At 48.4% G+C, this 71677-nt stretch overlaps 1 long non-coding RNA gene across 3 annotated transcripts; it reads left to right on the forward strand.

Annotated features, from left to right (window-relative positions):
* The first annotated feature begins 2057 nt into the window (after nt 1–2057).
* LOC102156401 lies at nt 2058–22763 on the forward strand. 3 transcript variants are annotated; one of them, XR_005380662.1, is made up of 4 exons: nt 12752–13351; nt 15197–15332; nt 19676–19826; nt 20742–22763. It is a non-coding gene; the product is annotated as an uncharacterized LOC102156401 (long non-coding RNA). The 3 variants fall into 3 exon arrangements; XR_005380664.1 differs by lacking the exons at nt 12752–13351; nt 15197–15332 and adding an exon at nt 2058–2993; XR_005380663.1 differs by lacking the exon at nt 15197–15332.
* Nucleotides 22764–71677: the final 48914 nt, after the last annotated feature.

Here is a 71677-nt window from a genome sequence, read left to right on the forward strand (position 1 = left end):
TGAGTCCCCTTCCCAGTGAGCGCATGCGGGACTGGAGGGAGCCCTTTGGGCTGGGGTACGTGGGAGCCGTGTGCCCCAGGTCTGTGTACTCCTGCGTGGTATACGGGTACCAGGCCTGGATGCCCCTGGCAGGGCTCTGCGGGCATCGAGGGGCAGGTTCTGCGTTCTTGCCTGCACATGGTGGAACCAAATGCGAGTTGCCTTACGGCCCGCCTGTTACCCTGAATGAGGCGTGGGTTACAGTGGATCTGCATCTTGCTCCCTTGTGGATTGCTTGCGGGCCTTTCCTGAGTAGCCCCCCTGTGCCAAGTGGATTTGGGGGTGGGTTTTCAGATGCGTTGCCCTGAGGAAGTAAAGCGGAGCGTACAGTGCATGTGTGCTCCAGCCACGTTCTCCTGCGGGGTACACGTGGGCTCCGTGTGCGTTTCTAGCTTGGGGTCCTGTTCCTCCGCAGCCAAGGATCGGGTCTGTGGGCGCCGGCCGGGCTTTTTCAAGGCACCATAAACTCCGGGGGTGGGAGCAGCCTTGGACCCCGGGACAGTTACCCCTTTCTGCTTTTCGTTCTGGGTGTCCCGTGCCCCCAGCTCCTTCCAGCCCTGCTCCTGGCAGCCGAGCCGAGCTGGAGCGGGAGCGTTGGCGGCAGCCCGGAACCTGCCGGGCCACTTTTGTGCTAGGGGCGGATTGTGGCAGGCAGACAGCCACGCCAAGTGGGCCTGGCAGAAAGGGGGCTCGGGCCTGCGCGAGGCCCTGGAAACCTCGGCTCCTCCCCGTCCCCGCCTCAGAGGCGCAGGAAACAAAGTCTCCGCCGCGCAGGCCGGCTGGGGAGGGACTCTGGCGGCTGGGCCCCGGGCCCACTGCGCAGTGGGGGCATCTGGGCTGGGCTGCCCGCCTGTGGGCTCTTTCAAGTCGGAATAAGCGGGTGGATGGAGCCAGAGCGAGAGGCTATGGTAGCGTGTTTAGGTCTGTGAAACAGTTGTGTCCGTGTGGAGATGTAATTGTGTGTCTGAGCCAGGACTCAAGTCAGGGTGCTTAGGTGCTGAATACGCCAACTGCGTGTTCGAGGCCGAAGCGGCCGCTACCTGTGTGGCTAGAGTGAGCGTGTCAAGGTGTCCAGCTTGCCTTGTGCAACGAGATCATATTGAGGCAGGGCGAGAACGGTGCAGCTGGGTGACTGTAGTGTCTGGTGAGGGGGTTAGAAGTGCGGTTTGTCTAGGGAATCTGTGTGCCAGGGTCTGGTCCAAGAGTGTGTATCTGGGAGTCTTGCTGTAGTTGTGAATCTCAGGGAATGGGAGTGGCCTCACTGTGTGTGCGTGTGTGTGACCCGTGGGAACAATTCTCTGTGTTTGGGTGGAGGTCCCCGTGTGACGGCGTCCGTGCCCAGCACCAGGGCAGCATTTGTTCGTCTCAGGATCTAGGCGCGTGTGTCTAGCAAGAAGCTCGAGTTCACGTATTGTTTCCGCGGTGCACCACTCGCTCCGGAGTTGGGTAAACAACAGCCGTTTTTGGTAACTGCGCATTTTTTCTAGGCCGGCCTTTCGTGTTTCTGCAGCGGGCCTTTGACTTACTTGGGTGCCGCCTGGGAGCAGCGGCGGGCAGGCCGGAGAGGAGAGGGCCTGCGAGGTGGGGGTGCCGGGCCGAGCTGCGGGCCGGCTGGTGGGCCCAGGGCCTGGCCGCCAGATTGACCTCCTCCAACCAAACCCGCAGCCAGCGGGAAGTGGGAGTTTTGAGAACCCGCTGACCCCAGCCGTGACCCCGCTCGGGGAGGCGGCCTCTCCCGGCGCGCGACCCTGTTCGCCAGGAAACCCGAGGCGGTGCCACGCTTGAAAGCGAAAGGTCCATTCATCAGCCGCGCCCGGCGTCTAATTGGCCTTTTGTTCATTAGTGCCTATTGCCCAGCGGGAGCGGGAAGGGGGCTTGGGAGGGCCCCGGGGGCTGCAAGCAGGGGTGCTGGGCGCCCCGGCCCGGGGTCCCGGTAGGGCAAGGCGCGTCGCACTCCTCCGAGGGGGCGCCAGAGCGCGCCAAAGATCACGCCCACGTGCAAGGATGCTCGGCGGGAGGCTGGGCTTCTAGCGTCCGGGCCGGTCCTCCCAGCTGCGGCCGCAGGCCCACGCCCCGTCCTTGCCCACACCTCCGCCCGCCGACCCAGGACACGTCTTTCCTCCGCTCCCTCGGGATTTCAGGTCTGCCTTCCCGCCTCTCCCAATTTCCCAGCTCGGGCGCTGGCCTTGGGGCCGGGCTGGGCTCACCTCCCTCCCGCCTTTCTTCACGCTTCTAGGGTTCTTTCGCCCTGGCCTTGCCTCCTCCCCCATAGCGACTCACGGTTCCCCTCCCTAGGCACCAACAGTGCTCTCACGTCGGGCCAGTGCCCCGCTTCTCTTGGGGGAATTGGGAGAAAATTTTGGGAGGTAGGAGGCGGCCCACTTTTGTGGGATCGTTTGGAGGAGGAAGCCCAAGCCTCCAGCGCTCCGAATTCTAGCTCCTCCAAATCAAACCTTACCTTCTCGCTCCCATCTCCTACCCAGTGTCCACATCAAGCCTCCACGTCCCCTTCTCTACCCCACACCTGCTGCCCCTCGGCACACCCGGGGAGGAGTCCGAGAGAAAGCGCAGGGATAAGGGCTCCTCCCAGCAGAAGCCCAGAGGTCCAGACGCACCTGTAGGGCCCAGGGGGTGCCTGGAGTGGGGGATGCGCTAGCGCTTGGACAAGGATCCAGGCCCCCAGCCCCCATCTTTCCTCTCTTTCCCTGGGAAGCCGGGGATTCCTGGCGGTGGGCTGGCTGCCCCGGACCTCCCGGCTCCCAGCCTCAGCCCAGTCCCAGGCCACCCCTGCCCCCAGCCCACTTCAGGCCCTATATATAGCACGGGTCTCCATAGCCCTCTGCTGGACCTGACGTCAGGAAGAACTTGATCTTGCCTGCTTCGCTCCTGCTTCTGAAACTGATCCTTGAAATGAGAGAACAGACTCTACACAATTCCCATGGCCTTGACATAAGGTACAGCGATAAATATACACCACTAATGAGCAATTACCATATAATCACCTTCCAATTAGCTCGCATAATGATGAATTAAACATTCTAGCAGGCGGGATTAGGTTTCTTACTTTGTATATTATTTACGAAGGCTATAGCTTCTGCAAAGAACCAAATATCAAATTAGATGGGGAATTTTCGCGTGGGGGTAATTATGCATTCAGGCCAGCGGCTGTGTGCTGGTCACTTGTCAAATGAGGCCTGCAAGGTACTGACCAGTTCGTTTGGGCATTTATTTCCCCCCTTTCCTCTTCTCTCTTTAGGTGCAATTGCCTTGCCTTTCCCTTTTACCGCCCTGGCAGGCGGGGTGGGAGGATGGGGGTTTGGGGGAGGGGTTTGGGGAGGGACCCCGGTCTCAGCAGGGAGGATGCGGGTGCGGATGCGGGTGCGGATGCGGGTGCGGATGCCGTGTGGGCTTGCGGCCCTCTAGTGCCTCGCCCCCTCTGCTCCGGGGGCGCATCCTGGGGCCTCGGAGCCCTCGGAGCTTTCGGAGAGGAATCGCGCTGCTTCGGCGCTACTGCGGGGCTCGCGGCGGGCGGCTGGCCTGCCATCCCCACGCGGGCCACCTGCCCCAGGCCCCTCGGGCTGCTCGGCCTCCACCCCCCACTGCCACCCCAGCGGCGGCGGGAGAGTGTGTGCGTCTGGGGGGGCGGGGGAGGGATACTGAAACAACCAACCAACCTCCACCCGCCCGCCCGCGGCCACCTCTCTTGTTCGGAAATGAATTTTGGCAAGAGATTAGCTCCTAATCTGATCTAACGCTGCTGACATTTGGGAAGAAGATGAAAATGGCAGCTCAATTTCATTCAGAAACGGGGTCACTTCTCGGGGCTCCGCTCTGCTGCCCAGAGAGCGTGGATGCTCCTCCCCTCCCCCCGGTAAACCCGAGGAGCTAGTCTGGAACTGGGGGGCAGGCAGGCGGCCAGGACTGCCCCCCCACCCCACCCCTGACCCCCAGCAGTGGGCAGGTGGTTCTGTGCTGGACCCTGTCCTGTCCCGGGTGAATGGTGGAGGTAGGAGGGGGTTATTGGCTGGGGCATCATCCTCTGTCCTCCCCCCTCCCCTTGCTTGTCTTCAGGGTACTTGGGCAGACGTGGGGACTCCTGGGCCAGTATGAGGTCTCTTCAGGTGGGAGAGCCCCTTTCCCGCAGGGAGTTCGTGGAAAGTAGGAAGTCAGCAGTCACCACATAGTGAGGTCATTAAAGCCAGGAGACTCAAGGCCTGCTTCCTGTCCTTCCCCTGGGCTCCCTGGGCCCACCTGTGGGGGGCGTGGGGGGGTTAGGGGGGCAAGGGGGTGGATCAGTACCTGCAGCCTTGTCAGAGGGCCTGGCCTCTTTAGAAATGGTGGACCTGGACATAGCCTCCCCTCTGTTTAACTCCAAGAGGCTGCAAGGTCCTGAGGGGTAGGAGTTAGGGCTTCCTGGAGACAGTGCCTCCTTTTCTCCTGAGATACCCACAGGCACCCACTGCAGACTCCAAAGGTGGGCAGGCCATGTTCTCAGCCACCTAGAGGGCCCCACAATGCCCAGCCTCTCCCCTCAGCTAGGACTGTGTGGGCAGAGGCCTCATCCTACTGCCGGGTAACAGGGGACAGGTGGAGTCATTTGTGGGGGATCCTGCTCACTGGATCCTGTTCTTGAGGCAGGTTTCCTACGGCCCTGCCTATGGGGTGCCAGCCTGGAATGGGGGTTGATCAGCAGCACAGCCCAGGACAAGGACAAGCTGAAGGATCTGTGCTTGGGCCCCTTGGAATGAACATACTAAGGAAGAGAGTTTTGTGCCTGACTTTGATTGTGTACCTAGCATGCACAGGTGGCTGTACCTGAAATGTGCTTACACAGCAGGTGGGTCACACACATGGATGTGTAAGTGGACACAAGGCTATGGGGACGGGGAGGCTGCAGCCCCTCCTGTGTCTACAAAGCTGAGGAAGAGGCATTCCTTGGGTACCTAGGAGAGTGAGGTGTGAGCTGGATCTCAGCCCTCCGCCCCCTTAGGCAGCAGCCCGGCACACTCTGTATTCCCCACACTTGAGTTCAGATGGGCTTTCTGTGTGTTGGCTCTGATATTATTGAAGGTGCCTTTATTATTGAGAGTCAGCTTTGTTCTGATTAGTCCTTCCTTTACTGGGTGCCCACAGGGCGGAAGCGAGGGACTGCCCCTTGCCCTTGTTCCAGCCTGGGGTTCTGGATGCCACAGCCCTGGTTATCTGCCACTATGGAGTTACTTGGAGTCAGGCAGAGGGGTGGTAACCGCAAGTATGTTTGCAGGCCTGGGAGGGGGAGGAGCCAAGTAATGAGCTGCGAGGGCATGTGTGCATGTGAATGTTTGGGAGTGCATGAGTGTTTGGGAACATTCGTGAGAGCCTGCAAGAGTGTGTGTGTGTAGGCGAGCATAGGGTTAGCACAGCAGGAGGGCAGGGCTGTGTGTTGGTGGGAGCCGTGTAAGGGTTTGGGGGTGCAGCTGGCTTTGCTGCCCTAGCTCTCCTGGCCTCCCTGGCCCCCTTTGGTCTGCCTTAGAAAGGGTTCACCCTGCACCGCTTCTTGGCCTCTGCTCTAAATGACTGTGCCTGTGTCTTCATGAGAAACAGAAGTGGTGACTAATGCTGTGGATCGCTTCAAGTGGAGGCCACAGCTTCGGAAACCATGTCATACTGATGGAGATGTCACTTTCCCTATTGGTCATCTGGGACAACCCAGAGGGTCTTCCTCAGCTCCAGGGGCCTCCTGGTTGTGTGTGTGTTGGGGTGGCATGGGGTGGGGTGGTCAGTGCTGAATTTTATGGAAAGCCAGAGCACTTTCAAGGTCCTTCTTCTCTGCCCACCCTCCTGCCACTCATACAACCTGCTCCCCTCTGCCCCAACCTTGAGTTTTCCCAGCTGAGAAGGAGATTTTTATCTAGAATATACTATAGGCCAGAAGAGGAGCAGTTGGACTAGCATGCACATGTGTAATCTGTATGTGCAGCCTCATGACCTAGGTCCTCATTTGCTCACTGTCCATCATCTGTCTGAACAGGTTTCTTCAGAGCAAATTCATTGTAAACCCCAGGAAGAACAGTCCAGAGAAGTTACTAGATTCCTGGCCCCGGGAAAGGGAACAGATGAGGCCAGGAGCCTCTGGAGTTTGCATCTGGCCCCGATGCTCATCTCAGAAGCTCTGACCCCTTCCCTGGCCCCTGTGCTAGATTGTAGGCCAACTGGGAGCAGGGAGTGAGTAGCCATTGCTTCTGCCTCAAATACTTGCTGTGGGCCAGCACTTCAGAAGCATTACATCACATCTGCCTATGCCTTCCCTCCGCCATAGGTCCCTTGTCCCTGACCTCCTGCCCACTGCTTTCTCCAACCTCTCTCTTTAGTGCAAGTGAATGGGGCGATGGAGGGCAGCTGGGGCGGAAGAGGCCCTTGTGCGCTTCCTTCCCAGTCCCAGACTTGCTCTCTTCTACCAAAGACGCGAAACCGGGGTGGTGCTGGGGTCACCCAAAGAGATAGGAACTAAGACAGCTCACCCTGACCCTATATCCTTTCTGCTGCCTGTCTGATTGTGCTTTTTTTTATCCATGTTTCCATATCTGTCTCCAGGAAGGGTGGAGAGCCATTCCCCGGAGCCCAGCGCCTCTCTCTAGGCATTTCTTACCTCCCTCTTTTCCTCCTGGCACCCTCCCTTTCTTCCTTTTCCCTTTTACTTATATGGATTTATTCTACAGCTTTAATCACTCATCTATGAAGTGATATATGTATGAGATTAATTAGTAAGTCTTGTTTGCTATAGGGAAATATTTGAAGCAATCTAAATATCCATCGGGAGGGGATTGGTAAAATAATTTACCCCCAGACTAGAATTTATACAGCAGCTAAAAAGAATGTTCTAATATGGGAGGATCTCTAAGATATGTAAAGGTCCACTGAAAAAAGCAAAAGGAGTACGCAGAGAATACCATTAGTTTAAAAGAAATACATAAAGGGCGTGTATATTTGTTTGAAGTTGCTTATAATCTTTCTAGGAGGATGCAAAAAAAAAAAAAAACTGGTGGAAATGGATTCCACAGTCTTTTTTAGGTGCCATGGCATGCTTTCTACTTCCCTAAGCACCTGGCTGCCCCTCGCCAGATGTAAGGCTGTCGTTCCTAAATGCTTAATGCCTCCTTTGCAAGAGGCTTCCTGGAACGGAGCACCCGGATCCAGGTGGTTGCCTTCAGTCCTACGAAGAACAGGACTCTCACCAGTGTTTTGGCTGCTGTACTTCTGTCACTGTGGCCCAACACAGCATTGGCTTTTTTTTGCAACCATGAGTCAGAAGCTTAGCTCCCCTCTCCAAGGAATCCTACAGAAGGCCCCACTGGTGATCACGCAGCCTGGGCTTGGATGTTTCCAGGGCTGGGAAGTTCACCACCTTCAAAGTTGCTTTGTCTCTTCTGAAACAGATTTGAGTTTTAGGATTTTCTTTGAGGCCTAGAGAATAAGTCTCATCTCCCTGGAGTTCATCTGGTGGCATGACAACTGTTTGGAGCATTGCCTCCCTGTGTGCTTCCCTTTCTTATTATTATAAAAAAAAATACAGATTTATAGACTGCAGAGTGCATAGTTTGAGGTATACACCCTCCATCTCCAAAAATTATGTTATGAATTGAATCCTGTCCTCTCCAGGTTCACAGGCTGATGTCCTAAGCTCCAGTCCAGAATGTGACTTTATTTGGAGATAGGGTCTTTACAGAGGTGATCACGTTCAATGAGGTCATTAGGGTAGGCTAGTGTTCTTATAAAATCCCATCATGACTGGTGTTCTTTATAAAAAGAGGAAATGGGATGCCTGGGTGGCTCAGCGATTAAGCGCCTGCCTTTGGCTCAGGGCGTGATCCTCGAGTCCCGGGGATCGAGTCCCAAGTCAAGCTCCCTGCATGAAGCCTGCTTCTCCCTCTGTCTGTATCTCTGCCTCTGTGTGTGTGTGTGTGTGTGTCTCATGAATAAATAAATAAAATATTAAAAGAAAAGAGGAAATGTGTGTGCACGATCCAGACACACACAGAGGGAAGGCGATATGAGGAAGACACAAGAAGAAGTGGACATCTACGAGTCAGGAGAGAGGCCTCAGAAGGAACCAATCCTGTTGACATCTTGATCTTGGATTTCTAGCCTCCGGAAGTATGAGACAAGAAATTTCTGTTGCTTAAGGTAACCTGTCAGTGGCACTTATTATAGCAGCCTGAGCAGACTCATACACATGATAAATTCAAGGTCAATCTTGTTCTCTGTCTCTTTCCCAGGCACTCACCATCCTGTTGCTGTTTTGAAGCAAATCCCAGACCTCATACCTTTCCTAGTAACAGTTTTAGGTTGTGTCTTTCATAAGAGTCTTGTAACAGCTTAACCACAACACTATGATTCCTTAGTAATTCTGCTCTCCATGAGCTCATGAGCTGATCTGTGAGTAGATATGGCCTTTACCTATGCTCCCATGGGTCTGGGCTCCCCACCCCAGGGTTATGAGGAAGAGAGGCAGTCCATCTGGGATGGGGGCAGGCCCATCTGCACATGCCAATGCCCTCCTCCCATTTGGAGAATTTCCTTCCAGGAAGATCCCTGTGTGGGCATCTTGGGAAGAAATGTGGGTGCCTCTCCTTTCCTTCGTAGGGAGCAAAGATCTTTTTTTTTAAATAATAAATTTATTTTTTATTGGTGTTCAATTTGCCAACATACAGAATAACACCCAGTGCTCATCCCATCAAGTGCCCCCCTCAGTGCCCGTCACCCATTCACCCCCACCCCCCACCCTCCTCCCCTTCCACCACCCCTAGTTCGTTTCCCAGAGTTAGGAGTCTTTATGTTCTGTCTCCCTTTCTGATATTTCCCACACATTTCTTCTCCCTTCCCTTCTATTCCCTTTCACTATTATTTATATTCCCCAAATGAATGAGAACATATAATGTCTGTCCTTCTCCTATTGACTCATTTCACTCAGCATAATACCCTCCAGTTCCATCCACGTTGAAGCAAATGGTGGGTATTTGTCATTTCTAATGGCTGAGGAATATTCCATTGTATACATAGACCACATCTTCTCTATCCATTCATCTTTCGATGGACACCAAGGCTCCTTCCACAGTTTGGCTATTGTGGACATTGCGGGAGCAAAGATCTTAAGGTTGCCAGTCTGGCCATACTGCAGACATTAGCAGGGCTCGAGGGGTCTTGGGAAAGGGCTGCTTCCATTGTGGCCTAGCAGGGTCTGGGGCCCTGGAAACGATGGCCACGGGGCCCCAGCCTCTCCAAGCATTGCTGAGCCTGGCTTCCCATTTCCTCTGGCGGTGGCTGCATTGCTAAGTAGTGTCCTGGCAAAGCCAATCCACCCACAGCAGCTCAGTTGCACCCTAAGCAAATTAGGTGCTGATCCGAAGGTGTAATTGAGCAACAGTGAGTGCAGTTTAGCAATGGCGAGTGTCCTCGCTGGGGTAGCAATCAGAGGCCGAAAAAGTCCACGAAGACCTGTTGGAGGCCTGTTTTGCTTCCCTGACCCTCCCTGTTCTAAGCAGAGGCGAAGAGATGCCTCGCAGCCAAGTTCTGTTTGATTTTTAAAAATTGGGGCGAACCTTTGGATGTGTCAGGGTGCTAAACATAATTAGCATTCTTTAGGAACAAAATAGACAACAAGCCTGCTATTGTTTCCTTAATTATATGTCTTCTGATATAAAACAATCCCTTGGTGTTGGTGATGTGTTGATTAATTATCCCAAACAGTTCTTTTTGAAAGTTAGGAAATGTGTCTCCTGACCTCGTTCTCTGTTTCAAGGGGAACAGGAGCCGAGCTCTCGAGTTTCTTCCCCGAGCCCCGAGCCCTGAGCCCCGAGAGCCCCTTGGTTACCTGTGCTGGGAAGGTGGAGTGGAAATGGGTTTCTGGGCTGAGGTAGGGCCAGGCTGGCAGGGAAGTGCTGGGGGGTGGGTGGGGTGTTGGGGGTGGGGTGGGGGCCTCGAAGGCTTCTGGGGGAGCAGAGCCGGGGGACTTTCTGGGTTGATCCTCTGGGGACAGATCAGCAGCCCCTCCATGTGCCCCAGACAGGAGGCCCAAAGGGGGAGGGACACGAGAGGGAGGAGCCCTTGTGGTGTCTGTCTGGAGTCTAGACCCTCGAGGCGGGATGTCCTGGTGACTCACTGAGCCGTGTCTCCCCACAGCCCTCACTTTCTTCCACCCTCTTTTGTGTTTTCGGCCCTCCCAGCAGCCTATGAGTCGCATGCCAAGGTGGCAGCAGGTGCCAGGCCTGGCCTGAGAAGGTCCATGAGGCTGCAGCCAAGGGCCTGGGAGCTTTGTTGGGTGTGTGTGGATGACAGTGTGGGTGCTGAGGGGATGGAGAGGCCCCTCCAGAGAGCTGTGTGTGTGTGTGTGTGTGTGTGTGTGTGTATGGGTGTGTATGTGTCTATGTGTGTGGGGATGTGGGTGTGTGTGTGTTATGTCCAGGCAACGGGGAAGGGTAGGGTGTTTTCCTGCTGGGGATTCCTTTAAGTTCCTCATCTCAGTGTTTGCTCACAAGGGCCTAAAATGCCTCCCTCTGTCCCCTTTCTGTCCCACGACACCTTCCTTGTGCTTTTAGGGCAGGCTCCACATCTTCCACCTCCAGGAAGTCTACCTGGATTGCCCAGCCAGCCCTCTGGAGCCTTTGCTTGTACAAAGCCTGCCACCCTTTCTCCACCTTGCTGCCCCAAATGCTTACCTCTCTCTAAGTGGGTAAATCCAGGCTCTGCAATGGACTCTAAGATGCATGTGGGAGCAGGGCTGGCCTCACTCATCTTCATTCCTCTTCGGTGCCTGGCTCTAGCCAGACCTGCTCAGTACCCCGCCTCCCAGTCCTCCTTCTACTCTCTTCTTCCTTTTCCCTCTCTCCCTCCCCGTTACTTCTGTTGGTGTCCGTGGGTCTGTGTATCTCATGACAAAAAACATTTGAGGTGGCCTGCAGGGAGTATAATTAAGCTTAATTCATGATACATATGACGTACAAACAAATTATAAGGTAAAAATAAAGCTGCAATAAGTCAATACTAGGGAAACCATAAACGAAGAGTCAAGACCAGGGGGACGTTAGAACATGGCTGTGCTGTAAGATACTATTAGGATTTCAGTGTTGGCAGTGATGCTCGTTAAATGTGCTCCGTGCTGGGCTCTGAACTTGACGTGCCTTATCTCATTTAATCCTCTTGATAATAACTTCAGACATGAGGACTCTCTAATCCCCATTTTATAGATGAGGACACCTGGGCTCAGAGTGGTTCAGCATCTTACCCAAGGTCACACAGCAGACATGAGACAGCAGGGATTTAGTTGAGGCGCTGTCTGACCTTGAATGAAGCCCAGCTGCATCTTCTACAGAGCTCTACAGAGGCATGAGGGGCTTGGCCTAGAGGGAAGGGGGACCTCACAGGGCAGCAGCAGTTAGAGGAAGCTTGGGGAGCAGAATGCAGGGGAGGGTGGGAGGAGGTTAACTCCCAGTGATCCAGAAATGTCAGGAGGGATATGAGGAGGAATGGGGGGGAAATGGAGTGGGGCAGGGGGAGAAGAGATCAAGCAGATCCAGCCAGAGGGTCCTCGGAGGGGAGATCCCACCTGGCAGGAGGAAGCAGGGCCCCTTCCCCCCATCCCCACAGAGGCAGCTTCTTCCTGGAGAGGAAAACCAGCCTTGTCTTGGGGCACACCTGGCTGCCCCACAGGGCCAGGCGTTGGGTTTCAAGAGCACCTGATAACATGCCCAGGGGCAGTCCCCTGGGGAGGGGGCTGTGTTCTGCTCTCTGTCCGGATCTAGTCCCCTTAACTGGCTGCCCACCAAAAAACTACTTACTTTTCTGAAAGCAGGTACGCACACAGGACACCTGTGTGGTGTCAGGGGCGCTGGAACAAATGGCTGCTGAATTAAGTGGCTGGCCTGAGCTGAGGATGGTGGGAAAGCGGGGGGGGGGGGGGGGGGGGGGGGGGGGGGGGGAGGGGAGGTGGGGGACGCATAGGGAAGAGCCATTCAGAAGGAAAGAGGAGAAAGTGTCTTGTCTCAAGGGGCGAGTTGCAAGGCAAGGCTTACAAGTTAGAAACATGATCACTTTCCACCTCCTGTCTAGGGCGTGAGTCTTGGAAGATCTCGCAGTCAGGTGGGTTGAAGAATCTTAGCTGCAGGGGCATTTGGGTTGCTCAGTGGTTGTGTCTGCCTTCGGCTCAGGGCGTGATCCCGGAGTCCTGGGATCGAGTCCCGCATCAGGCTCCTTGTGGGGAGCCTGCTTCTCTCTCTGCCTCTGCCTCTCTCTCTTTGCCCCTCATGAATAAGTAAATAAAATCTAAAAAAAAAAAAAAAAAAAAAAGAACCTTAGCTGCAATGAATGACTTGGGCAAGAGGAGAGGTGGCTAGACCATATAGCTGCCTTTGACTTGGAGAGAGGAGGTTTGGACCCCGGGGATTTGATGATGGCCATGTTCACGGGCCCTCCCTCCCGCCAGCTGCGGAGGCATTCGAATGGTCTATGGAGCCCAATTTATTGAGCTCTTTATTGAGGATGCCAGCTTCTTTTTTTTTTTTTTTTTTAATTTTTATTTATTTATGATAGTCACAGAGAGAGAGAGAGGGGCAGAGACACAGGCAGAGGGAGAAGCAGGCTCCATGCACCGGGAGCCTGATGTGGGATTCGATCCCGGGTCTCCAGGATCGCGCCCTGGGCCAAAGGCAGGCGCCAAACCGCTGCGCCACCCAGGGATCCCAGGATGCCAGCTTCTTACCAGGGCCCAAAGCGCATGCCACTCACCTAACAGCTTTGTGACCTGGGGAGAGTTTCTCAGCCTCAGTTTGCTCATCCATAAATGAGGGCAATCATAAAACTTGTGACATGGAGTTGGCCATGTAAATTAAATGAGCCCAGCATACAGTAAGAGGTAAGAGCTCCGTAAATGCTAGCCAATATTATAATCATTTCTGTGGTTTGGGGATCAAGTGGCTGCCAGTGACTGCTTGAGAGTTCGGCTTTCTTGTGACTGTGTCCTGCTCTCAGAAAGAGTCAGTTTGTGCAGTAGGAGGAGTCCTGGACTCAAAGCAGGGGGCCCTGATTCTAGTTCTAGACCTTTCTCTGATGGGTATGTAACTTTGGGCAAGTCCCTTTCTCTCTGGGCTTCTCATCTGCACAGTGAAGGAGCTGGACCAAAGGATCTGCTCAGCCTGCTCACCACAGGTCTGTGGTGCTCCTTGAACAGCATGTGTAGAGGTCCTCAGGAGGAGCCTCTGACCCTCAGAGGTGGACCTCACAGGAGGGATCCTCGTCTATAAGGAACAATTCCAACAGGAAAGAGGATTGGAAAATCCTGGTGAGTCGTCCCCTCCACCCCCTCTCCCACTATGATTTGTTCAGCGATGAATGAGGATGATAGCTCAACCCCTGTGCCAAACAGGCTCATACTTACCTACACGCAGAGCACACTCCCAGGGGGTTTGGGGCACACACAGGCACACACATAACACACACACACACAGAACTGCTTATGTGATCTGTGTAGAAACCACCCACTTTGCCTTCCCCCAGGGTGTGGTGTGTGGTGTGGTTAGTGGTCTCTAAATACCTGGCTTCTGGGAATGATGTTGCCTGATTTAGCCAATAAAAATATAGGATGCCCAGATAAACTAAGAAAAGAGCTCTAAAAGGGCTGAATGTTTTTTATTGATTGATAAAAGCTGAATCCTGAAAAAAAAAAAAAAAGAACAAGAAAAAAAAGCTAAATCTTGTTTGTGGAGGACATCCTGCTGGCCCACACGGGGTGTGGGACATGTTTAGCAGGTATAAGATATTCTGATATACAGGATGCCTGGCAATCCTATTCTGGAGGCCCCCAAGGCTGAGATGAATTGGACTGAAACCTATGGAGAGCTTCCTGGCTTGGGGACAAGCAGTTCATCTGGAATGTTCTCTAACTAGAGGCTTGGGGAAAGTGGAGAAAATATAGGAAGAGATCCAGAGCAGTGCTCAGGGCTTTGCTGGGGGAATAGGGGCCTGGCTGCACTGTCTTCCAAGAGCTGGTCCTCCTTCCTCCTTCACTGACCAATGCCCTGCTCACCACTCTGTTGGCCGGCTGTTTTGGTGGTGGCTGCCTGGGGCGCTGCTGCTCTTACAAGGTGGAACTGATCTAGAGAAAAAAGGGACAGTAGGAATGACCCAGCTTAGATCCCATCTTAGCCTCCATAGGTCCCCAAGCTAAGGTCAGCCCTCTTTCTCTTTGTTCAACCCTCTGAGCACGCAGGGTCCCTCCCACTTTGCAGATGAGCAAATCAAGGCCCAGGGAGATTCTGCTGGGGCCTCTAGGACATTGGCCGCTGGCCTCTCCTGTTTTGTGGGGTCGCAGCCTGTCAAAGATGAGGGGGGAGATCCAGTCAGTTGGCACCACCATGTGCAGGAAACCAAATGAGTTGTGTGGCAAACTGAGGCTTGAGAAGGGAGCAGTGGTCAACCCTCCACTCTATCCTCCCTTCTCCCCTCCTGGATCGGAAGCTGTTCTCAGCCCCCCTCAGAGGCGTGATGAGCCTCCAATCATACATACATGGGAAGTGGTGAAGGGTAGGGGCTTGGGGCCTGCAGACTTGAGTGCAAATTCCTGCTTTATTTCTTTCTTTGACCAAGTCATGGCTCTCTTCTCCTCATCTGTAAAGTGGGAGGAATAGCATCTGCTAGGGTTGTTGTGGGATTGAGTTAATGCAGTTAAAATACTCTGCCCAGGGCACAGCACATAGTAGGTGGTCGGGAGACGAGCCCTTCAACAGGCATGTGAGCGCTTACAGCGTAGCCAAGTGACGCGGTCACTGCTTTCTGCCCACATACATCTGTAGAGCAGTGGTAATCAATCAGGCACTGCGCTGAGGACCAAGGCGGTCCCCAGGGCAAGTACCAAGTGCTTCGTATCTCCTAGGAGCTGCCAGCAGCCCGAGTGAGGATCTATGCAAGCCACACATGACATATTTAATAAGCAGGGCAAATTGGTGCTAAGTGGGAAGTTAGGTACCTTGGTCATAACGTATAAAATGACTTTGCAGGTAGTCAGGGAAGGCTTCCTGGAGGAGGTGAGGTTCACATTGTGGTCCTGGCTGGGTCTTCGTCCAGTGTGTCCTGAGCTTACAAGCAGGCCTCACACGAGTGTGGTGAGTGACCCTAGCTGTGTACCTAGGGGCTGAACAGAGAGACACCAGGAGGAAGAAAGGGGATGTGAGCATTCACGGTCTGGATGGAGTTTGGAAGAGCTGGGGAAACTTCAGCTCCTCACCTGCTCTACAACCTCCCGAGGCCCAGCAGGGAGGAGGCAGGTAAGAGCCAGGTGTTTGCCATCAGGTGTCCCCGGCCAGGAGGCTGCTCTGCCGAGAAGCTGATAGGCAGCCTCTCCTGGGCCACAGTGACCCTAGGTGCCCACCTTGGGCTTTGTCCTACTGCCCAGGGGTGGGGAAGGCCCTCTCTCCCTCAGGATTCCATCTGGTTTTTATTTTCATGTGTAGCAGTGACAAATGTTACTAAAAAACAGAAAAAGGCAAGAGAGCCCTACCTCCTCCCTGAACGGGACGTTTCATCGCTTCCTGTCCACGCTGCCTGACTGATGGAATTTGACATTCCGAGCTCATTAGTGCAGGGATCCCTTACAGCAAGCAGCCTGCCACGGGGATGTCACAAAGGGGCTTTAACTTGGGCGTCATTGAGAAATTTGGCTTCCAGGGAGAAGCTGTCTGGCCAGGCTGACGCCCATTCCGAGGCTTTCCCTTCCATTCAGCAGAGGCTCGGCCCAGCCGGACTCTGTGTCCCCTTCTCTGGTAGGAGGTCCTTTCTGGGTCCTGGCGGCCACCCTCTGCCTTGTGTCTCTCAGATCAAGACCCTTGATGGTCAGAGTTGCGAGAGAGCTCAGCAGATCCTGCTCTAGTCATTTGCACATGGGGTAACCGAGGCCTAGGGAGTGGAGGGATTTGCTCAAAATCATCAGCCTGTCAGGGTCAGAGTGGTGGCAGATTAGAGCATGGGATCTGGAGGCAGAAAGACGGGGGTCCGGGCCTGCCAGCCCTGCAGGGCTCCTCACGGGCTGTGCGAACTTGAACAGCAAATGCCCTCACAGGAAGGCAGAGGAGAGGGAGCGCGTATATCGGAAGTGCCCAGCTCTGTGCCTGGCACCAGCTGCCTACTGCTGCTCTTGTCGTTACTGTCACGAGGCTGAGACCTGCTGATCTGCAGCGTGGCCCGTTAGTTCACGGGCAAGTCTTCTCTGCCTTGGTGAGGTGCCCAGCAAAAGTCCAACAGCAGCTGGGTCGAGGACCCCCAGGGGCACCTCTGCCCAGGCTCTGTCCTGTGGCCCCGACCTAAATGGTAGAGGCCACCGCAGATCAGACCCCAGACCGAAGGGAAGCCAAGCTTCTGCAGGAGGGAAAACGCTCCCTGCATCACACCCTGTGGTTGAGCTCCAGAATGCCTGACTGAGTGAATGAATGATGGAATGCTTGCCTGCTGATATCTCCAGACCTGGGCCCCCCTCTGGGCCTTCCCTCGAAGGCAGAAAGAGCAGGGGTTGGGAGCCAGCCGGCCTGTTTCTTCATCTGCAGAGGGGGTGATGGTTATCCCGCAGGGCTCGCTGGGGGGACTGCGTGCAGAACCCTCGGCAGGTGATCCTGAATCGGAAGCCGCTGCTGAGCCTCTTCTTACCTCCACCTTCACCGACAGCCTCCTCCTTCCCTTGTGCTCCTCAGAACCCTGCTGATGGGAGACATAATACTCCCATTGTGCAGGTGAGAACACTGAGGCCCTGAGAAGGGAAGTGACCCGCCCAGGAGTCCTCCGTGAAGCCAGGGAGGGCCTCAGGCCAAACACCTGGGCTCCCAGGCCAGTCCCTGTGCTGCCGTGGTGCTTCCGTGTCAGCAGGCTGATAGAAATCGGGATAAAATGGATCAAGTCAGCAGGTTCTTGGTCCTCTTCACCTGCCCTTGGGGATCTGGTGCATTTTCCTCCACAAGGCATAAGCAGCGCTTTGGGGTGGGAGTGCATTGGGTTGCCGCCCCATGGATCTGGGTCAGCTTTAGGCAGAGCTCCAGGAAAAAGGGAAGGGGCCCTCAGCTGCAGGATGGGCAGTGTGGGTGGGGGCACTGCAACCCCAGGCCAGGGGTCCTCTCTGGGCTGGCTTCCAGGTCAGATGTGTGGAGATTGCTCCCCAGGAGCCCCTCTGGCAGCCCCTGACCAGCAGGCCTCGTCCCTGGGGCTGGGTGTCCCCGTGAACACGATTTAATGAGCTGGCTGCAGAGAGCTCAGCGATCTGGGGCCATTCTTCTGCCTCTGTCCTAGTTGGAATTCCAAGTTTTGTGTTTCAGGCCAACTTGCTCCTTGTATATCTATTTGGAACCAGCAAGCCCCCCAGAGCATTTTATCGGGTTATTTTGAATTAGGAGTTTTAACAGCCTGCAGGGCAAACATAGAAGCCTTTAAGGAGAGAAAGCAAATGAAGTCAGCAAGGGGGAGTGCGCTGGGGAGAAGGGAGGAAGTCCCAAGCTGAGTTTTGGAATGGGGCTTGATTATGTTGGTGACAGCAGGCTGCATTTTGCAGGACAGGAATCCAGCCCCTGTGGTTTGCAAAACACTTCGCCCCACATAATTCCATTTAAACCACACAAGGACGCTGAGAGGTAGCGATGGTTTGTTTGCCTTATTATCTTGATCCTACAGACTGAGGCTCAGAGAGGTACCGAGGCTGGCTCAAGGTCACACAGCAAGGAGAAGGCAGGGCTGAGATTTCTGACAGCGCAGGATCCCCCCAAAGTCTTCGTTTTTCCGTTCTGGAGTTAGGGATCAGCGGCAAAGCTGTAGTGGGTGCTGCGGAAGCTCTGCCCACACCCATGGGCTCCCTTTGCCTTCTGTGTGTATGACCGCCCGCCTGCTTCTGGGTGGTTTGCTTCCAATGGCTCTTTGAGGCGCTCGAGCCATTTATTTGCCCAAGCACGGGGCTGAAAATGCCTGAGAGTTCACATCCCCTGGGTGGTCCATAGCCAGTGTTGGACTAGAGCAAGAGTTTGGAAGCCCGGCTCCCTCGCTTGGAGACCCAGACAAACTCCAGAGTGTGATTTACTCTGCAGAGCTCCTGGGGGATCAAGCTGGCACGGGGGCTTCACGTGGAATGGCACCCTACTTCTCCTCTCTCTCCTCCCTGCCCTACCTCACCCACTGCTTCCCTCCTCTCTCTCGGAAGCACTTCCTTACTAAATCCCTTGTAAATGAATTCTTATCTCAAGGTCTGCTTCTGAATCTGATCTCACACAGGTCTGAACAAGACGGAGGATCAACACTGGGAAGACATGGGACCAGGGAAGAAACGGGGGTGGGGGTGGGGAGGCCAGGGTGGGGGTTGCTTTGCTAACCTCTGACCTTCGAGGGGAGCCCTTAGTGAAGTTGTGGCCAGCATACAGGTGGGGAAGCGGTCATCTGAGAATGTGCTGGAATCGGTGGGAGAATGGACAGTGAGCTTAGAGGTCTGAAATCTCATCTACTCTTCCACATGGCGGAGGTGGGCACTGAGGAGTGGTCCTGGCTCGGATGGGGGTGCAGACGTGCTGGGTGTTGCCTTGGGTTTGAAGCAGAGGTGAGCATGCAGGACCTCTCCTCGGGTGGGGGGGGCGGTGGGTTAGGAACCAAACCTGTGAAGGAGTGAGGAAGGCAGGATTGGGCAGAGGGAGACAGGGCTGCGGTGCAATTGTAACAGAGCCTCTGGTGGATGCCATGGGGACCTGGAGCTGGGCTGGCCCCTCACAGGTATCCTGAGCCAAGGCTGAGGGTGGGCTCTTTGTATGCCAGTATAGACCAGGCACTGGACACTGGCTGCCTCCAGGACAGGTGTAGTCTTGGCCGGGCAGCTTCTCCCAGATGAGGCCAAGTTCTGGAAAAACGTGCCTGCTTTTCGTTCCACTGAATCCCACATGATTTCCAGGGGACTTCCTACAGGTTAGGCCTTCCCCCTGTGGGACAACTGAGACATGGAGAAAACAAGGCCCCTGTCCTCAAGAAACTTTCATCCAGTTGCAGAGACGCTGCTTTTGTCTGTGAAACGTGAAATGATGTAGTTCGGAGGAACTGCTGTCATCAGGGTTAATGAGCTCACTGTGTGCCAGGCACGGTGCTAGGTACTTCCCAAGCATTTATTTGCCCTTTCGTGGCAATTCTCCAGTCTTAGCCTCATTTCACAGATGGGCTCATCGACTGTCCCATGACTAGCTCGTAAGTGGTCAAATCAGAATATGTTTTTTTCCCATGTATTTATTTATTTAAGGAATCTCTACACCCATGTGGGGCTCGAACTCACAACCCTGAGATTGAGTCACATGCTCCTCCTACAAAGCCAGCCAGGTGTCCTTCAAATCGGAGTTTTTAATTGGAGCATTCTGACTCCAGAACCCGATCTCTGAGAAACTACCTTCTACTGTTTATGTAGGAGCTGAGAAGACTCTGGAATTCCCTGTAGAGTATGGGAGAGTATGGTAAGGAATATCAGAAGACTGCCTGGAGGTGGTGGCCCTGGGTCTAATATTGGAGCATGTGCATTAGGGGACTGGGGCTTGCTTCAGTGTCTTATAGAGAGAAGGCAATCCCTCATTGTGTAAGTGGTTTATGAAATAAATGCTCTTTCCTCTGAAAGGTCTCCCTATACTAATCTGAAGTTTAATGGGCTCGTGGTTCCCCTACTCCCAAGTGGAGGAAGAACTTTCCTGTCCACACTTTGACTTCTGCAGTGACCTTCAGATTCCAACAGCTATATCCCATCTCTGCTGCGACCTAGCGGTGCACTGGTATGTTTTTAACAACTTGCTTTCTGGGGGGGGGGGGAGCTGGGGGGGGCAAAAAAAAAAAAGAAAGCAAGCACCCCAACTTGCAGTGTTTGCCAATCCTGTGGTGTAAACATTTCCACCATGGCCAATTCATACTACCAAAGTGATGTCACTGACAGTGGGAGTGGGGAAGAGGTACCCAGGTGGTTCTTGTAAGCCAGCGTGAGCCGGCCTCAGCAGACACTGCATGTGACCTCTTATGTCTGTAACATATGTACTGCCAGAGTTGGACTCATTCTGGGAAGAGAAATGATTCCCTGGGTCCATTTGGCTATGGCCCAGTGGGTGTCATACTGATAAGCTGAGGACATGGATTTCATTGTGAAAGTCAGCTGTTCCCACAGAGCGGATGTCTCCCACCCTCACCCTGGGATTTTTCACTGTCCACCCCCCTTCTTCTGCGTCTGACACTTCCAGCTGTGGGATCTGCATGGGGCCCATTCCTGCTCTGTTGCCACGATAACCCCTTATACCTGGACAGCACTTTACAGTTTGCAAAGCAGTTTTCACTGCCATGTTCTCCTAGAGCCCCCTACAGAGCCCAAGAGGTAGGCCGTGTGGGGTGTGATTACCATCACCTGACAGTTAAATAATCTGAGTTTGGGGAGCTTCAAAGACTTGCTCAAGGCCACACTGGTTGGTAGCTGGTGGCAGGAGCAGGACCTAAACCCCAGGCCTCTGCAGCCCAGCCTAGCACATTTCCATCTGTTTTGGGCGGTTGAGCATCATGAACATTCCGGAGTGCATCATAAGTTAAAAGTTGTGTTAAAAGCCACATGACCGGATTTATCCTTTTAATGTAGAAATGCTAATTTTAAAAGTTCTGCCAACTTATACCCATTTTTTTTTTTTCATCCTTCCCCTCTTGGTTTTCAGTTGTAGGTGAAAACAGAAATCCAGGAGCAGGAGGGGACATGACACTATTCATAGGTGGCCTCCCCCAAACTCCAACACTGCAAGAGCCCAGGTGACTGCACAGAGTGGGGCAGAGGTAATATTTCAGCCCTGGGCGTTTCAGGTAAACAGCTTCTTTGGTCAAGATGACAAAGGTATTTATTACAGGAAATCCCTGGCAAGGATGATCTATGCTTGTCCAAGAGAGCAATAAAGGCACTTTTGCCCGGAGCACTGGGCTTCCGAGCCTGGCCTGCGAGTGTCTGACTGGGGCGGCGCTCACATTCCTGCGGGAGACACAGTCTGCTCTTCTGCTTAGGAAGCTGTGCACAGCCTGCACCCCGGGTCCCGCCAGGGAGATTGACACCTGCGACTTTGCTTGCGACCTGCTGTCCTCTCAACTCCTGGATGGAACCGCAGCTGCGTTTGACCAGACTTTCAGGAAAGATAAACCTGCCATTGGGCAGCCACACCCACCGGCCTGCACACCCACACTCACACTCGGTGTCCAGCCCTCTCTGTTTTCTCCCAGTGTGGTGGTGAATTTCTAAAACCTGGATGAATGTTTCCAAAACTTGCCCCATGGGGAATTTGTTAAAAAATACAGATTCCCAGGGCCTCTCCCACCCAGTCTGATTTAGTAGGTTGGTGGGGTGGTGTTAAGAAGTTGTCACTTTAACAAGATCACAGGTAGTTCTTGTGATTGGGTAAATTCTGCAGGTGTGGCCCAGGGTTTCTCCAACTACAGCAGGTATCTGAGTCAGCCCGTGGGCTTGTGGAGAAAGGAGTGCTGACTTATTTTATTTTATTTTATTTTATTTTATTTTATTTTATTTATTTATTAATTTAATTTAATTTAATTTTATTTTATTTTATTTTATTTTACTTTTTGAGTGCTGACCTTCTTAGCTGGGCCTGAGAATTTGCATTTCCAACAAACTCCCAGGTGACGTGGATGCTGCTGGTGTGGGAGCGGTGGGTTGAGAGCCTGTTGAGAGTCTGTGTGTAAACAGACCCTGGAGCCAGGCTGAAGCTGTTTAAACCTCAGGGTCATGGTTTGTAATACGGGTTTGGTCATAATATTTACTAGCTAAGGGGTGTTATGAGGATTAACTGAGTTATGTTCGTAAAGCTCTTAGAGCAGTGTGTGGCACATGGTAAATTAGTTATTATGTAAGTGTTTGTTAAACAGATAAAATGCTAGACTAGGTTGTAGGTGTCTATTTATTCATGCACTTATTGAATACTAAATGACACGTATCCTGCTGCTGGAACCCTCATGAGAATGGGACCTTGTGGGGGTGCAAGAGGCTGACCCAGTCCCATCTCATTCTGATCAAGAGAGGCAGACTTTCTGGTTACAGCTGATGCATTCTTCCAGCGTGCTACTTATCTCCCCAGACCTTAAAAACATAATGTGATCAACATCAGGACCCTGTCCTACAGTCCTAGCACCCTGGACTTGTCTTCCTGGTGCCCATCCCAATCCTTAACCACACATTCATCTGTGTGATGGTGTAACAACTAGTTCCTCGCGGATAGCGTGCCTGGTTAGGACAGGCTTTGTTTCTGTGGCTTGTCCCTGCTGAGTCCTCAACACACAGGGCAGGGCCTGGTGCATTATAGCTGCTCAGTAAACTTGTTGAATGGATGGATGGATGGATGGATGGACGGACAAGTGGATGGATGATACACAATGGTCCCTCACCAGCCTCTTCCCAGGTGGCTAGAGCAGTCAGGCTTTCCCACCTCCATTCTTGATCACTTTAACCTTTTTTTTCCACTGCACCTGCAAAGGTATTTCTAAAATCTGGGTCTGATCTGCCCATTTCCCTGTTTGAAACTTCTCCTGTGGAACTCTTATAATAATTTACTTCTTTGGGCCATGTATAGACTAAACTCCACGGCTTATGAATGAATGCATGTCTCCATTTACAAATAATCAAAGCCACATACTGCCAAACAGACCTGTTGATTAGCAGGAGATAAGAAGTACTAATAAAATTTCAGCTCAAAAGAAAGAAACTCCATGTCTCAGTGACCCATGCAGATTTACCTTGGAAAATGTGTGTTTCCTGCTAAGCTTCTAGAATTGCTGAGAAAAGCTCATAGATATCCCCTCCCCATAACTGTCAGGGACGCCTGATGGAGAGAAGTTCCCAGCAGGAAAGTCTCACGAAAACCCAGAAAAAGCACCCTCCTCCCCACCCATTCAAGAGGATGAGTGGGTTTTGAACATCCAGCAGCACATGATTACATCTGAACAAGGAAGTCCTCTTTTCCTCTTCCCTCTCCTCTCCTCCAAACCTGGCGGGCTCCTGAGTGGTTGAAGGTTGGGGGGAAAAGAAGCACAAGGCTGGGGCATGAAGAGGCCGCCCTGTGCTCCTTGCCTCCCCAGCTACAGCTGGCCTGAGCTGGGGTGGGGGAGGAGGGTGATACTGGGTGATGGTAGGCAGTGAGTGATTATGACCCTGGGCCTGACAGTTTAATTACTGAAATGAGATTGTGCCTGGGACTCAAAGTGGCTGCAAGACTGTTTTCAAAGAGTGACCAGAGAAGGATGGCACCTGCCTGAGATTTTCTCCCCAGGGCAAGGGAAGAACACTGTGCAGAGTTGGCTTGAAGGGGCTGTTGGACTTGGTAGGGGGAGGTTGGAGAAAGTTGGTTAGTATAATGGCTACACGACCATATTTACAGACACACAGGAAATATTTACATAAATATACAGATATAACGGATTCATATCAATATATGTACATATGGGTTGAGCCATATAGGTGACACATGTATCCATATATACAAACTACCGTTTTTTGAGAATCCATTAGTGCACATGCTCTAGGCGAGGCATTTTTACCTACATTAGCTTTAATCCTCAAATAAAATAGATATCGTCCCAATTTTCAGGTGATAGAACTGAAGATTAAGGACATGAAATCTTTTATCCTGGGATCACATAGCAGGTGGCAGCGGTATGCTTCATGCTTCACCCTGTCTGTGGCTCCCATAGGTGCCAGCCCTGAGCCGGGTTTGTCCCCAGGGTCCACCTTTGGCCACTTCATGCAGCCTGTAGATCTGACAATTCCCATGTCTCTATATGGAGCTCACTCTCTTTTTTCCTACACAGATAGGTTGTGATTAATTGATAGGCTGTTGGCCCAGGTTAAAGGACTCTCTCTTCCTCTTAGCTTGGTCAGGTCTTGGGTGGCTCCTGGACAGCACAAGGTCACATGTCTAAAGCACATGAAGAAGGTGACTGAGCTGTGGAAGCTTTGAAGACCAAAACAGTGCTGGGGGTGTGGTGGGGTGGATGACGTGGGCATCGTGTAGAGATCAGACTCCCGGCTGGATAATTTGGTAAAATAGGTCTGCTTGCCCTGGCTGAACTTCAAGGTCAGCACATGTCCCTTCTTCTTCCCTTACTACCCTCCCCACGTGTTGCCCATTTGTGGAGAAAAGCCCTTTATCTTTGGAGCAGTCACGTTCTGGGGACTGTGCACAGCCCACAGCTGGCCATTTATTCCATCTCATTCAGCACTGTTCTAGGTGTCCCTACATCTGTCTCCCTAAAGCAGCCTGTAGTTCCATGGTGCTGAGCCAGGGGAGGTGGGGAAAGAGCTGAGCACATGGCCCCCTCACCTATGTGCTTGGGTTAACACTCGGCTGTCATTGTCTGGATATTCTTTGAATAAGGTGCCCCGCATTTTCATTTAGCACTGGGCCCTGAGAATTCTGTATCTGCTTCTGGAAGTGGCTACCTTCGTCTGACAAACCCGTGTGTCTCCCATAGTACCCAGGACCATGCAAACTGACCCTGCACCATGTTGTGTGGGAAACTGTTCAACAGCAACAGGCCTGAGCTGCCATGTGCGGTCAGTGTGGGGGCGACCTGGGCAGGTCAGGTGAGGTGTGTAGGTGTTTCATAGGGAGGGACCTGGCTCCTGCCTGAGGGCAAGGAAGAAAAAACCCACTATTGACCCAGATCTCCATCAGGAAGTCACTCTTCTCAACTAAAGGAAAGAGATAAAATATTTCTCCTGTTCCTCTATCAGAGGCAAACCCCAGAAACAAACACACAGAGCCAGGCATCTGGCCATAAAAGCTTGAAAACAGAGAGAAGCCATCCCCTTGGGTAATAAGTAATTAGCAGCAGGTATTTTACTGAAAGGATCAGAGGAATGCAAAGCTTCCCCAGCAAAGCGATTGATAGAGAACTGGTGCTTACAGTGGACTCTGAGTGAGCACACAGGCAATGGCAATTAATGTTCTGCGAGTCCCAAGGGTACTACATGCCAGGTGACCAACCACCTGTACGGTCAGGGGCTGGCCGGGAAAACAGAAACCACGTCAGGTATTTATAACAGAGGGAATGTAATACAGGGAATTTGTAACAAACAGGGTTTGGTGAAGTAACTCCGATTAGTCAGGGCTGGATGCCACTCCTACCTGAAGCGGGAGAAACAGAAGGAAGACACCGTGTTACTGGAGCCCAGTGCCATCTGGAATCAGGCAGCCCTGTTCGGTGACAGCTAGAGCTATGGAGGAGCTGCTACTGGAGAGGACATCCGGGCAGAGAGAGAGGTAGAAGCAGAAACACCCTGGCTTCTTCTTTTCCCTGCCTTCCAATTCCTCACTGGTGCCTCCCGTTGGCTGACACAAGAGTCTGGGAAATGCAGTCTGTTGGGTCATTCCTGCTGCCATACAGAGCAGGGGACGGATGTAGAACAGAGCTGAGCGCAAGCATGACCACAGAATGGCAGGGGACACTGCACACCGCGAGACTACAGGGGCATCTCATGGTCATGAGGAAGTCTGATAGGCTTAACAATAATAGTAACAACAGCCAGTTACTGATACATTATGTGCCATGTGCTACTGAAACTTTCATGACAACCCTGGGAAGGTAGATGGTCTTACCCACCCTACCCCCCATTTTATGGATGAGGAAACTGAGGCTTGGACAGTAAATAGCTTGCCCAAGGTCTCAGCCACTCAGTGATAGAGTTGGAGCTGGAGGCCAAGTTTGTTTCTAACTCCCACAGTGTGCCCCTCGCTTAGCTATTCTAGGGTCAAGTGAGGGGGGGATTGGCGATATCAGAATCCCCTGCAAATCATTCCTAGTTTGTTGAAATGACTATATTCAAGGTAATGGAGTCATAAAATGTCTAGAATTTTCACTTATGGATTGGTTCATAAAATTCTTTTGTTGCTCTCTGAGTCTCAAGGCACTGGCACCTCCAGGTATTGTTTTGGCCAAGTACTTAAACTGGGCTGACCCCTCCTGAAAGTCTAATTGAGGTTCTGGTCCCCAAAGTAGTCCTTCTGCACAAGCAGAACACCTTGAGCAAGTCTTATTTTGCATTGTCTTTTTTTTTTTTCTTAAATAGCAGTTCTAGTGGTTGTACAGTGGAATCTCATTGTACTTTTAATTTGCATTTCCCTAATAACTAATGGTGTTGAGCATCTTTCCATGGACTTGTTGTCCATCTGTACATCTTCTTCTGTGAGGTATCTGTTCAAATCTTTTGCCCATGTTTTTATCATTGGGTTGTTTGGTTTATTGAGTTGTAAAAGTTCTTTATATATATTCTGGGTGCATATGCTTTGTGATATATATATATATATATATATATATATCACATATATATGAATCTTTTCTTATAGTCCATTGCCTCCCAGTTCTTTCTATTAATAGTGTCTTTTGAAGAGCAGAAGATTTATATTTGATGAAATCTACTTGATTTTTCCTCTTTTTATGGTTAGTGTTCTTTTCGTGCCCCATCTAAGAAATCTTAGCCTATGTCATGGTCACAAAAGTCTTTCTCTTCTCTTTTCTTCTAGAAAATTTTATTACTTTAGTTTTTGTGTCCAGGGCTATGATCCATTTTTAGCTTATTTTTTTGTATAAAGTGTGAATTCAGGGTCAAGATTCATTTTTTTTCCTATATGAATATCCACTTATTCCAGCACCATTTGTTGAAAAGACTCTTCTCCCCATAAACTTAGATTGGTATCTTTGTGAAAAATTAATTGGACACTATTCATAGACCTTTTTCAGGACTTCATGCATCTGTTCTTACTCTAATACCATACTGTCTTGGTTATCGTAGTTTTTCTTTTTGCTGTTAAGTTTATCCAGTGAATTTTTTATTTCATATATTGTATTTTTCAGTTTAATTATTTTATTTGGTTATTTTCCTATTTTCTATTTCTCTTCTAATTATGTTCATGTTTTCCTTTAAGTCCTTGAAACCATTTAATATAGTTGTTTTATTTTTTTATTATTTAAAAAATATTTTATTTATTTATTCATGAGAGACACAGAGAGAGTGAAGCAGACACAGGAGGAAGAAAGCAGGCTCCATGCAGGGTGCCCAACGTAGGACTCGATCTGCGACTCTGGGATCATGCCCTGAGCCGAAGGCAGAGAGATGCTCAACCGCTGAGCCACCCAGGCATCCCTAATATAGTTGTCTTAAAATTGTTTTCTGCTCATTCTATCATCTAGATTACTTGTGGGTCTATTTCTATTTGCTCGATTTTTTTCTCCTAGGTATTGGTGACATTTTTTGTTTTCCTCTTAGCTTGTCTCATAATATTTGATTGGATACTGAACATGTGATTATTAGGCAGGTGAGTATGTGGATTTTGTTCTCTTTAAAAGTGTGTCTTATTTTCCAGACAGTTAATTTTCTTGGAGAAATAGCTCATTTCAACACTTGTTTTAAAATTTGTTAGAATGTGTCTAGAACAGCTTTTAGTTTAGGACTTCTTTAGCTCTATTCCGAAGGCGTGGGCTTTTGGGGGTCTCTAGGATTCTTTCGATGCTGAAGGCATTTCCTCCAATCTGGTTAGTTGGTACTTGCATATCTCCAAATCCTGTGTGAGTTCCTGAGTTTTTCTTACCCTGACAGTTGTTTTTTTGCATAGTTTTGTAGAGTCTCATTTTGTACATTAAACACTTACTATTCAAAGACTCGGGAGGTCTCCATAAAGATTTCCAGAAAATTTCTCTGCATGGTTCTTTCTTCTTTAGAATTCTGCTCCACAAATTCCAGTTATCTTAACCTCTCTGAACACCAATCTTTGTGCAAGTCCATTATAATCTGCTTGGGCCTCCCCTCTCTGTGCCATGGTATAACAAGTGCCTCCCCAGCCCCCGCCCCCGCCCCCAGCTCCAGGCAGGAAGTTGATATTGTGAAACCACTCATCACTTTCATTTCTCTTCTCTCTGGGATCACAGTCCTACACTGCCCATATTTCAATGTCTGAAAACAATTGTTTCAGTCCAATTTTCTCATTGATTATGAAGGGAAAAGGCTAGTTTTTCCATCATGGCCATAGGTAGAAATTCCCTCTTTATGAAAACAACTGTATGATATTCCATGTGTGTTGTATCATAATTTGTTTGACCAGTTTCCTATTGATAGACATTTATGTAGTTTCCAATTTTCCTTTTATAAATAATGTCGTAGGGTGAGTCATCATGCCTAATTAATTTCATACACATCTGAGTCTATCTATAGAATAAATTCCTAAAATGTCAATGAGGGGTCAAATGATATGTCCATTATATATATATACATATATATACATACATGTAGATACACATATATAGTCATTTATTTGTATTTGTAGTCTAGAAAACATTTTCACAGTACTCTTATGGGAATTTTTTCATTTTTAAAATTTAAATTCAGTTAATTAACATGTAGGATATTATTAGTTTCAGAGGTAGAGGTCAGTGATTCATCAGTCTTATGTAACATCCAGTGCTCACATCATGTGCCCATCGCTCAGTTACCCCATTTCCCCACCACCTCCCCTCCAGTAACCCTCAGTTTGTTTCCTTTGATTAAGGGTCTCTTATGGTTTGTCTCCCTCTCTGATTTAATCGTGTTTTATTTTTTCTTCTCTCCCCCTATGCTCCTTTCATTTCTTAAATTCCACATTCTCATGGAATTTTCTATTTTTTCACCAACAGTGTAAAAGCATGCCTCTTTCTTACTTTTGACAACTTCTTGATCTTAACATATTTGGTGGGTAATTTTTATTTCTCTTATTATGCATCAGAGTGATATATATAAACCACTAGTAGTTCTTTTCTGTGAAATATGCATTCATAACTTTTGCTCTACTTTCTGTAATTAAAAAAACCATACAAAGAAAATGGAAATAAATACATAAAGAAATGAGAGGGCTAGATCATTAGCTCTTTTAGGGCCAATGTGCTCTAAAATTTTAAAGTAAAACCACTGCAATGCAAGTAAAATCAACAAAAAGAAAAAAGAAACTCTAAAAGACACAAATAGATTTTGACATTTGGAGCAGAGAGCAGAATCAAGAAAATTGAAGTATAACAAAGATAAGTGAGATTCAGTGTTTGGATTAATCTGCATGCAACCACCTAATGAGAAGCCAAGGGAGTGTGCCTTATTGACATGTGTGAAACAGACTTAGTTGGCTTAAAGAAAGTCCAGTATAAGCCTAAAGTCTGGGAGGAAATGCTGCTCCAATTTCTAACTGTGAGGATAGAAATGCTGCTGCTGGGAAGGGGGAGGATTTCCATACTCTGGACCGGTACAAACTTTCCGATGGCTCCCACTTGTGGCTTTTGGAACTATGAAAATAAGTGGATCTCTGTTCAGAGATGAAGTTGCTGAAGGGACTTGAAACCAGGTCATGTGAGAAGTGATGGCAGGAACTGGGGATGCCTGACAGGTAGACGAAAAGGCTCAGGGGTCCTCTGAATCAGTTCCTCAGATGAAGAAAGTCCAATCCTGTGGAAGAGAAAGCCAGTGGGTTCTGCTTGTTTCAAAGGGGGCAGATCAAAGATCTATGAAGAGACTAAGCAGGAAGATAAATTTCAGCTCACTATGAGTAAGGGCTTCCCAATAAAACTGTCCAAACATGATACGTGCTTCCCCAGGGAGTGATGAGTTCTCTGTCATCGGAAGTATTCTAGTATAGGTTCCACCTCCTCCACTGGAAAGGGACTCAAGAATCTCATGGATGGTTGGAGTAGATGACCAGCAAGATTGATTGTAATTCTGGTATTCTCTGATTTTTACACCCTTTCTAAGGGTGAAAAAACCAGGCTCCAACAGAATGACTTGCCACGGACTGAATGACTGTGAAGTGATAAAGCTAGGTCTAGAAACTAGGTTTTGAAAGTCATTGTGGAGTTTGTTCTAATCCATCTCCATCTATGTAACCTTGGACAAGGCTAAGGAAGACAACCCTAGCAAGTTGGCAGTGAGAGAAGGCATTAGGACAGAATGGACATGTCTGGAATCCACATTCAGGAGAACTGAGCTCCAATTCTGGTTTTACCATCCTCATTGTGCAAACCATTTTATTTTTCTAATGTTTAGTTTCCTTATATCCTAAACATTGATGAGCTCAAGTTGTACCATCCCTGCTCAACCAACCCAGAGGAATTTCTTCTTCCTTAAAACTTCTGTAGGATTGTCATTTGTGCCAAGTACTGTCTTCTTTTCTTTATGATTCACACGTGTGTGCTCTGTGTTGACAAGGACCATGCCTTGTCATTGCTTGCACACCTGAGTCTCCTGGCCCTGTTTCTAGCACTTAGCAGGTGCACCCTAAAAATCTTCTTGTTTTCTAACCTCCCCTCGACCTCAATTCCTAGGGCCTGGGGAAGCTCTGTGAGCAAATGAATAGGATCTCCCTTTACACATGTTAGGAGAAGGTAATAAATCAATAAAGGTGTTCAGCAAGATAAAAAGAAGATCAGGGCATCTGCTCTGCCCAGGTGGTTGAAATCAGCATGTTTCCTGAGGAAGTTTTGCCCAGTCACCTCAAAAGTGTTCTGCTGTTTTAACTGTTAGAAGGAGTTTAATGATAAAAATATGTCCTGGACACGAGTCTCTGTCAGATATGGAGCTCAGCCAATAGCCCTGTTTTCAGCCTTGACTCTAAGATGCTGGTGATTTGGGATACCAGAAATGGTAGTAAGCGTCACAATAGGGAAGACTGGGCACATCTACTTTGATAAAGGTAGCTCCGTGGCCCCAGGGCTTTCTCCTCTATGGGAAGATAAGACCTTATCCCCATGTCATCTCCTGTGGACCTGAGCATAGAGAAACTTCAGGGAAAGTGCTGGTCACTTGGCAGGGCAAGTCTGGTGATTGTTACCTACAGCTTTGAAGCAATGGAACAGGGGTGGGGGGAATGGAAAGGTGAGTTGGGATGAGATAAAGAGGTTTTGGTAGATTAAAAAATTGAATACAGGGACGCCTGGGTGGCTCAGTGGTTGAGCGTCTGCCTTTGGCTCAGGGGGTGATCCCCATGCGGGAATCGAGTCCTGCATCGGGGTCCCTGTGAGGAGCCTGCTTCTCCCTCTGCTGGTGTCTCTGCTTCTCTCCATGTCTCTCAGGAATAAATAAATAAAATCTTTTTAAAAACCTGAATACAATTCTTACTTTTATCTAGGAATATTCTACATCTATACCCTTCTCATGGCTTCTTGGTGGACAGGGGAAATCTCCCTGCCCTTTGACTTTGGGCTTAGGTATGCGACTTCTGTCAGCCAATGGGATGTTCACAGATGTGATGTGCGAAAGGATTGAAGTGCGGTTGTGTAGTTGGGTGTGCTCTCTCTGCACCTTGTGTGTCCTGGGTAGACACTGCCTTTTTGGTCTAAACCCCAGAAAGTCACACGTGGAAGGGCACAACTCCCGGTAAGTCACAGACCCGCAAAAAAGAAAAATGGGTACTTTTTGTAAGTCATTGCTATTTTGAGGTTGTTTGTTATGCAGTATTCTATGTCAGTGGCTAATATAGTGGCCAAAAGTTGGTGTGTATGTGAGAGGTGTTGTGTTAGTAAGAAGTTCCAGTTCCTTCTCAGAATTCCCACTAGGCCTGACAGCTCTCAGCTACTTCATGTTCTCCCTGGCTCCCCTGGTGGTCTTCAATGCTCTGCTTCCTTCTTTTTTTTTTTTTAAATTTTATTTATTAATTCATGAGATACACACACACACACACAGAGGCAGAGACATAGGCAGAGGGAGAAGTAGGGTCCCTACAAGGAGCTGGATCCCGGATCCTGGGATCAGGACATGAGTCGAAGGCAGATGCTCAACCGCTGAGCCACCCAGGCGTCCCTCAATGCTCTGCTTCCTAGAGGAGTGTTTAGAGTGGGGCCTCAATCAAGCCTGTTTTAACAACCTGCCTAGTGTGATAGGTTGTTGGAGTGATGGCTCCCAATACATTTAATGCTTCCTGTGACAATGCTCATGTGTGGTTCCTTCCCAGAATGACTCTGGGCTTAGCTGTGTAACTCGCTTTGACCAGTAAACATTAGCAAATGTGATATAATCAGAGTCTTAAAAAGTGCAGGTGCATTGGGCTTGCATCCTATTATTGTCGGGAACTCATCTTCCATTTTGTGAAGGAGCTTAGCTAGCCTTCTTAAGGATGAAAGTCTATGTAGAGAGAGGGGCTGGTCATCTTGGAAGTCTCAGACATGTGAGTGAGGCTATCTTACACCATCTGGCTTCAGCTGAGGCACCCGGACTAGAGGAACTGCCAGCCAACCCACAGAATCCTGAGAGCTAGTACGTGTTCGTTGTTTCAAACCACATTTTGGGGTGGTTTGTTATACGTCAGAAGTAACTAATACACCTAGGCAAAAGATAGTTTAGAAAACCAGTGAGGCATTATTCATGCCTATTTATTTGTTGAGCACTTACTATGTTTAGATGTTGTGCTATGGGCTGGGCTTGAGATCCTGGAGGAGCAGGCGGGTTTTACTTTTCAAAAGCAGAACCGGAACACAGATGGCATCGCAGGAGCTTTGTCTAAAGTCACGCAAGATGGGTTCCATGAGTGGAGATCAGGGGATCTGAGGCAAAGAAGAGTGTGTCGAAGAAACATGGGTTACTATGAGGGCAGAGGTCTGAGCTGCAGGTCCACGTTAGCCCAGCTGTGAGCAGCAGCAGGTGAAGACAACAAAAGGGGAGATGCGTGCTCCAGAGAGGAAACTCTTGCTCCTTAACTACAATAGCAGGCTAATGAGAATAAGCCCTGACATCTATTGGACACCCCACCCTCTATGTAGTTTCTCATGTGATTCTCATGATGCTGTGAGTAGGTGGGCCAGGTGTTCTTAGCTCCATTTACCAAAGTGGAGTTGAGGTAGAGTCACCTGCCCTAGGCCACATGGCCACAAAAAAGCAAAAACAAAGCTGGGTTCTGCTTGAGTCTATGGCCCACTGTGCATATCCAGCCACTGCACTGAAATCTTCCTAGACCTGGAGCCCAGCATGGGTCCCTCAGTTGCCCTGGAAGATCCCGAGGACCATGGGGAAATAGCAAGCACTGGAGTAATATGGTAAGCACTGGGTGTTGGTCAAGGCAGGGAATTGGGTTCAAGGGAGTTGGGTGAGTGCAAAGGATCCTGGGAGGAGAGGCTGTGTAGTGAGCAGGAAATACATTAAGCCTATCACTGAGCAAATCAACCTCTCTACCACCCATTCATCCAACATAAACCAGCCATTCACCTTCTCATCTACCCACCCACCCATCTACCTATCTATTTCACTACTTGTGCAACCAACGGCCTATCCACCTAAGTATTAACCAAGTGCCCATCCATCCGTCCCTCTCTCCCATCAACCAACTCTCCAGTCAATTAATCATCCAGATAACCAACCAGCCAGCCAACCTACCAGTAGACAACCAAGCATCCAACTAGTAATTAGTTCCCATTATGGGCAGTGCAACATGCTAGGAATAGTGATGCTGAGTTTCACTTGACTCTTTTTTCCCTTTATCCTCTGCATCAGTCCATTAGCAAGTACTTATAAATATCCATTTATATAAAATCTGACTCTTCTCATCCCCATTGCTTCCTCCCTTGTCTGGGTCATCATCATTGCTCCTTGACTTCTAAAATAACCTCTTTTCTGGTGCTCCAGTTCTGCTCCTGCCATTACGCAGTGAGATGGATCAGTGAGATCTCTCTCCTGAGTAAAGCCTTCCAGTGATTTAAAGTTTATCACACTTAGAGAAAAATCCAGGCTTCTTACTAGTGTCTTCTAGATTTTCCATGATGGCACCCTGGCTGACATCTCTGACCTTGTCAACTACTCGTTCTCCTAATGACTTCACTCTACCCTCACTGATCTTTTTGTTACTCACACTCATAAACTTGTTCTTGTCTTAGTCTTCTTACTTGCTTTATACTGTACAATGATTTGTTTTCAGATCTCAATGTGGCCACTCCCTCATAAGGAGTCCTGCCTCTGGGTGTGGCCTCATCAGAGAGGCCTTTTTTAAGTGCCTGCTCCAAAGGCCACTTGGGTCTCCCTCTCTCATCATTCTCTCTCTCTCTCTCTCTCTCTCTTTTAAGATTTTATTTATTTATTCATGAGAGACACACACACAGAGAGAGAGAGAGAGAGAGAGAAAGAAAGAGAGAGAGAGGCAGAGACACAGGCAGAGGGAGAAGCAAGCTCCATGCAGGGAACCTGATATGGGACTTGCTCCAAGACCCCAGGATCACGCCCTGAGCCAAAGGTAGATAGATGCTCAACCACTGAGCCACCCAGGCATCCCTACTTTCTCTTCTTTAAAACAGACTATTTTTTAGAGCAGTTTTAGGTGCACAGAAAAATTGAGTGGAAGATACAGGGATTTCCCACATACCTCCTGCTCCCACATGTGCACAGCCTCTCCTATTATCAACACCCACCCCCAACAGATTGGCATATTTATTTTAATTGATGGACCAACACTGACACATCATCGCCCAGAGTCCAAAGTTTACATTAGGGTTCAGTCTTGATGTTATGCATTCTGTGGGTTTGGACAAATGTATAAAGACATATATCCACCAGTACAGTATAATATAGAGTAGTTTCATTGCCCTAAAAATCCTCTATTCTCTGCCTTTTTATCTGTCCCCCTTCCAACCCCTGGCAACTACTGATCTTTTTACTGTTTCCATACTTTTGTCTTTTCTAAAATGTCATATAGTTGGAATTACACAGTATGTAGCCTTTTCAGATTGGCTTCCTTTACTTAGTAATAGGCATTTAAGTTCCTCCATGGCTTTTCATGGTTCAATAGCTCATTTCTCTTTAGCACTGAATAATACTCCATTGTCTGGAGGTACCACAGTTTATTTATCCATTCACTCACTGAAGAACCTTTGGGTTGCTTTCAGTTTTTGGCAATTAGGAAAAAACTTCTATAAATATCCATGTTCAGGTCTTTGCATGGACATAAGTTTTCAATTCATTTGGGTAATACAAAGGAGCACAATTGCTGGATTGTATGGTAAGAGTATATTTAGTTTTATAAGAAACCACTAAACTTCTTCCAAAGTGGCGGTGCCATTTGCATTCCTACCGGCAGTGAATGTGAGAGTTCCTGTCACTCCACATCCTCACCGGAATTTGGTGTTATCAGTGTTCCAGACTTGGGCCATTTTAATAGCTGTCTCTTGGTTGCTGACCTTCCCTAAGAATGTACCTGTAAGAAGAGGATAACTACTTTTCTTGATGTCCTGTATATGGTTTTAGGGATTAAGACATAGATACAAGCAAATGTGAGTATAGATTCTTATTTCCTACTCTTTTACCCAAAAGGTAATAAATCACTCTGTCATTTTTTTCATCTCAAAATATGTCTTAGAGATCTTTGTATTCCTGTTCAGAGACACCTTGCTCATTTGTTTGTTTGTTCATAGCTCCATAGTATTTAACTGTTATGGCAGATCAAATATATAAATATGAGTATATATATATATATATATATATATATATATATATATATATATAATCACATGAGGAGGCTCTCCCCATTGGCCTTCCTTATCCATGGTAAGCATCTCTCTCTTGGCAGGTGGCCTGCAGTAGTGGAAGGCTGGTCGTAGCCCCTAGAGAACCATTAGAGTAAATAGGACTAGGACCAGCCTCAGGGGTGATGTCCTTGCTCAGAGAAGCAGCCATGAGGCACCATGAATGGCTGGAAAAGGACCAGTTTGAAAAGGACTTGAAGGCGAGAAAAGGACCTGCCTTTGCACAGGGAGGGAAGCCATGTCCTTCATGAATTTTGAATCTGTGGGTGCTGCTGCTTCTTGGCTTATAGGGGGCAATGGGCCTTGCTCAGAGTAGCAGCTCACTCAGATGTGTCCATTCTTGGTGCTTGGAGGGAAATGTAGAGTAGTAGACCTGAGACCTAGGTGGTGGTGTGGTGGTTTATGGTAAAACCTCTGCTGAAGTCTCCCTTTTATTGCATGAAGGACCCAGTCTGGAATCCTCGCATTCTTTGCTCACAGTCTTTCAGGGTAGAAATGGCTTCATTTAATCTGATAGCTAAACTTATAAACACATTGTCAGTCATTCACGTCTTCCTGATTGGTTAGTGGTAGCAGGTGGACCAAAGCGAAGTCCTGGTCAGGGTAGAGGGGTCTTGCCAAAGAGACATCTGGGCACAAGAAGGAGGTTCAGGTCAGGACAATGGAGGAAAAAAGTGTACTATGGAGGTTGCCCCCCTGTTCCTGGGGAGGCAAACACATTTAAAGAAGTAACAGAACAGTAGTGATGATGGGCATTATGCCTCTGCCCTTGACACAGTCCTGGAGGCATCAAGTCTTGGAATCAATGTAGACCTAGTTTTCAATCCTGGCACGGCCACTTACAGGTTGTGTGACCTCAAGCAAGCAACAATCTCTCTATGCCTCCATTTCTTCATCTATACAGCAGGGATGCTAACATCTACTTTGCAGGACTTCATGAAAATTAAATGAAGTGTGGATATGAATGCCTGGCACAGGTAGACATTCAGTACATACCAGCATTTCTCATCCCTTCCTGCCTATCAAGACAAAAACCCAGCTCAATTCTTTTCTCCTTTCTTTTCCTTCTCTGCCTCTCTTGTCTTAGAACACCTAAGTACTCTGTAGTGATGAAGCTGAGAAATTGGACAGGAAAGCTCTGCAAATCTGTTCTCTTGCTGTAGATTGAGTGTATGCATGTGCAAAGAGAGTTCGGGTAGAGGAAAATGTATCTTCTCCAATTTTAACCACAAGCACACAATGGGTACCATTACCTCTGTATCTTCTTTGTATCCCAAATGATTTATTTTAAGGTCTGCTATAAAAGCAAGACATTGCTTAATTGTCTCACTATAAAATATGTAAAGTATTACACTATTGGGGCTCATTAGCTAAAGCAGAGCTGCCGTTTAGTAATCCATAAGGTGATACTTGTTAATGAACACTGCAAATGATTCTCCTAACTACCTAAAGAGTAATAATAGATATGTCAGTTCAAATAAACAAGTCCTCAGTCCCCAGGGGGTGTGGAGCCACTGGATCATAATTAGACAGAGGGGCAGAGCAGATACATATTTTTGTGGCTGTGGCTCTCTGTGCTTTTCCATCCATTGTCCCTTCTGCATGTGCCCAGGTGGAGTGCCACTTTCGTCCACATCCTGGTTCAGGTGAAGGGTGTTTCCCTGCTCACAGTCGAAGTCACCATCAGATATTACTGAGTTCCATTCTCCTGAAATGTGAGGCAGTTGGGATCCTCATTTAGAAGCCTTTCTGGCAGAGTGGTGCTTTCAGGGGCTCTCTCAATCCCCTGAGAGATGGAAGCTGAAGCTCATTATTATTATCCATTCAATGGCTTTGAAGTCTACAATAAAACAGGGAGTAGATGTGGGGGATGGGGGAGCATGCGTGGACACTGATGTGTAAAAGCCATTTGGTCCTTGGAAAATAATATGGTGGTTCCTCAAAAGTTAAACGTAGAAGTACTATGTGATCCAGCAATTCCACTGCTGGGTATATGCCCCCCAAAGGGCTGAAGGCAGCAAAAACAGCCCAAATGTCCAACGGGTAAATAGATAAACCAAATGTGGTTGGTATGTCCATACACTAGAATACTATGCAGCCTTAAAAAGAAGTGAAATTCTGGTATATGTTACCTTATGCATGAGCCTTGAAGACATCATGCTCCGTGAAGTGAGCCAGACACAAAAAGGACAAATATTGTACAATTCCACTTATATTAGAGACCGAGACTCACCAAATGCACAGAGATAGAAAGTAGAACAGAGGTTACTAGGGGCTGAGGGGAGAAGGGAGTTCATGTTTAATGGGTATAGAGTTTCAGTTTAGGGGGAACAAAGAAGTTCTAGGGATGGATAGTGGCGATGGCTGCATGACTATGTGAATGGACTGGATGCTACCAAAGTGAACACTTAAAATGGACAAATACACAAATGGTCATGTAATTCTGACACCATAGAATAAAAAGGCACTTGGTCCTAATTTCAAACCAGTACCCTGTAGTCAGAGGTGGCTAGAAGTGGGGCCACACTGAGCCCCAACCCCAGGGCTAGGAGGAATTGGAGAGTAGTCGGGTCAGAGTGGTGGACGAGCATTGGAATCCTTCGTGGGCCATGAGCTAGGCTAGGCCTGGAAAGCTGAGTCTGAGCGCAACCATCAGTGGTCTCTGCTTCAATGTTGCAGCCTTCCATCATTGCAGAAATGCTGCCTCTGTTCTTTGATTTAGTTTTGACACTGTCATTGGACCCTTTGGCCATGCTGTGAGACCCTAGACAAGTGACATTCTCTCTCTCCATTTATTCCCCTCTTGTGTTGGGGGAGGGGGTTGTAGGAGAATCTTAGAGACCCCCAAACCCTGACATTCTAGGAAGCCAGGGACACCCCTGGCAGCCTTGGAGAGCTGAGAGGCCCCTACACCCTCAATGAGGCTTATATAGAGCTTTGGAGGGCCTTGAGGTTGAGGGTGAGAGGGAGGTATCTGGGGCTGCTGCCCAGGCTGGGGAGCGGGGCCAAGACAAAACCATCTCTCGACTGCTTTTTTTTTTTTGCAGTTTCTGCATGAAAGTGTTTAAGAGCCAGGACTCAGGAGACAGATTATGCTCATGTCCTGATTCTTCTACTTATTGTTGATTTTGGCCTATTAATGTCTCCCAAAGCATCAGGATTCTTTATCTAAAATGATGGGACTCACCTCATCAAGTCCTTGTGAGAATGAAATGAGAATATGAGTAAAATGCTTAGCATATGCCTGAAGCACAGAAAGTGCTTGTAAATAGCACCATTGTAATTAATAGTAGGCATTTTTAATGATAGAAGAAAGCACACTTGCATTCCTGTGGATCTTGGGCCATAATCTGAGTCAGCTCCTGCAAACTCTAATGCTGATATCAACAATTCATGAGCTCATAGGTCATAAAGTAAGACTCCATGAATTCATACTTGTGATATATATATATATATATATATATATATATATATATATATATATGAATAAATGCAATCAGTGGGGAGAAGCTTTTCATTACAGTAGCTTTCAAAGAATAGGTGTAGAAAGAATGCTGGAACCAAAAATTAATATTTGGCATCTACTAAAGTTATGCTTGTTTCGGGCAAGGGATCATCAATGGATGCTGAAAGTCTTGGTTGGAATTATGATGAGAAACGTTATTAATATAGTTTTAAAGTCTCTCTCCGCAAGATACTCAGTAATTACAGGCAGGAAAGCAGTAACTCTACAAGAGAGAAATCTGGCAGATCCCACAGATACCAGACTAGTAGGGACAGATCGACATAGTGTCCCTCCCGATGTGAAGCTCTGATGCTCGTGACACCCTCACCATCATATTCCTGCTGGACATGTGTAACCCTAGCCTGATCGTGAAAATGCTAGACACACTCAAATTGAAGGACATAACACACAATAACTGCTTTTACTCTGCAAAATGGTCAAGACCATGAAAGATCAAAAAACACTAAAGCACTGGGTGTTATATGCAACTGATGAATTATTGAACACTACATCTGAAACTCATGATGTCTATATTTTGGCTAACTGAATTAAAAAAAATAACTAAAGATGGTTTCAGATTCAAGGAAAGTAAAGAGACATGACAAGAAAATGGAATGTGTCATCCTGGATTGGATTCTGGACCAGGAAAAGGGTAGCAGTGGGACCGTAGCTAGAATCTGAGAAAGGTCTGCAGAGTAGAAGATGCTATTTTATCAGTGTTGATGTTCTAATCTTGATGGTTCCACTGTGGCTGGGTAGGTAAATTCTTCCTTCCTCCTTCCTTCCTTCCTTCCTTCCTTCCTTCCTTCCTTCCTTCCTTCCTTCCTTTTAAAAGAAAATAAACACAGAAATATTTAGAGATGAAGCGACATTATGCCTCCACCTGACTCTCAGAAGTTTCAGAACAAAAATTAGATTTTTTCTCCTTTCCCCTTTATTCCCTTTCACTAGTATTTATATTCCCCAAATGAATGAGACCATACAATGTTTGTCCTTCTCGGATTGACTTATTTTACTCAGCATAATAAGTGGGAAATATCAGAAAGGGAGACAGAACATGGAAGACTCCTAACTCTGGGAAACGAACTAGGGGTGGTGGAAGGGGAGGAGGGCGGGAGGGGGTGACTGGATGGTGGGCACTGAGGTGGGCACTTGATGGGATGAGCACTGGGTGTTATTCTGTATCTTGGCAAATTGAACACCAATAAAACATAAATTTATTATTAAAAAATTAGATTTTTATGCACATAGATTTGTATATATGAGAGAGAATGAGAAGAAGTTGAGGAAAGGTTAACATTGGGGGAAGCTGGGTGAGGGGCATATGGAAATTCTTTGTACTGCTTTCGCAAATTTTCTAAGTCTGAAATTATTCCCAAGCAGGAATTTTAAAACGTTAAAATGTGGGGCACCTGGGTGGCTCATTTGGTTAAGTTTGTGACTCTTGGTTTTGGCTCAGGTCATAATCTCAGGATCATGAGATCAAGCCCCGTGTTGGGCTCTACACTCTGTATGGAGCCTGCTTGAGATTCTCTCTCTCCCTCCTCCTCTGCTTCTCCGCAACTCTCCTCCTTGTTCACACAAGTGTGTTCTCTCTCTTTCTCTGTCTCTCTCTCTCTCAAAAAAAAAAAAAAGATTAAAATGTATGAGCATTGTTTGGCAACGCAGTTTCTCTTACTATTTGTCTCATTTCATTAATTTCTCCTGCAAGTCCACCCTGGGAGGTAGGTACAATCATTTTCCCCATTTTACAGATGAGAAAAATGGAGGCTCAGCAAGATTTAGTAATTTGCCCAAGTCACAGGGCTCGTAAATGGCCCGAGTTGAGATTCAATCATAGGTGGTTTCACTCTTGCACTTCCATGTTTAAACACAAATATTTATTGACTGTGTATTAAGTGCTGGGTACTGTATACATATGCTTTATTTGATTCTCACTGCAGCTCTGCAGGCGGCACCATCAGCCTCTTTTTATGGATGGGGACGTGGCTGCTCAGAGGCTGAAGGGTGAGCTAAGGGCCTACGCATGGAATATTGACGCAGGTCCTCCTGAGGCCAAAGTGTGTCTCTCCCTCTGCCATATGCTTGCAGCCTGGGAGCCCTCCGCAGAGTCCTGGGATCCAGGCCCACTCCAGGCCCCTCTCCCTTGTGAAACAACTATCTATTAGACACAACCACAGTCTCCATCCTGCAAATCTGGGGAGCCAAGTGCTAGTTCTGCAGCAGTGTGCTCTGTCATTGAGGGAAGCCACACTGGTTGTTGTGGCCAGGAAATCCCGAGACTCCTGGGGGAGATCCTACAGAACGTGTCCTCATCTCCTGGGCCCTGGATCCACCCTCAGTGGCCGGGTGCTGGGCTGGGGCTCCTCCTCCCCTGGAGCATCTGTCCTGTGGTCCTGGGCCTTGGACCCATGGCTTCATCAAGAGTCTGCAGGATTTACCCGTAGCCTCTGCGCCTGCCTCCCTGCGTGAGGGGCAGCCATGGATAGCTTTGCTCACATCTGGCAAGGCAGCTCGATCATGAGTTAGGTATAAAAATATTCAGGGGAAGACAATGACTCATAATGGGGGAATTTGAGGGGACACACATGATGTCGTGTGGTTTCGGCACAAAAGCAGAGAGGCCGTTGTGGTATGAAAGAACTCGATCCGCAGAGGGAAGACCCGGGGAGAGACTATGAATCCCTCCCTGCAAGTAAGCTGTAGGTGCCACTTTGGTAATTTCTTAAAGATCTGTCTGATGTCCTTCGCTGTGGGTCTTGGCATGTACAGATTAATCGGTTCCCAGAACAGAATCCTACGCTGTTGGCACTGGCTGGCCATAGATCACGGAATTCCGTGCTCATACCCTGTCCAAGGAAACTGAGGCAGAGACAGCCCCACCTGTCCTGACTCCCAGCCCTGAGCTGCTTCTCACCAAGTTCCTTCTCTGCCTGGCCTCCCCACCACCCCCCAAAGCTTGGCCTGCATTCCCCAAGCTGTTTTGCATTAGAATTCCCCTAGGCCAGTGGTTCTTCAATTTTTGTAACCCACAGTGAGAAATATATTCTACATTGTGACCCAGGACACACACACACACACACACACACACACAGGTCAGCAGGAGTCAGGGGCCCAGTAGGAAAATGAATTCTTCCAAATGGCTCAGATAAAGGGGCATTAGGGAAGGGCTACTTACAGAGGTGTGGGCTGTGTTCTGAAAATGAGCATTGGCCATTGAGGCACCGGGACACTAGCAACAATGGAAGCCATTACCACCCCCAGGACTCACCTGGCAAGGTGAGGGATGGTGCTACTAGAGTGCAGCTGAGCCGAGGAGGAGGGTCCTGGCAGGAGCTGTGGGCCTGGGAAGAGTAGCCTCCATCCGAGGGGTGGTGCGCGGCAGGGCTCGGGCTGCAGCCAGGAGGGAGGGCGAGGAAACACCCAAGCTCTCGCTCCTCCAGCCTTGTGATCTCATACAGGGCCACCCACAGGCCCAACCCAAGGAGCGAAAAAGCCAAGGAGATACATTTGAAGGGGTCAGCCCGCAGGGGCCCAGAACAGAGCGAGGAAGGGTGGGAGACGGATGGGAACCAGCCCAGGTGCACGCAGACACCATGAGCCCATGTGGCACCTCTGTGAGCGCGAGGGAGAGGGCTTGCCCTCTGGGTAGACACAGCCCGGTCAGCACACAGCCCGGCACACAGCAGAGCATCCTCTGTGCACCCTGGAGAAGGGTGCCTTCTCCTCCCGGGGATGGGGCCTTATATCAGAACGTGGAATTGGCGAGCGAAGGCTGGGCTGGGGCGGGAAGGCCACCTGCCAACCATTGCCCCTGGCCATGCGTATGCAGGTGCACAAGTGAAATAAAGCGTCCTAAAGTAGTGCTTAACCTTGCCGCTTGCACCGCACTGACCTCCCTTATTCCCGTGCCATGCCACACCGTGCCATTCTGTTCCATTCCACTCCAGAAGGTGGGTCATGGAGCTTCCAGAGCCCAATAACCGGGGGTGGCATTGTTCTCAGGGCACAGGATGGACTTCAGCTTGGCACTGCTCACCCCGAGGGCCTGACTTCTCAGGGGGAGCCTAGACTGCCCGCAGCGGTGGACAAGCCGTGCGGCCCGTGTGGCATTTTTGTGGCTTTGGTCTAGGAGGATCTGAGTTCAAGCTTGCCTTCCTCATGTGTGACACTGGCTAGGCGAGCCAACCTTTTAACCTTTAACGTCCTCTTCTGAGTAATGGGCGTGATGATTACCCAACTCTTCAGTTTATGTGAGCGTTGAGTCAAATCTGATGAGGCCAGTAACATTCACGGCACACGCACATGCTCAAAAAATATCGCAGCAGTTATTATTATTGTGATTATGGCTCCTAGGGACTCTTCTTCTTTGCAAGGAGTCACCTCCCACCCCTGGGAATGGCAAGTGGAGAGGCGTGTTTTTGGTCCGATGCTGATAATCGGGCGTTGCCGGGCCTGGCTACTGCGGAGAGAGGGCCAGCCACAAAGAGCGGTGCCCGAAATATCCAAGGCTCAGCATCTGGGCGCCCTGGGGCCCTGGGGGGGCGGGCGAGGCCCCACAGTCCCTGGACACATACATACAGAGTCCTCCTGTTGACTCAGAATCTGGACTGGAAAGTCTGAATACTCACAGTTTTTTTCTGCCCTTTGCTTTTTGGAAGGAGAGATGCACACAGATAAAGCGGCCGAGAGCCGGGATTCGTGCAAGAGTACAACTTCGTGGGCAGGTCTCAGAGTGAGTACACACTCCGCCCCGCGCCGCAGCCCCTCCGGGGGAGGATCACAAGAGAGCCCGCTGCTGTCGTGCCCTCGGCCGGCCACGGAGCAGCATGGGCACAATCTTTGGTCACCAGTGACACCCCTAAGGGAGGACAGCGTGCCACCTTTCCCCCACACTTTACTTGGCTCAGTGTGGCTTTTCAGTTCTCCTCCCCTTAGGACTCCTCTTCCAGGAAGCCTCCCGGTATCTTTCTGGCTGGGCCAGTCCATCCCGGCCCCTGTGCTCCGTCAGTAGCCACACTCACCCCCCTCAGACACGGCCTTCCCACACTTTATGGAACCCCCCCGGCCGCCCACTTATGCTCATGGGATTCCTGGATGAGACTGTGGCCTGCTTGGGGGCAGAGCCTGTCTGATTCATCTCTGTGACCCCAGTCCCAAGCAAGGAGCTTCGCCCGTGGTGAGCGCTCACTCCGCGCCTGGTGCAATGAATGGAGTGAAAAACAGTCAAATAAAGAGTTTTTGAACTTCATGTCATTTTCCCCATTTGCAGTGCGCTGACTACATTTGGAAGAGGCTCCTTATTAAATTAAAACCAAATGCAAACCCAGATCAAGTCCCTCCCACCCAAACGTGGTGTTTTGTGTAAGTAGAACAAATAACTCTGGAGATGAAAAAAAAATCATGGCACTTCTTTTCATGCTTAGCATCTTAGCTTAGGGTTTATGGATTCTTTCTCTTACCATGACTCCCAGGCCACTGGGATTCCCTCCCTCCCCGCCCCCCCCCCCCCCCCCCCCGTCTCCAATAAAAATGGCTTTGTTCTGATCACCAAAGCCGTACATACTTATCAGAAGAAAATCAGACAATACATAGAAGAAAAAACAGGGAAGAAAGTAAAAATTACCTATCAGGCTGCTCCCGAGAGAGAACCCCTACCCTTAGATTTGAATATGTTCTAGACTTTTCTTAGTGTTCATCAACACATATACACATTTGAAAATAAATCTCATCATCGCTTACACAGTTCCACTTTGTGACATGCTTTGTCAATCAACATCAACTGTGACAGGTTTCCGTGTCAATAAATACAATTGGAGTCATGGCATCATTTTTAAAGGGTCCTTTATGTTCTATTCATTATGTGGCTTTACCATTCAATCCTTCGTGATTGGACATGTAGGTTATTTCCTCTCCCTTTGCTAGTGGAAGGAACACTCGCTCTGGACACAACCAAGGTCGTGTACCCATGAATCTGGGTGGAGAATGATATTTTGTGTCCTATGGGAGGCTTGGCAATAGGATGGACTGTTTGCTCCTCTGCTAGATACACTAATTAGTATGTAGACAACCTTACAAAGAGCGTTTTCTTTTCTGCCAAGATTATAGGCAACTTTATCAGAAGGAAGAAGAAGCCCTTTGGAGGGATGCTGCGTGTTTTTTTCAAGTTGCGGAGGGCAATACCCACAGCCCTCTCCAGCTCCGTGAGTTCAGGGAGGAGTATATTTTCCCAACGGCCATCACACCCGTCTTAGGGGCTGAAGCCTTCCCTCCACCAGTACACAGATGCGTGTTTTACTCTCCGGCATGACAACCTAATAGGGAAATACAGACAGAAAGCCCCAGAGAGCTCAATAAAACGACATAAACATGCCTATGTCTAGAAGGTGAGAATTAAGACCAACACCCAAAAATCTTCTATCAACTTCCCTTCTTTTCATGACAAAGTGTTTTATTCCGGCAGCAGCCTGTAATCAGATGCAAGAGCGTGCACCATGATACAAAGGCACTTAAATTTGTGAACTCCAAGAAAAATCCTGGTGATATAACTTGATTGTGTTGACAAATTAACCTAATGAGAATAGTTTCCCACTACGAATTCATTAAGCAAAAATGTGCAAAGTAGGTATTTGCAGCCTGTTAACCCTTAATTGGCTCAACGCTGGAAACACTTAATTGTGACATGTGTCACCAAAATCCCTAATGTAGTTCATCGCCATTAGACTTACAAAATTATACATTTTAAATGATGATCTTTAATTAAAAATTATTTGGGATTATCTTTAGCCCATGCTTGCAACTGAGCAGCTTTGGGACACCAGAGGAAATGGTGGCAGGGAAATCGTTTGGGGAGTGTCGCCTTTTGCGACACGGCATGGGAAGTTTTGAAACAAGCTTCAAATATTTCGAGGTGGTGTGATGGAAAGTGCTGGACCAAAAGAGAGGAGAGGCCGTGCCACATCATTGCTGTGTGATCTTGGATAGATCACTTGTCCTCTCTGGGACCCACATTTGTGATCAGTAAAATGTCAGGGACCAGATCGGGTTGGATTTGGAAAAGTCTGGTGCACACGGAACAGATATGCAAGTAGGTATTTTAACATGTGCATTGGCTCAAATAAAAATCAAGACACAACTGACAAGCTTCTCACTCAAAGGGTCAATGAGCAAATGTGCCAGAGACTCTTAAATGTGCCAGGAAAACTTAAATGAGTAGGAACTGCAAAAAAGGCGGGGTTCCTTTCCTTCTGGCTCCTGACACATCTGCCTTCAGAGCACTCACTGACACAGACGCCTAATTGCCTTCCTTCTGCTTTCCTTGGTGGTCCCAGTAGGTGGGGAGGAAACTTTTCAACGTAACCGACGAGCCCTACGTTGCAAAGAAAAATACTTTTCCTAGGTTAAAAAACAAAACAAAACAAAAACAATTACATTCTGGAGTTGTGCTAACCTTCTTTATACCTTCTATATCCTGCACTCTCCATTTCAGTGTGCAAATACAAATTATAGTAGCATCTTTTGGCTCCCTGGTGACCCTTCATCATGTACACAATTTTAATGATCTATATTCTAAGGTGGTTGAACAGTGGTCTCCCCCAAGAGATCTGGAAGTCTCTGAGGCGTGTGTTCAAAAAACACAGCTGGTGGCAGGCCTTGAAACCTCAGTGGGGTGAACGTGGAGCGGGTGGGGGAAGGGAGGAGGCTGACAAGATGACCATGTCTACGCAGACCTGAGCCGCCACTTCAGCAACATGGCAGCCTCTGGCATGAGTCACCCATAGAAGGCGGGTTTTGGGAAGAAGGGTGAGTATTATGGACTGGAATGGGGCTAAAATGCTGGAAATCTCCATCAAAGGGAACTTGGGGACTCCTTTGGTGTTGTTATAATTACAGAATAGGAGTAAAGACTGCCAGGTTCTCTGGGTGAGGCTCGTCTTAGTTGTAGTGTGGCCAGATGGTCAACTGGACTTCACCCAATACTTACTGAATGTCTCTTGAGTACAAGGCTCCATGCTGGGTCCAAGGGGTCCATTCTGGAAGGCAATGGAGCCTCCATCCACTCCTTCTTCCTTTCACCCCTCCCTCCAAAGCCAACAGGCTCAATGTAAACGGACCATAGCCACTCACTAGCCAGCTCTGGAGTTGTAGCTGGCCCATTCTAGGCTCGTTCATCTCCACTGTCTGGGTTTGGCTTTATTCTGGATTGCTATTCTTGTCAATGGGGGGAACTCCATGGCTCTTGGGCTCACTTTTCTCGGACCAGACAGTTTTTCTAAGCCTCCTTCTAGTTGGGGCAAGCACTGTGGCTGTGAGTGAGAGGCACCCACCCCCACCACCGCAGGGTTTCCCTGAGGCTGGGTCCTCTCCCTTTCCAGTGAAGGGGTGAGATGAGACACCATGAGATATCACTAGGGGGGCACAAGGCACAGTCCTTGACCTCCTGGGCTTCCAGGCTGGTGGGGAAGGCCTCATGAAAGCCCATGAGCCACAGGGTTAGCAAGATCCCCTAAGGAGTCATACCGAAGAAAGCCAGAGGGGAATCTTTTACAAAAATCAGTGTAACCTTCACCCTCACACCGCACACCTCCCCCACCCCGATGAAACTCTATATAACAAAGTAAAATAGATACGAGTTAAAGGCAGAGCTTCTCTGGTTGAAATGAGGGATAGAAAAAAAAAGAAATGAGGGATAGAAGTCTTCAGAGAACATTTGAAAAATGATCATCCACATGATACATACATGAGACTTTAAAAAATTAGGACATGAAAAGATTGGGCTAAAGTCTATTGACCCTCTCTGTCTGGGCCTGCCTCATTAGCGCCCTCTCCATGGGTAATCACACTTACGAGGTGGTCGATATTCTTTTAAGCCTTCAATCTGTGCCTGTGTCAAAATCCCTGTTAAAGCACATAGCATTACCTTCAGTGTGTTTTATATCACAATTACTGCCCATAGACACCTGGTTTATTCTTTTTAGCTGCTGTATACTATTCCACTATAGGGACACTCCCCATTTTACAGAGCAGTCCTCCTACTGATGGGTGTGTAAGTTATTTACTATTTTTTTTCATGCTCAGAAACAAAGCTTGTGTGTGTCTTTTTAGGCACAAGTGAAAGAGTTTCTTTGCTGAGGAGAATTTTCCTGACACCTTGGAAATCATCATGCTAGGGACTTGGGTAGGTGGGGTGGGAGGTGTGGATAGGGAAGGAGAGGATGGGACAGTTTCACAGAGGATCTGGGCTTGTACCAGCCTCTGACAGGGGAATCAAGGCTTCAGAACGATGGAGAAAAAGGAAGGGGGGGCATCTGGAGGGAGGAGAGGCAGATGGTGTATAGTCAAGGGGGCAGACCCAGGGGGCACGGGAAGGCATGATTTCTGGGGAATGGGGCTGGGGCAAGAACCACTCACTCTTTTCATGTCTTAATTCTTTAAAGTTAGATGTATGTATTGTGTGGATGATCATTTTTCAAATGTTCTCTGGAGACTTCTATCCCTCACTTCAACCAGAGAAGCTCTGCCTTTAACTTGTATCTATTTTACTTGGTTATATAGAGTTTCATCAGTGGGGAGGGGGTGGGTGAGGGTGAAGGTTACATGATTTTTGCAAGACTCAAAGACCATGCTAAACCCAAGGCTGTCTTTTTATTGGGCACTTCGGTTTAGTTCCGGCTTAAAGTACCTGGGAGGTGGGTGATCCTGGGTCTACACTCCTATTTCCCCTGCCCCCAGTAATGCAGGCCTGCCCCTTCTTCTGCCAATGTGCTGCCACTCAGCTGTCATTTCTGCACAGCAGAGGGAAGCAGCCAGCAGCCAGCCTCACTGGCCTCCCCAGGGGCTAGGTGGTGTAGACCACACTCTCTGGGTGATCTGTGGGGTTTCCTCTTCAGGAGGCTTTGGGTCGAACCTCGTTTCTCATGGTGACATAAGTCATGGCCATCATCTGCTCACACCTTTGCTGTGAGATTGGCAGGGAAGGCCTGTGACTGGCCCCAAAAACTATAGTGGGGGTTTTAGGGGGGATCCCTTCCAGAATGGCACTGGGAGTAGTCACAGAAGCATGTACTCTAGGAGGGATGGAGAAGAGAAGGGGGCATGGAAGCCGGAAACGGGGTGGCTTTATTGAACTTTCCTTCTCAGGGGTGGTGACATCACTCCTAAAGCTTATTCTTGCCCCAGCACATTCATTTCAGAATAAAGCCTCTGACTGTGCTCTTTTTTCCTATGTGCTTCCAGAATGTCTTCCCAACCTCTTAGCCTCTGTGAGTGTAAGCCTAAGAGTCTGGGTCTTGCCTCCTGGACACAGGTTCTGAAGACCAGTGGGGAGCGGGCATGAAGTGTGACAGTGTGCGAAAAGTCTCAACCTTCCTTCCAGGACTTGTCAGTGTCCCTGCCAAATGCCTCTCTCTCCAGCCCCTCTGAGGTCAGCACGGGCTGCAGGCAAGGGTCTGACTGATACTCTGTGGGCTTCTGGAAGTGGGGAAGTCTGAGCCACAGAGCTAAGGTTGGAGAAGAAAGAGTCCTGAGTACCAGGGCAAGGCATTTCCACAATTTCCCATGGGCACTGGGAAGCCACTGAAGGTTTCTGAGCCAAAGTAGCAAAGCCATCTGCTAATGAAACGGAGGATGGATTGGGGGGTGCCAAGGCAGAGTCCAGCAGGGCGAGCCTGGGTTGTCCAGGTGTGAGGGAATGAAGGACTGAACCATGGTATGCTGAAGCAGGAGGCAGGGAAGGAAAAGCTGCAGGGGACATTCTGGAAAACTTTGCCTCAGAACTCTTTGCCTCAGAAAGCAGGAGGTGATGCACACCTGGTGGGACAACGTGGCCCAGCCCCTGCCTGCATTTTCTTTGGTCTTCCTAATGAAGGTTGACTTTTGACAGGTAGAAGAGTAACTTAAAAAGCAGAGCTTATAACCTTTGAGACTCTCAAAGGTTCTAGGTCAAAAACAATGGTCTGGTTTTCAGATACAACTAATGCTAAAGTAATGGGGAATAAAGTGTCTTCCCCGGGAAGAATGCAGAGCCACAGCTTCCGGCAGCACCCACCTCTGCTCTCAACTACCTGTGTGCCCCAGAGTGAGGATGAAATCTCTCCAAACCTTTCTTTTCTTATCTGAAAAAATGGGCACAGAGAGAGTCCCAGACTTTGCATGGTGGAGAGATTCACTGAGCTAATGAGCGCAGGGTGTTCAACACAGAGCCTGGCACACAGTGAACGCTTCGTGAGGGGCAATTGTTATTCATGATGACCTGGCTGAGGCTTTTCTCAAAGGATCTTCTCTCTCTCACTGCTTCTCAAGAGGTCCTATCTGATTTGAGATTAGTCTCTGCTCTTGGGACACCCCACATGTCACTCTGTCCTGTCCCTTCAGCCAGCCCTGAATTCGTATGAGGATCCCACGAAGGCCACTTGAACTTCAGGTGCTCATGGCTCTTTGGGGTTCTCCCAGGCCAGGTGCCCTTTCTGAGGTCACCACTTCCACAACAGTGCTTGGACTGCCTTGCCTACCTGTGACTTTCTCTCCCCTTTTTCTGGCCAGTGAGTTTGAAGATAAGTATTCTTCTGGAATCTGAGAGGGGGCAGTTGTGTGTTTTTGTCTGTAATAGGTACCAGCAAGTTTACTGGCCCATCATGCCAAGAACTTAAGACAATGGCTTTGCCAAATGCAATGACATAAAAGGGACTTAGTAACACTCCATTCATTTAACATGTGGCTCTGTATGCGATGTCTTTCACTGTCCTATGTGCTCTTCTTAACACGTTGGCTGGTTCTTCCTGATATTAATGAGGGGTAAGTTGATACCAAATGTTCAGCCGACAATTGAAGGTGACTAATCTTCAGTGAAAATAGAGGGAATTAGCCTTCGGCGCCTCTGGGATGGAAGGATCTCAGAGTGAGGAGGTTCGGAGGTGTCTGGGGTCCAAAGAGACCAACACATCCACTGTCTGATGAAAACTCCTCCATGAAAGTGGGCTGTGGCCCAGGGCTGAGAGCTATGAGTTCTTAGAATGTACTGATGGGGTAAGAGATTGATGGGTGGCTGTTAGGGTTTCTTCCCATTGCCAATAATGGAATTTTATTTGTATATGTCCCTGGATTACAGAAATGTAGATGGAAATGAGTGGACCTACTTAGGCCTTGTCACCTGCCTATGTATGCATTCCATGGCTGCAGGACTCTGTCTTGGGAATGCAGAAGGGTGAGTGGGTGTGATGGCACATGCGCATGGCAAAAAGGAAGGTTGATAAGAAGCCTTGCCCAGCAAATCGTAGAATCTATGGTGGGAGACAATTGTAAATGATGCTTTTATTCTTACTGGCACAAGCATTCATGTCAACCTCCACTGGGAAGCATAACCCATTTTTTTTTCTCTTGAGAGAAAACTGTCCCTTTCTATTCTCAAACCATTAGGTTGGAGCAGATTGACAGCGCTCCCTGATCCAGGACCAGCATATGAATCAGGTCTGGCTAATCAGAGCATTCCACTCCCCATTGACCATGGTGAATGGTTCAGGGATGGGGCAGGTGACCTGAGTCCATCTGATGAAGTTGAATGCAGAGATTTTTCTTGGTAAAATTGGGAATGAGGCACATTTCTACTACTAGTATTGAAGCCTGAAATTATTAGTAGTCATGTGGAGAAGTCTGTCTGAAATAATGCCATCAGAGAGGAAAAAAGAGTTTAGAGATGGAAGGAAACAGATTTCTTAGAATATTATTTGAGTATCTGGATTCAGCCATGCCGAGTCTGCTCAAACATTCAACTATATGAGCCTACCAATACCTCATTCCTTCTTTTTTTGACTTGTATTTATGTCCCTAATCCAAAGAATACTAGCTAACTCAAAGTTTTATAGGCAGACTATTCCTTGAACACTCCTCTGGATGTGGATCTCATTCTTTCTGGAATCAGGAAGACCTAGATTTAAAGCAACACTCTTTCAGAAGCATGGGTTTGTGTGCATCTCTTCTGGATGAAATTTGTAAATGCTTCCGGCACATGATTGTCCTTTTTGTTAATTCTTTCTGCCACATTCAAACTTGACTGTATTACAAAATGCTCTGATCAGTAGCTGGCAATGCTGCAACGTGACAATGTCCTGAGATTGGTTAGCCGGCAACCTTGGACAGGCAAGTAGCAGTGGGGAGCTCAACACAATCCAATCCCCAGAGTGGAGCTGTGAACTCATGGCCAACTAAATTGGGTGCATAAAGCAATGGCGCCATGAAACTACTTGCCTATGGATTTTGCTACCTTTTTTTTTTTTTCTTGTCCACTAATGAAATTTTGTTCTTCGGAGCTAGGACTTGGTTATAACCTGGCCTGTCTTTTCTTTACCTGCTTATTGGTACATTGCATGTGAAGACCCAAGCTCTGTGGGTGCCTGGGGGTCACTATTAATGTGGTTTGTGGAGTCAAACAGGATGAGCTATCTGAGCTGTTCCTTATGAGGAACTAGTCTGTGAAAAGAGCTAGAGGGTGCAAGGATGCAGATGTGCCCATAGAACACAGCAGGATGAACGGGGCAGCCAGTCACCTCGGATCCATACTGGGCTCAGTGCCCTCAGCTTGTAGGCAAAACTGAGTTATGGGATTCCCCAGCAGAGACCATGGGATGTTCTAACTCCCACTGTACAACAGAACTGGTAAGTCCATGAGGGGTAGACCCAGCTTCCTCCAGGGTTCAGATGTCACCAGGACCTGTCATTCTCTCCCTTGTCTCTCTCTGCTTCCTCCAGTGCTGTCTTCATTCTTAATTGTCAACATCAGCCTTGGGTTTACATCTTCCTGGCAACCAGCAGTCCCAGACAAAGAGAGTGCCCTCCTCCCTCACCTGTCTTAGTCTCTGGAATAAACTTTTGGCAGGAGTTGGAGCAAAGACTACAGGATGCGGCAATGACACTGGGCACCAAGTCGGCTCGTACCTGCCAGATTGGGGTCACATTCCAATCAGGTGCTAAAGATTGGATGTGGAGTACTCTGACTGGCCAGCCATCTTAGAAGAAGTAAGGGTTGCCCCTTGACTGACAGCCCTATCAAAATCAGGTGGAGGTGGTGACCTTCATTTACCAAAAAAAGGGATGTGAAGCATATCCAAGAGCCAGAGCTTTATAGCCAGCACAGTAGTAGGCTCCTCTTTACATGTCAGCTCCATCGGGTTGGTGTTGGCTGCTCATAATTAGTGGATTACAAAACTGCAATTAATTAGCAGGGTCTGCCGTGGGTGCAGGATACAGATGCAGTGGACACATGCTTTTTTTTCCACCCTGCATCTGAGCTTCTAGAGACTAGAAACCTGGCACCAGCTTAGTTTGGAGAGAGTTTCTATTTGCGCATCAGAGATGCCGATCCCAAAATCCCATGGCTGGTCATTAACTTGCTCCCAGCCTCTTTCCCCTATCCCATTTCCCTGCTTCACAGGAGTGTTTCTTTCCTGTCAAGGGCCTCTGCTTGGGCTGGGGGAGAAGCCCAAGACACTGTAGCCTAGGACCCTTCTCTTCCCATCATGCAGTTCAGAGGTCCTCAAATACTCCATCTCTTGGGAGGAGGGGCTGTACTGGGGCCAGGTGCTTCCTTCTTGCCTCCCATCCTGGAAGAGAAGAGGAGAAATGAGAAGAGACCAGAAGAGAAGAGGGAAAAGAGGTCTGAAGCAATCTGGACATTTGACTCTGAGCTGATTCTTCTCCTGTATCTGCAGCATCCTGGCCGATGAAGGGGAAAATATAGTGACCTAGACACCTGGATTTGAGAGCCCTCCCTGACCTGATGAGTGGGGGCATGTGGCACCTTCTCTGGGTGTGGTTTCTCCTTTCCTGAAACAAGGGGTCAGTCTTCTCCAGCCTTCTCCAGCCTAGACAGTCTCGGTCCACTGGCAATGTGAGAATTAAGAATGAAATCCAGTAATAGCACCTATTTATTTGTCTTGATGCCTTCTCACCCGGGAAGGGAAGGGGGTTCCTTCCAGTCACACACACACACATATGTAATCCCGCAGATTGTTTGCTTGTTTGTTTTTATGAAGACAACCTTCAAGAACAAAGAGGCCTTGGATGCATGTGGTCTAGATACACTCGAAGCCCATTTGCTTCTCCCTCCCAGGGTGATGGGTTAACTGACCCCCCAGTCCCTAGTATCAATTCTGTCTTTTTTTCTTTTCTGTGTGGCATTGGGCAAATCCCTTTGCTTCTCTGAACATTATATTCTTCTTCTGCAAAGCGAGAATGAGCATGTCCAGCCCTTATTGTGCTGTTGAGATGTTCAAATATGATAAAGGGTTTAAAAATCATAGAGAACCCTACAGGAGACGGGGATGAGCTGTTATTAAAGTCTCACTCAAAACTGGCCTAAGAATGGGCCAGAAATTCCTTCAGGCCTGTTTGTACTATGCCTTGCACGTAGCGGACACGAGGCAAATATTTGTTGAATGATTGGAATCCCAAGGGCTGTTTGAGCTGTAATACAACTAGACATTGCACTTGGGCTGTGCTATTTTGTGTCCCGGCCGCAGGTCTCTGATGGGGTAGCTGGAAGGGCCGGTTGTGGGCCAGGGCCAGGCAGTCTGGTACCTGTGTGGTGCCGAGGCCACTGACTCACCTGGCTTGGGCATCTGTCTGCCAAGGTGAAAAGGTGGATTTCAACCAGCAGGCAAGGAGGGGGTGGGGCTAGTGTTTTTCTGCTCATGCCGTAGCTGTTTTTCCTCTTTCCTATTGGGAATAAATTACTGTGGCTTTATAGCCCTTACAGGAGTTTCTGGAAACTCCAACTGGATGAATCCCAAAAACAGAATTCTTTTCTGAGTTTCCACCTCCCCCAGATCCTCATTTAGAAGGAGAATGGGGTCAGTCTGCCTGCCTCTGACAGACACCTGATCATCCTCCAGATGGGGTCACCTCTCCTTGATCTTGGAAGTCTTTTCTTCCCCCAATGGACTCCGAGAACACGGCTGAGCCGCTCAGACACACAGCCACCCCCTGAGCGTGAAGAAGCTGCTTTGGAAGCTGTACCACCTCCTTGACCAAGTGCTCAACCCAATCAGGACAGAGCTCCGGGCACGTACGAGCCGACTTGGTGCCCAGTGTCACTGCCGCACGCTGTAGTCTTTGCTCCTAGGAAACATCCATGGGCGTCCACTGAATGCTTTCACACCAGGGTTGGTGCATGTGGTTTAATAAGCATTGGCCACACGATGATGTCAATTAAATCAAACGGCTCCCCTCACCCCCATCTTAGAAAAATTCTCTGTGCAGCCAAACATCTGTAACCCTGGACATGTCATCTCCCTCTGTTTTGTTTTGCTCCAGACAAAATGGTGGGAAAGTTGAAATTTATGTCTTTGGAATCCGAGGCATTAACCGTTGTAAATCAGCCTTCGGTGCCCAAAGGTAACAATTACCGCTCTCATTAATAGATTTCCCCAGCCTCGCTCATAAAACAACTCTGGAAATGTCTCCGGGGACAGGGTGGGGGAAGTGTGCCCGGGGATCATTAACAGTCAAGTACCTTGGGCATAGAGGGAGGCCGCATCCCTCTCCCCAGGGCCGGCCCAGCGGACGTGAGAGAGAGCATACCCAGGAGCCCCCAGACAGGGCCGGGGTGCTGTTTGCATGGGGTGGGCGTACGGGCCGAGTGGAAGTTCCACATCTGTGCAAATCCGTCCCAGGCAGGGGTTCAGAAGCACTGAGTCTTGAAGAGAAAGGCGTGGGGGTGGAGGGAGGGGGAGGAAGGCTTGCATTTCCATGACAGCAGGTGACTTTCTTCTCCTGGGAACACCAGGGCTGGAAGGGATCTGGCGGTCATGGGGTCCACTCCTTTAGTAACCACACAGGGACAACAGGGCCTGGGGACTTGCCCGGGGTCACCTGCAAGGCTAGGCTCAGCTGGGTGCCTTGACGACGAGGTGAAACATGGAGGCCTGCCCGGGGTGCTGACTGCATCTCTCACATGGCTTTGCACCCTCTGGTTGGTACCTAAACTGGATTGGAACCCAGGCAATGCTTTCTTTTGTTCTGTAGGTGGAATAGGAGTAACAAGTGCTGAGGCCACCCCTGTGGCTGCCGGACAAGGTTAATCAAGGGGCTGTACCTTGCTGGAGGGGGCGCCGGTCCCCACCTGGGCATCTGTTCACACCTGAGATTGGGTGCCAAAGTGGGACAGAGAGCCGACCGTTCCTTCTCGATGATACCCTACCCGAGTTTGATTTTATTTTTATTTTTGGTGGCATTCTTGTATCTCTTCTGGGATACTGGTTTGTTGAAAGAATCCAAACGGGGTTTGGATAGACAGGGCCTGTGTAAGAATCTCAGCCACATCATTGGCTAATGACCAAGGTGAGTGGCCTTGCCTGAGTCACAGAACCTGTCTGCTCCCTGTCTGCAGGGGCACCATCCTTCCTTCCCGAGACAGCGCTGTGAGGGTCAGTGCCCAGCTGTGCCCCCGTGTATGTGCCTAGCAGAGCGTCTGGCACATGGGACGTGTCCGCAAAGTGCTTTTCGGGTGGATGGAAACAAAAAAGTAGCTATTAGCACAAGGGAGGGAAATCCTACCCTCCTGGGTCAGTTTAATTCTTCCCCTGCAATTTAATGAGATGTTAAGTAATCAAAGGTTTTCTGTGGCCCTCGGCCACAGGTGGCTCAGAGAGGCTGCTAGGCTGCTTAGGGTGCACAGCACAGCGACCAGCAGCATTTGGCTCCCTAGGCTCCACGCTTCCCAGCTCTGGACATCGTTTCCAGCTGTCACAACCCTGCGAGGCCATTTGACAGGGGTCGTTGCCCCTTGTTTGTTTGTTTCAGTTGTGGTAAAATATATATAACATAAAAGTCACCAATTTGTCCATTTTTAAAAAAGATTTTATTTGTTTATTTGACAGAGAGAGACAGAGCAAGCAGGGGGAGCGGCAGAGGGAGAGGGAGAAGCAGGCTCCCCGCTGAGCATTAAGCCCTACTTGGGGCTTGATCCCAGGACTCCAGGATCATGACCTGGGCCACAGGCAGATGCTTAGCCAACCGAGCCACCCAGGTGCCTCCTATTTGTCCATTTTTAAATAAAGCTTTTATTTATTTATTCATGAGAAACACACACAGAGAGAGAGGCAGAGACACAGGTAGAGGGAGAAGCAGGCTCCATGCAGGGAGCCCGACGTGGGACTCGATCCCGGGTCTCCAGGATCACACCCTGGGCCAAAGGGAGGCGCTCAGCCACCAAGCCACCCAGGTGTCCCTATTTGTCTATTTTTAAGTGTGCAGTTCACTGACATTAAGCACACTCACACTGCCATGCAAAGGTCACCACCATCCATCTCCAGAAGTTTGTCATCATTCCCCGACCCGTTAAATAACAACCCCCTAGGTCCCTCCCCCAGCCCTGGGTAGCTTCTCATATTTCCTGTTTCTATGAGCTTGACTGCCCTAGCTCTCCCCTGTAAGTGGGATCATACAATACTCGTCCTTTGGTGTCTGGATTTTTCCACTCAACATAACGTGTCTTCAAGGTCAATTCTATCGTAGCACGTGCCAGAATTTCACTGTGTTTAAGGCTGCGTGATACTCCGTTGTTTGTGCTGCATCCTTTTGATCCATTCACCCACTAAGGGATACTCGGGTCTTTCCCACCTTTCGGCTGTCGTGACTAGTGCTGCTATGAACGTGGGTGTGCGGGTATCTGTTTGAATCCCTGCTTTCAGGGACCTAGAGGTGGAATTGCCGTGTCTGTGGCAATTCTATGTTTAATGTTTCGAGGAACCATCACGCTGGTCTTTACTTAACTTTCCCGATGGCAGGACAGTTCTAGAGGGTGGTGGTAGACGAGGCCGCCCATGACCACGCTGGGCCTTCTCTAAGTTAGGGCTGGGGGCTATGCCTGAAGCAGGTGTGGGGGTCCCTGGGTGACTCAGCTACCTCCCCCACTTGCACCACTTTCACACCAAGCCCCAGGCAAGGAAGCGTTAGCCCTGCCCACCATGGATGGAAAGAGATTATTTTCGTCCTTATGATCAAACAACTAAATCCCCTGCTCCGTGCCTGTAAAAACAAACTCTGAATTTGTTCAGAAAGGCAAGTGAGGTTCTAAGATGTGATTGAACACATGGGCCTTGGCGCCAGATCAAATTCTGGTTCTGTCACTGACTAGTAGGAGTTTCTAAGGAAATGACTGAGCCTCAGTGTTCACATCTATAAAATGGGGGTGACAGGTTGTGACCTCAGACAGACATTGTGAGTGAAGAACTGCACACCAAGATTTTGTTCTCAGAGGCCAGTGACCATCCTGTGAGTGAAGAAGATAGAAGGTGTCCCCAGTGAGCTATTTGGCTCAGTGTAGCCTGCTTGCTGTGGCCACGGAGGGCCACAGGCAGTGGCCTGGAGCCCCGGGTGTTACACATTCCCTGCCAGGCCTTCCAGGTGTCAGGGTCAACGCTGCCCATGGGGAACGCTCTCCATAGAGGGGATTTATTATCTCTGGTCTCCGGGGCTTCACGGGTCATGTGACATGGCTAATCCTTAATTACACCTCATGGTAAAGCTTAGTCCACCTTTGGGATGTTTCCCAGCTTGACGATGCCTATGGAAAATTAGTTCATTCGTAAAACAAAGTGTCCGGTTACAGACCCAGTGGCTCCCCACCACCCCTGGCTGAGATGAGAGTGGGTGGGAGATGCTGAGAAACATCTCCAAGCCTCCCTCCTGACTCATCCATTACCTCTAACAAGGAGTCAAATGAATATTTCCCTTCCAGAAAGAGAGTATCGTGTCCAGAGGAAGGGTGAGTTAAAAGGGCCCCAGAAACATCAGACAATGACTCAGGTCAGCATAGGGAAGGCACATGGTGATGGTTCAACTGCTCCCCCGCAGCTGTGCCCCCACACCCACCCCCGCTGTGCTTTGTACAAGCAGTAGATTCGCTGCCCAACTGCCAGGAGGTGCTGGGGCCCTGACTCTCCGGTGGGTAGGGCCCTAGTGCCCAGCTGTCCTCACAGCCAAGTCCCTATGTTACAGGATTTCTTTTCCTTTGGTGCCCGGGTTCTTGGTCACTCCACCTCAAAGAATAAAGAGGTAGACCAGACGAAGAGTGGTGGGCAGCAAAGCAAAGTTTATTGGGCAACAATAAAGTTTATTGAGTGATAGTACAAAGCTCCTGAAGAGACCCGAGAGGGCTGCCACTGGAGTTTCTAAGTCTAGGGCTCTTTATGGGCTTGTTGGTGAGCTGTTTTAATCTGATTAACCCTCCACAAGCCTGTCGTCCAATCAGTTTTTTGTCATCTACTTGGGAAAGGCTGGAGGCCTCTTCCAGGGGAGTGTAAAATCCTTTCAAGGCTGGTTTCCTCTTGAGGGGGGGACCCCCCTCCTTGTTCCTACCTGCCTTTCCTCCAACTATCCTTCATTGCCTACACTGCAGAGCAGCTCTGTCAGGGCCAAGTTCTGCTTGCCCTAAGGATGAGTTCTAGTCAGTCCCTAAAGGTCATCATTTGGCAAACATCTAGTGGGCACTCATCATAGCAGGTACTATGCTAGGACCAGAGGCTACATTGCAGTGATCACAACAGAAAAAACAAGAACGCCTACCCCCCTCGGGTTTCCATTCTAGGAGGTGGAGGTATAGACAGGAAGTGAGCAGGCTGCGTTAGTAAGATGACAGTGTTATCAGGTGGCGATGAGTGTGCAGGAAGAGAAGGAGCAGGGGAGGGAGAGAGGAAGCACTGGCTGGTGTATGGGTTGGAAGCTGTGATAGGGCAGTCAGGGAAGGAAGGCCTTATTAAAAGCTGAGGCTGGAACAGAGAACCGAAAAGGAGGTGAGGGAATGAGCCAGAAAGAGCTTTGGAAGGAAGCATCCTCCAGGCTGGGCCAGCAGCAAAGGCAAAGGCCCTGAGGCAATAAGACGCCTGGGTGTGTTTGAAGAAGCAAGGAGGCTGTGTGGCTGGAGCCCAGAGAGCAAGGGGAAGGGTAATAAAGGATGAGGTCACGGGAGGCAAAGGTCAGGTGTGGGTCCCTGTGCCTCTAGGCCTGCGTCCAGGGTTTCCCAGCCTTGACCGAGGATGTGGCAAGTCTACTCAGCATTTTAGAATAGAGATCAGCAAACTGCAGCCCTTTGGCCAAATCTACTCAACTGCCTATCTTTGTAAATAAAATCTGGTTGGAACACCGCCACACCCTTCATTTACACATCATCCATGGCTGCTGGCACGCTACAGGGTCAGAGTTGGGCAGTTGTGACAGTGACCTGATGAGCCGGGAAGCCTGAGGTATCCCCTATCTGGCCCTTTACAGCAAGAGCTTGTCGACTCCTGTGTTAGGAAACGGGCTTTGGAGTTAGACCACAGTGGTTCAAACCTCTGCTCATTTATCTTCCGAGTGACCCTGACCAAGTTACTTAACTACCCTGAGCTTCATCGTCTCATCTCTTAAGTGCTGAATATACCTACCTCTTAGGGCTTTGTGAGATTAGATTCAACAGCTCGTATGAAACACACACAGCACCAGATGTTTTGTTAGGAGGCAGTAGTGGTGCACAGACTTGGACTCAAAGGGACGAGATCTCTGCAAAAGGCTCCATTGGTCTTAGATTCAGTCTCCCTGTCTGTGAAGTGGGGGCAATTATGAAACTACAAGGAGACACGATGCCTGGCTTATTAGGAAGCACACATTAAATGAAAGTTGCTGGTTTTGTTGTCACCAGCCTTACTCTCCATCATCTCCTAAGAGCCAAGGTATCTGCAAGTTCTCCAGGATTTGGGAGAAAAACCCAACATCTGTCTCTATCTCCATGTGCCACTGCCAGGCCTCTGGATCTCGGCACCTACTGACGCCGTCGGGGCCTGCAGGGGGGTGGGTATTCAAAGGCCTCCCCTCTCACAGCTTGGCACCCGGCCCAAACTCACTGCTACCTGAAGGGCACCAACCCGCTCAGCACGGTTGCATTTGCAAATAATCTCTTCTTTACGATCAGAAGGTCCCCAGAGTAGAAGCTTGTCATGGGTTTCCAGTACGCTGCAGTAAGCCCTGTCAGGAAATGTCTATCATTGCAAAGTCCAATCAGTGTATTTATTTACTTCTTAGCCTCCTTTGTCATCAAGTAAGAGTAAGAAGAGGACATGATAGGATTTTGCCTGTTCGAGCATTTACAGATTATGTCAGGGGACCAAGGGAGTGGTGCTAAACAGCAAGAGTTTGGGGTGGGATGGAGGTCTGGGCTGAGAAGACGTTGACTTTTTTGGAGAATTTTGTCATGCTGCTTGGCTGTGATGACAATCCACTTGAGTTACATTGCACGCACACACACACACACACACACACACACACACACACAACCTCCAAAAACGTGGCGAGCGTCCAGTGGTTGAAATGTAGACGCCCACGTGCATTTCTATTTGCAATTTGCAATGCCTGGGCCATGTGTGTGACGATACAGTAAACGACGAAGTTGTGGAACTGAAAATAACATATGTGTGTCTCAAGTGCCAGAAGAAATCGTGGCAGTGTCGAGAAGGGGAAGGGCACGGATTCTGGAAGGGGGGAAGCAATACGCTCCTTGTTCAAGCTTGGTGTTTATATGAAAACCCCACGTCTCCTCACACGCGGGAAGCCACAAAACCGACAGGGAACACACGAAAGACGGGGATGAGTTGATTGCTTCTTTGCCGGTTGGTTGGCTTAGTGGAAGTCAAGGTCTGGCAGACTGAACTGGGCCTCCCCCCCTCGGCCCCACCCTGCTGCAGTTTTCTGATTTCCATGGGATCTGGTTCAAGAGGCGAAGGTGTGGATGTTGCTGGCACAGGATGGGATGGGGGTGGCGAGGGAGGGTCTCCTCCTTCCCCACATAACCTCCTTGAGTTAAAAGTGATGAAAATAAAAATCTCCAAACCAATTACTTCTAGTCTTTTGAGAGTCAGAGGATCGGCCGAGGCTCAGGGACCCCTCGGATCACATCTCCCTTCTGGGTGGGATGCTATTTTTACGGCTTGGTTACCACCCTCTAACTCTGGTTCCATGTGTCTCTCTGTATAAATAGAAGTGGCTAAATGAAAAAAGAAATAGTAGGTTGAATTCATATCTTTTTTTTAAAGTCTTTAGGAAAGTAAACAACTGGTTTGATTTTATTTTCTGCAGTTCACATTGCAGTTTTGACATTCTCCGACAGAGCTTCAGACCTGGAGGATGGTGGTCTTTGCAAAACAAAACTCAGTAGAAAGAGGTGGACTCTGACATCTCTTTTGATGTCGTGATTCATCCCTCTCAGGGCACCGCTGACAACCCAGAACCCCAGTCCTGACCCCAGAACCAATGGGAAACCTACCACTCTGGCCCTTGTCTTGAAACTGGATCCCCAAGATTTTAACATCCATGTCCGGCAAGCCACTTATGGCTAATTCTGTTCATCTGCAGGTTGGACATAATACTCTTGCCACCTGCCAGGGCCAGCAGAGGATGGGATACACTGGGGGAAACACCCAGAGAGGGGATTGGGGTAGCTGGTGACGTGACATAGAATCCACTGGTCACTCAGCTGTTGTTTTCTGCTTCTTCCTCACCTTTCAAGTGAGGTGTGATCACACCTGGCTTTCATGCTCTGCTCTACCTCTGTTCAGGGGTGAGTTCAACGTATCCTGAATGCTGAGCCTGAGAACTTGAAGCCGGGGCCTGAGCTCCTACAGCCCGAGCACCTCCCAGGGACTGGCACTTGGTTTGCTCCTTGCTTTTCACAATAACTTGCGAAGGTGGCATTGGTGGTCCCATTTCACAGATTGGGAGACTGACAAGAAGTTGCTCCTTTGACAGCAATTGCAACTTAACAAACACCCCCAATCGCTTAAGAGATATTTTATAACCAAAAGAGAAATGATGCAGCTGTCCGTGGAGAAGGGTGGGGAAGGTATGCAGGACAGGGCACTCGAGGGCTTGAATCTTGGAAGGGAGGCTCCAGATCCTTCCACATCCTGTGTAGCAGGTTGAATAATATCCCCCTGCAAAATATGCGTCTACGCCGAATACGACCTTCTTTGGAAATAGGGTTTTCACAGAGGTAGTTGGTTAATGATCTTGAGAGGAACTCATCTTGGATTTAGTATGAGCCCTAAACCCAGTGACTAGTGTCCTCACCATGCGAAGACAGAGGCAGAGATCAGAGGCATGAAGCTACCAGCCAAGGATGCCAGGAGCCACCAGAAGCTGGGAGAAGCAAAGGAGGATTCGCCTTTAGAGTCTCTGGAGGGAGCAGGCCCAGCTGACACCTTGATTTTGGACTCTGGGATTCCAGAACCGTGAACTAATACGTTTCTATTGGAAGCCACCGAGTTTGTGACAATTGCTTCTGGCAGCCCTAGCAGACCAGTGCATCCTGCACTCCTGGTCAGCTTTTTACATTTGGTCACCAGAAATAAAGGCAGGCGGGAGCTAGTGCTAAACACACATAAGTGAGCATTGGCTCTGGGAAGGGGAACACTGAATCCCTTTGGTAAAACAAAACAAAAGGCAGAACTTCTCTTGTTCTTCCCCTGGAGCATCCCTGAGAGACGGGATCCACCATCTGCAGAGGAGTGACGGGTGAGACCAAGAGAATGACGTAAGATGCTAGGACTTACTGCTTTGGTAAGTGATATTTTCAGCCACGGATCTTGCTCCCAAGCTTACGCTGTTGCTGAAATAAGAGGCAGGCCAAGGGAGTTTGAGCACACGGGGAGTATCTCCCGGTGAAGGGAGAGCGAGCCTGGCTGATGTTTCTATTGGGGAGGCAGGAGGTGAGTGGTTTGAAGAGTTCATCGTGGAAAAACTGTTCATGGTGAACAGGTGACATCACTGATTATTTAGTGACACTGGGGTAATGGGGAGTACTGAGGGAGGTTGGCTGAGCCTATCTCCAGGGCACCAGGGCTACGGTTGGGTGCCTCTGACCCCAACTGGTGAGCGGGCAGGGGGTAACTGGGGATCCTCTGGGAACTGGGAGGCCCAGGAAGGGTCGATGCCAAGTATGAGGCTAAATTTTGACCAGGACAAATGATCTGATAGATGAAGGAGGACCAGCCAAGAGCAAATTACAGCATTTCAGCTGGGAGATGATTACAGCATAGACCAGGATCTTGGCAACGGGCATCCATGTGTGAATCCATGCGTGTGTGTTATTGCATTTTTTAAAAACAGAGATTAAAATCAAACTATTATAAGAATTTATTAATGTCCCCAAAGGAGTTGCAATGATAATCTCCATCCAAAAGAACACCCGAATTCCTAACCTGGGGCTGAGGGCGTGGCTGGGATGACTTAACCTCGGGAGACCAGTGGTCTGTCCTTGGGAACAGGTGGACCTGCCAGTGTGGGCAGAGCCGGGGAGAGGGCTCCCTAGGACGAAGGGCCCCTTGGTCCTGTCTCCCCCCAGTGCAGCAAAGACCACATGCTCCCATCTGTCTGCTGCTGTCCAGGGAGCTAGTCTCCTATCAAGCTCTCATCCGCCCCCAAATCACAGGGGCTGACAATTATTCAAGTTGATAAAATGAAAATGTGATTAATAATAAAGTAACAGTGCCCCTACTCCCCCCGTATTGGAAGACAGTGTGTAGGGCAGTGGCTGGGAGCAAAGTGGCTAGGTCAAAGCCAAGTTCAAATCCTACCTCCAGTTGTATGACTGAGATGACAAGATTAGCTCATAGTATGCAATCACCTTATCTGTAAAAGAAGGGGGTTCTAGAACCACTAGAGGCAAGAATTAAATGGCACAACATGTGAAAGACATAGTGCCCGGCACACAGGAAACCGTGAATGAATGTGAGCTGTTGTCCTCAGGTGCTTGCTCTGAGTTACAGACACTACTTTATCCAACAAGAATGGGGGATATCCTGTTCTGACTCATCCATGACGACATGGAGTCTTGGAGGACTTGAATAAATACCCCAAGTTCCACATGTCGCTGGTAAGCGACAAAGCCAAGATTTGAACTCATGACCGTGAGCCTCCAACTGTTCTATTTCCCTGGCTCTGGGTATGGTGTTAGCTTGGCTCGGATCAAACTGAAGTGTCAGGCAACACGGCACACCCCCATCCTTCTCACAGGTGAGTGGCGTCTCTACCGCAAAGGCACATGGAAGGGCCACACATCCAGGGGAAGGCCTACTCCTACTCCGTCCTGCTACTTGTCACTTAGGAGCCTCTGATCTCTCTGGCTCCTGGCTTCTTGGCTTCCTCTACAATTTCAGTTAACCTTTGAATGTTGATGACACACAGTAGCAGACACCTGTAACACACACACACACACACACACACACACACACATACACACTCACCACCCACCTCTCATGCCTGCCTCATCGCTCCTTGCTTTGACAAGCTCTGCACGGAGTTTGGTTGGATTCCCTGGAAAGGCACATGTCTAAGATGGACAGGGGATCGAAGGTGGCTTGTCAGGGCTGTCAGCTGACAAACCTCCCAGATCCAGAGATTTTGGCAGGAAGGAGGCCATCCCAAGACACCTCATGGGTTTCTTCCTTTCTCCATCCTTTAGCATCCTCAGTTCTGTTAGCCTTTCCCCACTCCATTGTTTCCTGTCTGGGTGTGGGTGTATAATTCCAGAACTCTCTGGGTGCCTGCACAGCCCCCTTTCTGAGGCGTCCTCAACATTTTATTTCATTGTATGGCTTGTATTCAATGTATGTCTCTCTTGTACAGATGATGTGTATTTAGATCATTTCCAGTTGGGGGCGATTGGGAATAATGCCGCCGTGAACATTCTTGTATTTTGGAGCACAAATGAACATGTCTTGGTTGAGTGTATGCCTAAGAGTAGAATTTCTTGGTTATAAGGTTACATGTATGTCCAACTTTAGAAATTCCTGCCAATTTTTCCCCTAATATTTTTGTACCAGTTGATATTCCCATTGGTGGTAGGAGAGAAAGTTCCAGTTGCTCTACATCCTTCTCAAAACTTCATATTATCTTTTTTTTTTTTTTAAACTCTTCTGGTGAGTGTGTGATGGTATATCAGTGTGATTTTAATACATATTTCCACAGTTACTTATGTTGAACATTTTTTTAAAAAGAACTTCAGTTTTATTTCTTTAATTTTTTAAAAGGTCTTATTTTATTATTTTAAAAGGCATTTTATTTATTTATTTATTTATTTATTTATTTATTTATTTATTTAGAGTGTGTACATGAATGGGGGTGGGAGCAGAGGAAGAGGGAGAGAGAATCCCAGGCAAGTTCCACATTCAGTGCAGATCACGACCTGGAGATCATGAACTGAGCTGAAATCAAAAGTCAGATGCTTAACCGACTGAGACACTCAGCCTGCCCTGAAGATGTTATTTTTAGGCAATTTCTACATCCAATGTGGGGCTCAAACCCACAACCTTGAGATCAAGAACCACATGCTCCACTGACTGAGCCAGCCTGGCACCCCTAAATATCTTTTCTTAACGTGTATTGGCCATTTGGACACCCTTTTTTTGTGAAGTATCTTTTCAATCTTTTGACCTTTTTCTATCATGTTACTGACATTTTTCTTATTGAGTTTCAGGAGTTCTTTACATATTCTGGATATGAGTCTCTTAGGCTTGCCTTCTCGTTTTCTTCATGAATTTTGTTGAGCAGAAGTTCTTAATTTTTTTTTTTTGAGCAAGTTAGCTACATTTTAATAGATTGCTAATAATGACAAAAGACCATGAATCATCAGAAGAGTTATTTCATTTTGAATAAGATTTCCCACTTTTTAAAATTCTGATTTTTTTAATTGTGGAGAAATTCTTAATTTTAACAAAGACCAGTTTATCAATCTCAATCTTTCTGCTTATTATTGTTTTTTTGTGTCCCGGTAAGAAAGTTTTGCCTGTCTTGAAGCTATGAGGATATTCTTTTATGTTATCTTCTAGAAGCTTCATTGTTTAACATGAACATTTAGGTCTATATTAGATCTGAGATCAGCTCTAATGTATGGTGTGAGGTTGGAGTCACCATCAGCTTCTTTTCCATGCAAACGTCCAGTCTGGCCCTGTGGTGTGCATGGACCATCTTTCCTCCGAGCGTTGCAGATGCACCTTTACTGTAAACCAGGTGACCATATATGTGAATGTCCCTGAACTCTGTCCTGTTGGCTCAGTGAATACTTCAGGGATGGATGGAAATGGCTTGGTGAAAACATTATGTTTCCAAAGAAGATGGAAGTGTGGCTGGCCTCTTGCTTTCTGAGAAGATTCTGTGCTTTCTCTACTGAATCATTTGGTCTGTCTCTGCACTTTCCTGACTTCTTCTCATAGACACAACTAATTGGCTGACAAAATTATCAAAATAGCAAATGCTTACATAACACTCACCATGTGCCAGGCCCTGTTCTAAATAGGCTTTAGCTCATTTACTGTTTATATAAACCCATGATGTAGTTACTCTTATTGTTCCCATTTTCCTGATGAGAAAACTAGGACACGCAAGACCCCATAGGTGGTGTGTGTCACAACTTGGAACTTGGAGCCAGAGATTCAGCCTTGGAGTCCGTGTCCTTAAGGACAGCCCTGGACTTTCTCTCAGCCAACGGCAGGAAGCAGAACAGTGGAGCACAGGGTCACCCTGGCCTGAGAGTAAAGGCTTGTGAATTCTTTTCTTGGCTTCGAGACCGACCCGATGGGAGATTCGGGACACATTGATTAATCTCTTTGAACCAGTTTCCTCCAAATGATATTTTCAGCTCTGACATTTTACAATGTCATTTATTTGGACGATTCCTGAAGAGACCGTGGGTTTTTTGGAGACAAGAAAATTGTACAGTGGGGACGACGGCTGAGGCGCACATTGAGGAGGAGCTCACAGAGAGGTGGGAGTGGGTCGAGGAGGGGTGGAGGGTGGGGGGCAGGGGAGAGAATGGGCCTAGCCCTCCAACCTTATCCCTTTCCACCTGCTAGTCCCCTTCCTGGACCTTCAGATCCAGCCTATCAGGTTACCTGCCGGAGGAGGAGGTGATTCCTAGATGCTAAGTTTTCTAACTGACCCCCCTTCTGGGAATTAATTTGTGAGTGTTCCCATTTATTCCCAAGGCCATGGTTCCTGTGTGAGCCTCCTGGGAGGCAGTTTCTCTGCCCAGAGCTGGCTAATTGTTCATCCACCGTGTCCATTTGTTGGTGAAAACCACACCAGGCTCTTCCATGTAGACACTGACGGTCCATGGGTGGGGGGGAAGTCGGATGACCCCGGAGGCCCTCACTGCCCGAAGCTGGGGCCTGGGAACAGCCTTTTATCATTAACTCCTGGACACGCAGATTGACAGGGAGTTGGGGGCAATGGTTAAAAAATAACTTAGAAATGTCACAGAAGTAATATATACTATTTTTCGAAGTATTTAGAAAATTCAGATACATAAAAAGAAGGAAACGACAAAAAGTTACCTGTAATCCCTTAATCCAGAGATAGCCACGATGATCATTTTGAGAGTGATTGTCTTGAGAGGAATTTTGGAGCTCTCTATTTCTCTCTCTGTAGCTCTCTCTATATGTATAATATGTCCAGATATAAATATATAACATACTCATATATACACATACACTTTTACCTTTTTTTTTTATAAAAATAGATTCCATTTTTCTGCAGGTAGATGTTTACAAATTTGGCACTATATCATGAGAATTTCCTATATTATTCAACATATTTTCTCATCTTAAATAGCTGCAGGACCAGCTATAGGAAGAACTCCTCATGTTCACTGTCGCACACTAGGAACATCTTTATTCATGTACAAGGATTTGTACAAACTTCTGATTACCTCCTTAGGAAATTGTTGAAAATATCAGAGTGGATAGTGATTCATTGGTTTTTGAATGCCTCAAAGCCCTTAAAACTGTCCCCCAGCATTACCAATAAACATGTATATAGTACTGATGGAGTAACTGCTTTAAAATTTAATTTTCCTAAGTCAATCGGAGAAGGACAAACATTATATGGTCTCATTCATTTGGGGAATATAAAAAGTAGTGAAAGGGAATAAAGGGGAAAGGAGAAAAAATAAGTGGGAAATATCAGAAAGGGAGACAGAACATGAAGACTCCTAACTCTGGGAAACGAACTAGGGGAGGTGGAAGGGGAGGAGGGTGGGGGGTGGGGCTGACTGGGTGATGGGCACTGAGGGGGGCACTTGATGGGATGAGTACTGGGTGTTATTCTATATGTTGACAAATTGAACACCAATAAAAAATTTTAAAAAATTAATTTTCCATTAAGTAGACTTATATGATATGTATTTATATAATCTCATTATTGAATGGCTTATATGTTACTGATCCAGTACGTTATCTCATTTAACTTTGCAGAGAGGCGCGTAGTTATTAGTTACTAGGTCCATTTATTCCCCTTTTGCAGCTGTGACAACTGAGGCCTTAGGAGGTTGAAAAGACTTCCCCAGGTCATCCACCTGATAAGAGTGGGGACGGGAAGCAGGTGTGGGTTGCTGTCCACTCTGCTGTGCTCCTGGCTCCCAGAACGAGGCCTTGGCTGTCAGATGCTGTGGATGGGAGATCAGTGCCCACAGGGGCACTGGACGTGGCCATCTGCCAAAGAAGCAGTACTCCAGGCGGAGAGGTAGGTCAGGCCTTGCACCCAGCCCTCCTGGAGCCGAGTCTCCAGTGAGGAGGACAGAAGAGCCAGGACAGTGCTCCAGGCAGAGGGGAGGTCATGAGAGAAGGGGTGAAGTCAAGGAAACTGACACTTTTCCTTGCGACCTGCACACGTCCCTGTGCTGAGATCAGCTTACAGGAGTCCTGTTCTAGCACCTTCGCCAGACACTGACAGCGAATGTGCAGTGTCACAGGCAACAGGGGTAATAATGGAAATTTAATTTTCCATTAAGTAGCCTTATATATATTTAAATAATTTCATTATATAGGTAGACATGTCTCTCTGATTTCTTTTTTTTCCTGCAAAAATGATAATAGCCTTTCGCCTGATTGTAAGAATGATATCTAGTCGATTATAAAAAATAAAATTTTACGCAATAGTGCCAAGCATAAAGATAAAAGCAAAGGAAAACAGAACCTCCCCACCCTGAGATAAGTATTCCAGCGTCCTGGCTTCCAGACTCTCTACGCCTATAGACTCTTGGGGGATTTGCCTTTACAGTGTTACATAAATGGGCTCTGGCCAGACACACTCTTCTGTTGCCTGTTTTCCCACTCAGCAATCTCTCTTGGACACCTTCCCTGTCATGACGTATGGATTTCCATCATTATTTTTATTTATTTTTATAGAGTCTCACAGTAATTTAAAATGGTCAAATTTCCTATGTATAAAGTGTTCATTATAGTGCACAGAAGTTGGGGTTGGACTCTCGGAGGACAGTCCTTGAGCTTCTCAAAATGACATGGGCTATGGAAGCCATGGTGGCCCATGAACAGTGGGGTGTTTCTGTTTTTATCTGTTCTGTTTACTTCTTATTATGCAAATTTTCAAACTACTTGAAGTAGAGAGGATAGTGCAATGAACCCTCAACTACCCATCATCAGGACCCAACGATTATCAAGGTTTTGCCACGTTTGCTTTGTCTATCCTTTATTAAATATTTCATTTTTCTTTTGCTGAAATATTTTGAGGCAAATCCAGTTATTGCATCATTCTACCCCTGCATCCTCTAGCATGCATTGGTTGAAAAAAAAAAAAAGAGACAGAGATTTTCTTACGCAGACATAATGCCAGTACCACACCTGACAAAATGAACCTTGATTCCCTGGGGTCATCTGGTCTATCACCAGGTTTCCCCCATGGTCCCCAAACTGTCTTTTTTATAGTTGTTTTATTTGAACTAGGAGCCAGACCGGAAGAATACTTTTCATTGGGTTGTTGTTTCATAAACTTGTTTTCTAGAACAACTCTCAAATAATACTAACCCACATAGTGAGACAGTAAATCATGAATTTCAATTATACTTCAAGCCTCTTGTTTACATCAAGGGTGAAGTGCCAGCTTGTTAGGAGGATGTTTTTGGCACTCTCTACGGCACTCCTAATATCTTCCCTGCTTTCTTGATGATTTCCTTTCCCAACCTCCCCTCTCCATCCCTTCTTCCCTGTCTTTCTTACTTTTTAAGTAAGCAGCCCTCAAGCTCACAGCCGTAAGCAGGCAATCTTATCTAGCCAGATTTTAATGACATGATTTTCTCTGCATTGTGATTCCTAGAATGGTTACTTTCTATTGATGCTAACAGACACCAATATCCTGTTTAGGGTGATATGTTTAGGGTGATATTCTTTTTCTTCCTTCCTTCCTTCCTTCCTTCCTTCCTTCCTTCCTTCCTTCCTTCCTTCCTTCCTTCCTTCTTCCCTTTATTTATTTATTTTAGAGAGTGTGCACACACGACGAGGTGGAAGGCAGAGAGAGAGGGAGAGAGAATCCTAAGCATACACTGTGCCGAGCGTGGAGCCCAGTGTGGAGCTTGATCTCAAAAGATCACAACCTGGAGATCATGACCTGAGCCGAAATCAAAAATTGGATGATTAACTGACAGAGCCACCCAGACTCCCCTCTTTCTTTCTTTTTTGAAGAAAATGTATTTATTTGAGTAAAATGAATGGATCCTTGTAGAAAAGCCGTGGAGTGGAGGACACCCAAATACAACAACCCTTCTGGAAACTGGTT

This window comes from Canis lupus, chromosome 28 (assembly GCF_011100685.1).
Source record: "Canis lupus familiaris isolate Mischka breed German Shepherd chromosome 28, alternate assembly UU_Cfam_GSD_1.0, whole genome shotgun sequence".
In the NCBI taxonomy this organism is placed as follows: Eukaryota; Metazoa; Chordata; class Mammalia; order Carnivora; family Canidae; genus Canis; species Canis lupus.